Here is a 70,864-nt window from a genome sequence, read left to right on the forward strand (position 1 = left end):
CAGGAGTCTTCTCAAAGATAGACTTGAGATCTGGGTATCACCAGTTAAGAGTGGCGGATAAAGATATTCAAAAGACGGCCTTTCGCACCAGATATGGGCATTATGAGTTCACCGTGATGCCTTTTGGGTTGACTAATGCACCCGCTATCTTCATGGATTTGATGAGACGGGTGTTTCGACCGTATCTATATGAGTTTGTGGTAGTGTTTATTGATGATATCCTGATCTACTCAAAGGATATCGGAGATGTAACACCCCTAAATTTTGAGATATTTAAAACATATAAAATAAATGCAAATCCACTGGTCGAATCCCAAACAGAGCATAGAGCTAACTATAAGTGTCGGGGTGCTATGCCACATCTAGGTTTGAGAACCTAGGTGCACAGGCTAAGTCAGCTAAACATAATAAGACCTTAATTCAATATTCAAATACAATCCCAAGGCACGCATGCCAACTACAGAGCTAAGGATAAATAAGCTAAGTCCCAGGCTTTGACTAGCGCGCTCCAAAGTTAATGCTCATCACCTGAAAAACATTCGGTATAACAACCCTTTGCGAATAATGCTAGTAACCCACTCCAACGCGTTAAGTACAATATAGGTAGATATAAGAAACTCATTTTGAAACTGGAATACATATATACTCACGAGACTCTAGTTTAAATCCAAGATTATGGCTCAAGGCATATTAACAGACTCAATATCATAGGACAATCATAAGAACTAATAGGCACCCTAAGCATGCAATAAAAGACAATACAAGACATGACAGGCAGATAAGCATGCAAATAATAAATAGCGGCAACTAAGGCATTCAATATAATCAATTAGCAAGTAGTCATCAAAGCACACAATTCATCCTCCAGCCTTATACCAAGTTCCAACCTTGTAGCTCCCCTCCGTCTTTATATCAGTTCCAACCTATACCTCCAGGCCACCCTTATATCACCACCCCTTATGCCTCCGAGCAACTACATGCCCCCACCGACAAACCACCTTTCAACCACCAACATATCAAGATGGTCCCGCAGTGTCATTCAATGATCCGCACCTCTAGTGTCATTATCAAGGGGTTAGCGCATATAGCTCTAACATGACACCGCAACACTTATAACTTGACCTATGCTCAACGGCAAGCTAGTCGAAGGTGGGTGTGTGCCTTTAACACAGTCACCGCTATGGCATGTACCTTTAGTACAATGACCGGGCACAAGTGGTGCCAACTGCCAACAATTTATTTCCACCAAACACAATCTCATTATAACAATCAAGACACAACAACAGTGGTAGTAGTACACATAAAATCCTAGAATGATGCCTAAAACACCAAACAAGACTCATACACGGCAAATGGGGTATAACGAGACACAACAGGACACGGGGAAACAACAAACGGGGCAAAACATCATGAACCTCGACCGGTTTCTAGCGGGTAGGTAGCGGGTGGAGGGCCACCCGCCAGCCACCCATCATCGGCCACACGCTATTCCAGCGGGTGGCCGGCGGGTAGACCACCGCCCGTCGGCTGCCCGCTGGAACAGTGACACGGGCATCGCGTAGGTGGCGGGTGGTCAGTCCGCCCCACCTACCCCCCACTGATACACAGGCAACTTTTGGTCCCGGGATCTCTCGTGGAACCCGAAACTATGTCCCAACATATTCAAAGGAGCCAATGAATAAGATATAGCATGGAAAATAGGTTTTGTCGAGACATGGGTTACCTCTTAGCCCTAATCAATATCCTTGGCTACTAAGGTTCTTTTCTAAGATCTTCTTCCCGTGGATTCTCCTACGTTTGGTGGCAAGGGGATTCCTCAGTAGGTTTCTCTCTGGGAATATCTTGTGTGGTAGAATTAACTGTGGTAGGGTTCCTAAATGCTTCCTAAGTCCCTATATATAGATTTAGGAGTCCCAACTAGGGTCTGAATAGTAAGGGTCCACTTATCCTATTTCTTATAGGATTAAGGATTTGGTTTAAGGATAAGGGTCCATGGTCCATTGTGGACCACACTAATTAATTGAAGGGAATCTTAACCAGTTTTAAGCCCTTTTTAATTATTATTAACGAGATTGATTAAATGATTAGTCTGGGACTAAAGGCCGTAACACGGGGTGTCATAGGAGATCACGAGAAGCATTTGAGAATTGTACTACAGGCACTGAGGGACCATCAGCTCTATGCTAAGTTGTCAAAGTGTGAATTCTGGAGAGATAACGTAGCCTTCTTGGGGCATATAGTCACGAAAGCAGGGGTGACCGTAGATCCAGCCAAAGTAAAAGCAGTGATGGAGTGACCGATACCCAAATTAGTCACCGAGGTGAGGAGTTTTCTAGTCTTAGCAGGATACTACAGGAGGTTCGTGCAGGATTTCTCGATTCTAGCTAAACCCTTGACAAATCTCACAAAGAAGGCAACCAAGTATCTTTGGACCGAAGCCTGTGAAGAGGCATTTCAAGAGCTTAAGCGGAGATTAACCACAACACCAGTTTTGACCTTGCCTTCAGGGGAGGATGGGTTTGAGGTCTATAGCGATAGCGTCCTGAAATTTTGCATTTCCTCATTTTTAATCAAATTAACTGGATTATCCAACTGATGAAATGGACTGACTGATTCAACGATGATGTCAGTCAGTAAAGCAGATTATTGAGATGTTTATAGAAAAAGATAACGACACAAAGCAACACACAAGATGTTTACCCAGTTCGATACAGTGTGTATCTACGTCTGGAGGACGATCACATAAGCGTCCAATCCACTAAATCATAATCCAATGTACAAAGGTAGAGAAACAATAATTTCACCCGAGTGTCCCACACAAGGTACGTACCCAATCTACACAGGTTTAATGGATGGTTGAAGATAGAGAGCCATGCATACAGAAGTCCAGTGAAATCCCTTCACTTGGAGAGCCAACTCTGATGCAGTCCACTTCAATAACGCTCTTCTCGGTTGTTCCCACAGCAGTGTGATCGTAGCGTCCTTTCGTTTAAGCAACAATAATTCTTCTCAAGTTCTTCATCATAATCACCATGGACATGTTGTATTGAGAAGATGCATGATAATCAAAGATCTGATCTAATAAAACTGTATTGGAGTGTTTTTTTCTTCTTGAAAGCGTAACCCTAATTCTTGTCGAATAAGAGTACTTATAGTTCCATAGTACGAACACTCTCCATAGATACCTTTGATTGTAGATGGTAGGACAATATTTGAAGAATGTAATCTTAAAGATTCGGTCCATACCTTTCCAAAATAGATACGCTGATCTTCTTTCCAAATCTGTCTTCTTTAAACCGCGTACAGCCTTTAAGGAAACAGCTTCCTAATTCAGATCTTCAGTGTCAGTCCCTCTGTTGTTGTACCTGATTGATCAGTTCTCTGTAAGACAAAACCGACACTAAGCTAATCCTATCTTAGTTTTCCATAATAATATTGCAATTATAAGTTGGGGTTTTTGAGCAATTAAAACACTAACAAACTCCCCCTTTGGCTAAGTGTAACACCCCGTGTTACGGCCCTCAATCCTGGATTAATTATTAAATTAATCCCATCAATAATAATTAAATATGATTTAATTCGGTTAGGTTTCCTTTAATTAATTAATAAAGGTCCACCATGAACCGTGGACCCTTGCCTAAATTAGAGTCCTAAGCCTATTAGGAATAAAGAAAGTAAACCCTTTACTATTCAGATTCTAATTAGGAATCCTAGACCTAGTTATCTATTAGGAATAAAGGAAGTAGGCCTTTTACTATTCAGACTACGATTAGGATTCCCTTTAATTAATTAATTAATATGGTCCACTATGGACCATGGACCCTTATCCCTAAACCCAATCCTTAGTTCCAAAAGGAATAGAATTAGCAAGCCTATAATATTAGTTCCTAACCAGGACTCCTAAATATATAAATAGGGGACTTAAGAGACACCTAGAACCCCCCACCACAATAAACGTTCCACCACCCCAAAGTGCTCCAAGAATCCTCTTAGAAGAAATCAAGAAAGCAAGAAAGCTTAAAGAAAGACCCTTCATAGCCAAGGAATTAATTAAGGCTAAGAGGTAACCCATGTCTCAACAAAACCTATTTTCATAGTTATGATTCCCCCTTAGGGTTTCCCCATATTATTGTGTATTAATGATTGGTGATGATTATTATTAATGATTGATATAATGATTCCATGAGAAATCTTGATAATCTTGATATTGAGAGATTCTTGATAATTATGGTGTTCTTGGTAATTATATGGAGTTCTTGATGATTATGTGTTGTTCTTGATAATTATGTGATGCTCTTGATGTTTATGTGTTATTCTTACCGAATCTTGCAATTAGAAGACGAATTGTATTCTTGTTGATATAAAAGTGATTAGAACCCTAGGTTGTATCGTATGATATTATTCTTGGATTATCGGGTGGGGAAATCGCATGTTTGGGTGTTGATTATGATTAGAAAAGCATGATAGGTTATGTGCCGTTCGTTTATCGTATTTGATCCGTTAATTGTCTATGTGTGTCGTTAATTACGTTGAAAAGTGTCTAAGCATGGTTTCGGGTTCCACATCGGTTCCCGGGGCGAAAAGTGATGAAAAGAGTCAGTGGGGGGTAGGTGGGGGTAGGGAACCCGCCACCTACCCGCGGCATTCACGGGCAGCTCCGGCAGCGGGCAGCTGCCCGCCGGGCACCCGCTGCCCGCCGGGCACCCGCTGCCCGGAACAGTGTTACCGGCGGGTGGACCCCCACCCACCGGCTACCCGCTGGAATCTTCCCCCCCTCGGGACCCCGGCTTCCCCGTTTGATGCTTCCCCGATCCCTGTGGTGTCCCAACGGACCCCGTTTGTCGTGCCTATGTCTAGTTTGATATTTCGGGTACCGTTTGTAGGTTTATGAGTCTATTATATTGCATGCTAGTTGAATTGGTATCCCGTTGACCTAGGTGGAAGAAGTATGAACCCCTTAGGACTATTCTTAGTACGTGATGGATCACGCATAAGGTTGTTATACGCTTTATCCCCCTTCCCAATGTGTAATGTGGGTTGCATGTGCTTGCTATGTGTTATGTGTGCGTGTTACCCCAATTCGGTTGCGATCGGATTGGTTATCCTGAGCTGCGGTTCAGAAGCCGGCTATGGTCAGATGGGAATTCCTGGCTGTAGTCGGATGACGGTATCCTGGGCTGCGGTCCAGAAGCTGGTTGTAGTCAGATGGGAATTCCTGGCTGCAATCAGGTGACATCTTTCCTGAGCTGCGGTTCAGAGGCTGGCTGTAGTCAGATGGGAATTCCTGGCTACAGTCAGATGACATACTCTCTTGGGCTGCGGTCCACTGTTTGGTTGCGATCAAACATTATGATGAGCTGCGGTTCATCGGTCGGTTGCGATCGGCCTCCCCGTGTTGCGATACGGGGCATGGTGCTGTGGGGCCGTGTCAGAGCTATATGCGCTGACCCGCATGTATGGGCATGCGAGTGGTCCTGTGGCGCCAACAACGTGCGTTATGTGTTGTGATATGGACGAGTTGTGATTATGAGTGTCTTGGGGGATGTGACTATGGGATTTATATTGGGGATTGTTCATGTTGGGTTATGATCATTGTTTATGCTCTGCCTTACCTGCCTTATCTGTTGTGAACTGCATATGCTCGTTATAACTGCTGCTTGTGTCTGACCTTATCTGTCGAGTCATTCCCGGTTTTAAAGCTAGAGTTCGTAGGATATATTCTCATGCTCAAAATGGTTTTCGTATATCTATATATATATTGCTATATGTATTGTATTTCAACGCGTTGGAGTGGGTTACCAGCATCTCTCGCTGAACAGATATATTTGGCTTTCAGGCACAGAAGATTAAGTCACTGGAGTGCGCTAGGACTTAGAAGTAGATAGTTTCCCTTTTGGCCTGCGTGCCACGTTTACGTATTTACGCTTTGAGGATATTAGTTAGTTAGCCTGTGCACTTGGGTTCTCTAGCCCAGGTGTGGCATAGCACCCCGAACGCTTGTATTTATATCTTGGGATTTAATAAGATTCTACCTTTATTATAAGTTTTAAATGTCTTGAAAATCTGGGGTGTTACACTATTATTTGGCAAAACAACTCGACTACGTATGAAGACAAAAACTGAAAGAACTAAGATAGGCTAGCATAAAAACCAAACCAAATATTTGATTACAAAGCATAGCGGAAATAAAGCACAACATACAAGTCATGCTGGATCAAAACATCAGTCATATACATTCTTCAACCAAAAGTAGTGGTGTCATCACAATCAACGCCCAGCCAGGGCCAGAAGGTACACAAAAACACATAAAACTCCCCCTGAGTTCATACTCCCCCTTTTTGCCAATGATAGCCAAAGCATGGTCAAGCATTGGAGGGAGTCTCACTATCAGACTTCGCAGGTTCAGCAGCAGCAGATTCAGACAAGCTTAAACGAAGAAGAACGGTGGCCAATTCAGTACGAGCCCCTGTCAGCTGCTTCGCAATTATGCCGTGAACTGTCTCAAGCTCAAAAACCCTTGCCTTTAAATGAATAGAAAGTTGGAGATCCCTTGCATGCGGCGAATCAGCAGCCACTGTATCAGCTTCAGAATTGGAGGGAGCAATCACCGGTGTAACATCACAAATATAATCTCCAGTCAAAAGACGACGATCAACAGTATAGAGCAGAGTCGGACTTATCACCTCATTAGGCATTGGCTCAAGGCCCTGAGTTGTTAGTACTCCACAAATCAGATTAGGGAAGGGTAGCCTTACCTTCTGTTCACGTGGATGGATCAAGGTGAGGATATGATTATAAATCCAGGCCCCCAAATCAAACGCCATTTTTGTTCCAATTCGAAACAAGAGTCTTGCCAATTGCTTGCCCACGGTATGGAAATGGGCCGATGGAAGCCAGTTGTGAAGCGCAAGACGATGTAATATGACATATTTTGAGGTGAGCTGAGAGCTAGGTAGATAATCCTTGTCACCAGATGGCCATGTATCAGTCTATCCACCGGTTAGGGTCTTGGCCACTGAATCTCAGTCAGTGATTGCTTCTTCGTGCACCGCTGACAAGCCATAGTATTCATTGATCATGTCAGGACCAAAGACGTACCATTTACCTCGAATGAAGATTTGCATTGGTCATGGCCCAGTCAGATTGTCTATCTCTTTATTGAGATTACAGTAGAATTCATACGTGAGGAGCTTCGAATACGGACAAATAGAGGAGACAGTCTTCAGCAAGCCCACTTCACTCAGCAATGGCAGGATATCGCAAACTGAATTCATATGGTTTTCATCAACAGACCGTTGAACAATGAGATCTCTACTGACCATGGTGGACCATTTACCTTGAGCAGTGGAGGTAACAAACTGAGGCTTGTAAATAGATGTGTCAGTACTTTCAACAGGTTGAACCTCAAGAGTGATACTCTGACCTCTGGAACGAGTAGATGGTTTCCCCTTTCGGGTAGAGGATGTGGGAACAACAGCTGGTTGAACAGCAGCAGGACCTTTTTGCTTAACAAACGACCGTAGTGTCTTGAACACTTGTTGAATTGGAGGATTAGCTTCAGGTTCGATAGACTCACTGGACTTTCTACTCTTCTCAGGCTGATCTACATCAGCATTGTCATCACCCGTCTCAACAACAACCTTCACAGAAACATTCTTTCGTTTTGATCTTCTCGTCTCCTTAGATTGGGAATGAATAGGAGACACAGAGTGACTGGAATCAGGAACATGGGTAGAAGAACTTCCAAGAAGATTTGTTACTTCTCGAATTTTGAAGGTGGTGGAATCAGGATGAGCAGTAGCCTCAACAGTTGGGGGCTTAGATGCATGAGCTTGAGTGCCATAGACTTCAGCAAGGATCTTTTCATCTTCACTCGAGGACTGAGAAGGATGAATCACATGGTATGGTTCTGGAATGGAGGCAGCAGGTAAACCAGCAAAATGCCGGACATGTTCAAGACTTTCAGCCAAAGATGAGGAGGTGTAGACTGGGACTCCATCTATTCTTTCAGATGCATGGGTGCTTGAGTGTTTAACAGACTCAACTTCAACAGGCAAATCAGAGAGATTATCATAAGGACAGATTTAATGTGGGACATCAGCAATCGCAGAAGGAGGCGGAGCAAAATTATCAGACGAGTAAACAACCAAACTTAGATTGTTGGTTTCCTCAGAGGGTTTATCTTTCTCATCAGACACAACATCAACAACTTCCTTCAAAGGCTCAGGCTTCGTAGAGGGGATGCATGGGGGATCATCAGACACAGAGGATTTCACAGATAATAACGCATTTACATTATCAGACACAGTAGGCACAGCAAACAGAATATTAGCAGATACAAAATCATCAGGCTTATCAGGAGAAATTTCAATAGGAGAATCAGAAGTATTTGACCTGTTACGGAGAATCTCCATTCGGTCTCTGGCTTCATTCTTGGCAGCCTGTAGGTATAGGGTTGTGCAATTGCTCTACGACGAGAGATCTCTTCTGATTCAAGAGCCCTTTGTGCAAAATATTAGAGAAACGCCCCGGCCCGATTTCCATCTGAGGGCTCTGGGATAAATGCTGGGGAAATCTCATCACTAGCTTCGGATGCCAGCAACAGGAGCTCACTGGTGTCATCTTCAGACCAGTCGACGTAGAACTCTGGATAATCCGACATCACTGTGACCATAATCTCATCACGAAGAAGAGGATCAAGCTTCAACTTCTTCTTCATAGCTAACTGGAGCAGGGTTTTGACATGCTTGGTGGCTGTCTCTTGTGAATGAACCTTTCTCCCAAGCTTGATGATAATGTTACGAATGGCATCCGCCATTGTTATGAAATTTTGGAAAGCGGAGAAAGAAATCCTAGGTAGAAGAGCAGAGAGAAATCAATCGGTGGGCAGAGATTTTTTAACTTCTTCGTTCTTCCAAGCCTGACCCGATACTCAAATATAGACCCAAAGGTGAAGTACCCTAATAAATGCAGCACGTCAGATTACATGCAGAGCCGATGTGTAACACCCCGTGTTACGGCCCCTAAAACCATTTAATTAATCAATCAATAGCCCAAGAGAAGGAATAAGTTATAATGATTAATTAGGGAAAAAGGCCCACCATAGTCCATGGGCCCTCATATATAAACCCAACCCCTAAACCCAATCCTTAGTTCCAAAAGGAATAGAATTAGCAAGCCTATAATATTAAGTTCCTAAATTAGGACTCCTAAATATATAAATAGGGAACTTAGGAGGCACCTAGAACTTCTCACAAGATTAACGCCCCACCACCCCAAAAGAGCTCCAAGAATCCCCTTAGGAGAAATCAAGAAAGCAAGGAAGCTTAAAGAAAGATCCTTCATAGCCAAGGAATTAATTAAGGCTAAGAGGTAACCCATGTCTCAACAAAACCAATTTTCATAGCAATGATTCCCCCTTAGGGTTTCCCCCATATTATTGTGTATTGGCGAGATATGATGATTATTATTGATGTTTGATGTGATGATCCCATGAGGGATCTTGATGATCTTGATATTGGGAGATTCTTGATGATTATGGAATTCTTGATGATTATATAGAGTTCTTGATGACTATGTGTTGTTCTTGATGATTGTGTGATGCTCTTGATGTTTATGTGTTATTCTTACCGAATCTTGCAATTAGAAGACGAACCGTATTCTTGTTGATATAAAAGTGATTAGAACCCTAGGTTGTATCGTATGATCTTACTCTTGGATTATCGGGTGGGGAAATCGCATGTTTGGGTGTTGATTATATTTAGAAAAGCATGATAGGTTATGTGCCGTCCGTTTCTTGTATTTGATTCGTTAATTGTCTACGTGTTGTCGTTAATTGCGTTGTAAAGTGTCTAAGCATGGTTTCGGGTTCCACAACGGTTCCCGGGGCGTAAAGTGATGAAAAGAGTCAGTGGGGGGTAGGTGGGGGGTAGGGGACCCGCCACCTACCCACGGCCGAGAAACACCGCCCGGCAGCGGGTAGCCGGCGGGCGGGCAGCTGCCCGCCGGCGATCCGCTGCCCGGAACAGTATTATCCGGCGGGCAGCCGGCGGGTGGCCCCCACCCACCGGCTACCCGCTGGAAATTCATCCCACCCGGGATCCCGGCTTCCCCGTTCCCCGTGGTGTCCCAACGGACTCCGTTTATCGTGCCTATGTCTAGTTTGATGTTTCGGGTACCGTTCGTAGGTTTATGAGTCTATTATATTGCATGCTAGTTGAATTGGTATCCCGTTGACCTAGGTGGAAGGAGTATGAACCCCTTAGGACCATTCTTAGTATGTGATGGATCACGCATAGGTTTTGTTATGCGCTTTCTCCCCCTTCCCAATGTGTAATATGGGTTGCATGTGCTTGCTATGTGTTATGTGTGTGTGTTACCCCAATTCGGTTGCGATCGGATTGGTTATCCTGAGCTGCGGTTCAGAAGCTGGCTGCGGTCAGATTGATACTCTTGGGCTGCGGTCCACCGTTTGGTTGCGATCAAACGTTTCTATACGAGCTGCGGTTCATCCTTTTTCCTGGCTGCGGTCAGATGACATTCTCTTGGGCTGCGGTCCACTGTTTGGTTGCGATCAAACACTATGATGAGCTGCGGTTCATCGGTCGGTTGCGATCGACCCCTCCGTGTTGCGATACGGGGCAGGGTGCTGCGGGGCCGTGACAGAGCTATATGCGCTGACCCTCATGTATGGGCATGCGATTGGTCCTGTGGCGCCAACAAAGTGTGTTATGTGCTGTGATATGGATGAGTTGTGATTATGAGTGTCTTGGGGGATGTGACTATGGGATTTATATTGGGGAATGTTCATGTTGGGTTATGATCATTGTTTATGCTTTGCCTTATCTGCCTTATCTGTTGTGAACTGCATATGCTCGTTATAACTGTTGCTTGTGTGTGGCCTTATCTGTCGAGTCATTCCCGGTTTTAAAGCTAGAGTTCGTAGGATATATCTTCATGCTCAAAATGGTTTTCGTATATCTATATATATCTCCATATGTATTGTATTTCAACGCGTTGGAGTGGGTTACCAACATCTCTCGCTGAACAGATATATTTGGCTTTCAGGCACAGAAGATTAAGTCACTGGAGCGCGCTAGAACTTGGAGTATAGAAGTAGATAGTTTTCCCTTTTGGCCTGCGTGCCACGTTTACGTAATTACGCTTTGAGGATATTAGTTAGACAGCCTGTGCACCTGGGTTCTCTAGCCCAGGTGTGGCATAGCACCCCGTACACTTATGATATACTTTGGGATGTAATGAGATATTACCTTTATTATACAAGCTTAAAATGTCTTGAAAATATGGGGTGTTACACGATGTGATTGACGCAACGATATGCCTTCTTTTTAGGCAGGAAACGGATGCGGAGAAGATTTGAAATTTGAAAAAAAAGGTGAATTACTTTATGGTAAAATAGGTTAAGATATTATCTTAACAAAACATAAGAGAGTTTTAAAAGGAAGTCAAAGCTGGTTATTGACTGGGAAACTTAATTCCATATACTCTCCTTCTGTATAACTTACTGCCTTATTAATCAATCTTGCAGATTCCCAGAGCAGATATGAAAATCTCAAACCGATTTGCATCTAGGGGCTTAGTCAGAATATCAGCCAATTGCTTATCTGTTTGAATATATTATATACTCCAACTCAATCTCCTTTGATTCTACCAAGTCTCTGATGTAGTGATGTCTTATATCAATATGCTTCGTTCTGGAGTGTTGAACTGGATTCTTTGAGATATTGATAGCACTGACATTATCACAGTAGAGTGTCATAATTCCTTGAGTAAGACCATAATCTAAAAGCATCTGTTTCATCCATACCAACTGAGTACAACATCCACCAGCAGCTATGTATTCTGCCTCTACAGTACTTAAGGAAATTGAATTTTGTTTCTTACTCAGCCACGACACCAATTTTTTACCAACAAAGAAGCATCCTCCAGAAGTACTCTTTCGGTCATCAATATTTCCTGCCCAGTCAGCATCACAATAAGCAACCAGACTCAGTTCACTATCCTTGGAGTACCACAACCCATATTGAATTGTTCCTTTTATATATTTCAGAATACGCTTAGCAGCTATCAGGTGTGATTCTTTTGGATCAGATTGATACCTTGCACATATTCCAACACTGAACATTATGTCTGGTCGACTAGCTGTCAAGTAAAGCAGACTACCTATCAGACTTCGGTAGACTGTGTTATCCACTGATACACCTGTGTCATCTTTAGATACTTTTTGTGGAGGTAGAGATCGGTGTCCTGTATGGTTTGCATGATTCCAAGTCAAACATCTTGACTAAATTCTTAGCATACTTTTCTTGTGAGATAAAGTACCCTTCAGGACTTTGCTTACCTTGCAGCCCTAGGAAATATGTCAGTTGACCAACCCTGGACATCTCAAATTCTTCCTTCATGACCTTTACTAACTCATCCGTGTATTTTTGTAAAGTAGATCCAAACACAATGTCATCCACATAGATCTGAGCAATGGTGACATGACCTCCAGTGGCTTTTACGAACAATGTTTTGTCGACACTTCCTCGTTTAAAACCATGTTGTAGCAGATACTGTGTCAGACGTTCGTATCATGCTCGTGGGGTTTGTTTAAGGCCATAGAGAGCTTTTCTGAGCTTGTAGACATGGGATGGATAATCCGGATCTTCAAAGCCTTTAGTTTGTGCCACATAGATATCTTCATGCAGATATCCATTCAAAAATGCCGTTTTAACATCCATCTGAAACAGTGTGAATCCCAGAATGCATGCGACTGCCAACAGAATTCTGATTGACTCTAATCTCGCCACAGGTGCAAACGTTTCATCATAGTCAATTCATTCTATCTGAGTGTATCCCTGTGCCACTAACCGAGCTTTGTTCCTTGCCATATTCCCAGCTTCATCAGATTTATTTTTGAAGATCCACTTTGTTCCAATTATGTTGACACGATCAGGTCTTGGTACTAGATCCCAAACATGATTTCGGTCAAATTGGTGTAGCTCCTCTTGCATTGCCTTGATCCACAAATCATCATGTAAAGCTTTTTTTACATTTCTTGGTTCTATCTTTGAGGTATAGCAAGAAAATTCGGATATTTCTATCAGGTTATTTCTTACTCTGCTCCTGGTCTTCATCCCATATGTTGGATCACCAATGATGTTATCTGATGGGTGATTTTTCTGAGTTCTGGTGGGTTTGTCTTTACCCGTATCATCAATAAGAATGGTCTCCTGTTAAGAACTTTCTTGATCTTCATTTGAGGATTCTTGTGTTTTGCGCTGACTGTTGTCATCGGCAGTATTCAGTTCACTGACAGGAAGATCTGTCTCTGGATCAGTCACCGTTGTTTCAGCTGATTCGTTTGGATTGTCGTCTATAAAAACATTTACTGATTCCATTACAGATTGAGTTCTCTTGTTATAGACTCTATAGGCTCGACTGTTTGGATAATATCCAAGAAAGATGCTCTCATCGCTCTTAGGTTCAAACTTGCCTCTTTGTTCCCTATCAATCAGCACATAGCACTTTGTCCCAAACACATGAAAGTACTTCAAGTTTCGCTTCTTTCCCTTCCAGATCTCATATGGTGTTGTGGTCGTTCCTGGTCTAAGATAGACTCTATTCACTGTATGACAGGCTGTGTGAACTGCTTCAGACCAGAAGCGCTGTGGCAGGTGAGAAGCATGTAACATAACTCTAGCTATTTCCTGCAAGGTCCGATTCTTTCTTTCCACCACACCATTTTGTTGGGCTGTTCTAGGAGCTGAGAATTCATGTGATATTACATTCTCGGAGCAGAAATCTGAATATAGAGAGTTTTCAAATTCTTTTCCATGATCACTTCTCAGTCTCTGAATTTTTATTATAGGCTCGTTCTTTTCATTTTGAACCCTTATGCACAATGTTCTAAAGGCATTGAAGGCTTCAGATTTTTCTCTTAGGAATTATACCCAGCTGTACCGAGAGAAATCATCTACACACACAAATATGTATTTCTTTCCGCCAATGCTTTCAGTCTGAGTTGGCCCCATGAGGTCTATGTGAACAAGTTCTAGACATTTCTCAGTAGTGATAACTCTTACGGCTTTGGGAGGAGTCCTTATCTGTTTCCCAATGGCACATGCACCACAAACTCTCTCCTGTTCAATTCTGATCTTAGGTACTCCTCTCACAGCTTCTAGTTTGATCAGTTTATCCATATCTCTGAAGTTTATGTGACCCAGTCGTCTATGCCAGAGTTTTGATTCATCAGATTTTGATAGGTGACAAGCATTTTCGTTTGTCAAAACATAACAGTTGTCTAAGGATCGTGTTCCTTCCACTACAAGAAAAATCGCGAATCGCGACGGAATTTTTCCGTCGTGAATGGGCAAAATTTCGTCGCGAATCGGGTTTTGCGACGAAATGGCGACGGAATTTATTCCGTCGTCTATGGCCTTGTCGTATTTTAACAGACGACGGAATAGTTCCGTCGCAAAATATGGTGACGGAATTCGCTACGGAAATAGGCGTCGCCATTTTGCGACGGAATTTTTCCGTCGCAATTCGGTCGCGAATTTCGCAACGGAAATGTTTCTGACGCTAATTCCGTCGCCATATTTGAACCGAATATTCCATCGCCATATTATTTTTCCGTCGCGATTCCGTTGCATATTTTTTATCAAATATTCCGTCGCGAATCTTTTATTCTGTCCCGATTTTTGAAATAAAATTATGATTTTTTAATATTAATTAATGAATGTTTTTAAAATATTTATATAAAAAACACTATTAATTCTAAAATAAAATATAACATTATTCTACATTAAGTTTAAATAATAATACATTACTAATCCACATTTAATACATAATAATAGTCAATTCAAGTCTAAACAACATTGTATTGTAATAGTCTAATAAGAAGATACAAATAATAAATTCACCTACTTCACCACTAACAAAGGGCACAAGTACAGTGTTGCTTCATTTACTGTGGCAAGCAACACCTGGCCTCGCCTGTTGATAGCATAGAAACCCCCCACTGAAGAAGCTTCAGCCGTTTAAAAAAAAATATGGTTTGGGCTGATCCTATTTCTGTATACTGCAGCAACAGTTTTGAGGTCATAAACAAATAAAAGTCCAAGCTTTGTAATCACATAAATTAAACTGTATTTCTGGGATATCTGCCAAAAACAAAACAAGTATGTTACTGTAAAATTATTCCACAAATACTGCCAAGAACAATTGTAAAAGGGACAACCAAGATTACCTGCATTACAACTAGAAAATCATCAGCAAAATCAGGAGGAAAGAAAAGATCTGCATGCTTCTTAGTAAAGGCTGGTTTTCCTGCTCAACAGTACCATACATTGAATGAGCATAAATAAAACAATAGCAAAATATGGTGGCAACCTGATTACATGATATCCACCAGCCAACAAGAAATATGGTGGCACTCGGTAAATTTCAAAGATATAGCAAAGTGTTTTTCTCACTCTAAATGAGGCAAACGACGCAGCATGGGATTTAAGAGCTTGACTATGCTGCTGATCCACTGAGAATAGTTGCATGTTTCCTTTGACAAGTTGAGGTCTCTGTCCATACAAACAATATTGGACTATTAACAAAAAATGTCCATCCGTTGTAGATAAAATAAAAATCACAGATCACATTCACTGCATGTTGTGGTTTAAAATTTCTTAAATTTACAGACCTCTGGTTATCCTGTAGCAATCCCAATAAAAACCAACCACTTCTCTGAAGGATCACATCGATAATTGATTATTTGGTTATTGGACAAATTCGCTATTCTGTCAAACATGTTTACTGGCTCAAAATCCCCTAATAAAGCCACATAATTAGTCATTTTAGCATGCACACCAACCACAAAATCAGATAGGCAAAGGGCAATATATTGAGATATAAATCTATCATACCTTCTCCATTGCATCTAGACAACAAAAGTTGTTTTCACCTTCCGTAAGAACGCAGTTAACTCTAAAATTACTTGCTCTATAACACATGACAGGTCTAGATGCAATGGAGAAGCAGCTATGACCGCAAAAGCCTGTCAACAAGTAGTACATTGTTAGAACAAATTGACTTGAGTGGATCTTTGACAAGAAAAAGGGTGAAAACACATTTCAGGCGTAGCAAATGTCTTCTCAACAATTCCAGTGACACAGAAATAGCATTTGAAGTTAAAAAGAAAAAAAAAAAAAAAAAAAAACCACTAGTAATATGCAGTCAAAGCCAAAGATAAAAACACAATTATTAGTACCCACCAAGATTATGCCGCACATCCTTAAAGAGCTATAAAGAAGCTCAAATGCTCAAAAAGTTAAATGGAGAGTACTGATCAACCATTCACAACTAGAATGAGGCAAACAAATACAAGAGTTAAGATCAACCTTCACTGCAGTTAGCCGAGTTATTTCATATCCCATTCGGTCAACGATCACAGGAAGGTAAACAAATACAAGAGTACTGATCAACCATTCACAACTAGAATGTGGCAAACAAATACAAGAGTTAAGATCAACCTTCACTGCAGTTAGCCGAGTTATTTCATTTCCCATTCGGTCAACGAGCACAGGAAGGCATGCGGGTAATTCGGTTTGCAAATGGTCACCAAATGTTGAAACAACAAGCCCCATGCAAGTAATGTCACACTCCTTAACCTCCTGGGAGAGGAACACACTATGTCAGTGTACTATTTTGTATAGGAAATTTCCATGTTTGAGAGAATTTAACTAACCTGATCCTGATCTTGGTTAGATAAACAGTGGTTATATAAATCTATCATATAATGCATAAATTTACAGCAGCCTGGGAAAAATTTTGTCATCTCAAATGGAGCAAAGAAAGGGGAAATTGTTTAATTAGATTACGAGTGGTAGATTAACTATTTAACTAAACAACATAATACTAAATTAATGGAAGAAATTAGTGTGGTCCTGATCCCACCCAAACCTAAATCAATTTACCCAACAGTGAGCCATCAAAACAACAGAATACTAAATTAATGGAAGAAATTAGTGAATAAACATTGAAAACGTATAGATTAAAGAAAAAAAGAGAGAAGAAGAAACATGAATATATAATGCAAAGCACTTCAGAAAATAGGAGGGTTCAACAAACAGAGGACACTCTATCAATTCAATTTCAACTAAAATCAATCACATCCGGAGGAATTATTTAGAGCATTACCGGTCACAAACGGAGGAGGCGACGGCAGCACTGCGACGGCGACGGCGGAGCTCTGCTGCGTTCTGCGATGGCATCGAGGACTTCTGCGATGAGTGTTTGCGTTTGGAGTGCACTTAGGGTTATAAGTTGAATTTTAATTTTAATTTCATACACAAAACGCCACCGTTTAATGTAGAAAAAAAAATTTAACAAAAATATTACGACGGAACCTAGTCAGTCGCAATTTTCGTCGCAATATTTACTCAATACACCAAAACTTAATATTAGAAGAAAAAATAAAATTTGACAAAAATATTGCGACGGAATTCAGACGGTCGCAATTTCCGTCGCAATATTGAGTCAATATATTAAAATTTAATTCATTTGACGACGGAAACAAGTCTGTCGCAATTTTCGTCGCGATTTCGCGACGGAACGAACATCAGTAGCCTTTTCCGTCGCAAAATGGGCGACGGAAATTAGTTTCGTCGTAAATTCGGTCGTGAATATTTTGCCGCCAATAATTCGCGGGCTTAATTTATCTTTGCGCCAAGATTCGCGACGGAATTTAATTCCGTCGCCATTTTGCAACGGAATGTATTCAGTCGCAATTTCGGTCGCTAAATGGCGACAGAATATAGTCCGTCGCGAATCGCGATTTTTCTTGTAGTGTTCCATGACTAATTGATCTGCTTTGTCACTGACTCTGCAACAGTTACGATCGAAGCACACATTCCAGTTTTGATCACACAACTGACTGATGCTAATCAAATTTGCTTTCAGACCACTTACTAACAAAACTTCTTCTAAGTGAGGTAAACCTGGTACATTCAGGGTACCTTTTCCAACTATTTTGCCTTTTTACCCGTCGCCATATGTAACAGATCCACTGCTAGATTGAACAGCCATAAGGCACTTTATATTTCCAGTCATATGCCTGGAATAGCCACTGTCGAAATACCATCTAGCTTCAGTTGTAGAAGCACTCAGAACTATAGTGGGATAGCAAATAACTTCTGACTTTCTGACCCAAACCTGTCTCGTGAACGGTGTAATAGTCTTGTTCTGATATTTTTCCTTTCTTTGATCTCTATAGAAGGAATAACATTCAGGTCGAGTGTGACCTTTTGTTTAACAGTAGTGGCAAATGGGAGTGTATTGTCTGACTTTGACAAACTTATTTTTGAACTTCGAGTACTGAGATTGAGGTTCTACTCTGCCGAAGTCAGTATCTGCAGTTCGATCATATACATTCCTTTTGTCATTTTTCTGAACTGACCGGGATGACTGTCCTCGTTCAAAATTGTGAACTGATGTAGCAGTAGACATACCCTCTTTGATGAACATAGGGACACTATTCGAAGATTCTCCTCGTTCGAATCCAAGACCCTTTTTATCATTTGGATTTCTACCAGAGTCCAGAATTTTGTCTTACGTTGATGTGGTATCCATCATCTTGATATTCTTCTTCAAATCTTCCAATTCCTTTATCAGTTTTCCTTCTCGAGATCTTATCTGTGTGATAAGATCTTCTTTTATGACAAGATCTGTATTCAGTTTCTTCAGAAGATCATCCCTTTACTTCAGTTCGTCATTCAGATTTTTATTGACTTTCACTAGTTGTTCCCAGCTTACAACATGTTTGGCAAATTCCATTTCAAGTTGAGTATGCCTCTCTTCAAAATCATTTGTTGATATATAGGATTCTCCATCGGATTCGTTTTCGTCTGGCTGATTCTCTGTAGCTGTAAAGAAGGCTACAAAGTTTCCTACATTGTCATCTGACTGATCATTAGATGCTTCCTCCTCATCATCACTTAGCGTAGCCACAGCCAAAGCCTTCTTCCTCTTGAGATAAGTTGCACATTCAGTATGTATGTGTCCAAAACCTTCACACTCTCTACACTGCACTGACCGGTTGAGGGATCTTCCTGTAGCTGTGGAACTGTTTCTGTTTTGTCTTGTTCGGCCAGTTTGGGATTGATTGTTCTGTGGGAAAGGTGAGGTTTCTGCTTTCTGATATGAGGAGTTGCTGCCTTTGTATTGAGTCCTGGTTGACTGTCCTTGACTCTTTTTTGTTAAATCCTTTGAATATTTTCTTAAAGTTCTTGGTTATAAGGGCCAAGGTTTCATCATCTATGTCGTCTGTGTCAGATTCTCGATCAGCTTCAGCCACAAAAGCCACTAACTTGCCTTTTCTGTTGACAGCAAGGTCATCATCAGCCAGCACTTCAAGTTCATATGTGTGTAAACTTCCCATAAGTTCTCTTACAGTCTTCTTTTCCCAGCCTGTGTGTTCCTGGATAGCAGTTACTTTCATCCGGAAGCGTTTAGGCAAAGATCGAAGGATCTTTTTGACTACTCTCTCATCAGTGAAAGGTTCACCAAGAATTGAGGCTCTATTCATCAGATTCTGGACCCGACTGTGAAAGACTGAGATATTTTCATCTTCGTTCATTCTAAGAGCTTCAAATTCTAATAACACCATTTGTAGCTTTGACTGCTTGATATCACGGGTGCCCTCAAATCTGGTTTCAAGAATTTCCCATACCCTTTTTGCTTCTTTTACCCTCGTGACTAGGGTAAAGACAGATTCATGCAAGGACCCTACAATAGAGTTCAACGCTTTGTTGTTCAGATCAGAGGCATTCATTTCATCGTCTGTCCAAGTCTCCATGGGCTTTTCCCCAATGGTTCCATCAGCATTCTGAATAGTTGGGCGACTCCACCCGGATAGGACAGTTCGATAAACCCTGGTACCTTGTGCTTGGAGATAGATCTCCATACGAGGCTTCCAGAAAGAGTTGTTGTGACCATCTAGTTCTGGTGGTTTCATACTTGCATCCATCCTGAACAAAAATAACCAGCCAACGAACACACAGAGGCACTTCCAAAAGAGAGAGAACAATGCAAAAAATAAAAATAAATAAATCCCGTACGGATCAAGTCACTATGTAGACTTAAAAGCTTTGATACCACATGAAATTTTGCATTTCCTCATTTTTAATCAAATTAAGTGGATTATCCAACTGATGAAATGGACTGACTGATTCAACGATGATGTCAGTCAGTAAGGCAGATTATTGAGATGTATATAGAAAAAGATAACGACACAAAGCAACACACAAGATGTTTACCCAGTTCGATACAGTGTGTATCTACGTCTGGGGGACGATCACATAAGCATCCAATCCGCTAAATCATAATCCAATGTACAAAGGTAGAGAAACAATAATCTCACCCGAGTGTCCCACACAAGGTACGTACCCAGTCTACACAGGTTTAGTGGATGGTTGAAGATGGAGAGCCATGCATACAGAAGTCCAGTGAAATCCCTTCACTTGGAGAGCCAACTCTGATGCAATCCACTTCAATAACGCTCTTCTCGGTTGTTCCCACAACAGTGTGATCGTAGCGTCCTTTCGTTTAAGCAACAATAATTCTTCTCAAGTTCTTCACCATAATCACCATGAACATGTTGTATTGAGAAGAGGCATGATAATCAAAGATCTGATCTCATAAAACTGTATTGGAGTGTTTTTTTCTTCTTGAAAGCGTAACCCTAATTCTTGTCGAATAAGAGTACTTATAGTTCCATAGTACGAACACTCTCCATAGATATCTTTGATTGTAGATGGTAGGACAATATTTGAAGAATGTAATCTTAAAGATTCGGTTCATACCTTTCCAAAACAGATACGTTGATCTTCTTTCCAAATCTGTCTTCTTTAAACCGCGTACAGCCTTTAAGGAAACAGCTTCCTAATTCAAATCTTCAGTGTCAGTCCCTCTGTTGTTGTATCTGATTGATCAGTCCTCTGTAAGACAAAACCGACACTAAGCTAATCCTATCTTAGTTTGCCATAATAATATTGCCAATTATATGTTGGGGTTTTTGAGCAATTAAAACACTAACGCGTACCATAAAGGACTTGGATGTGTTTTAATGCAGAATTAGATGGTGATAGCATACACGTCGCGATAGTTGAAGACTCACGAGGTTAACTACCCTACTCATGACTTAGAGCTAGCAGTAGTGGTGTTTCCCTTGAAGATTTGGAGGCATTACCTGTATGAGGTGAGGTGCAAGATTTACACGAACCACAAAAGTTTGAAGTACACCTTCACCCAAAAAGAGTTAAACATGAGACAGGGACGGTGGTTAGAGTTGAGTAAAGATTACGATTTGGAAATCCAGTATCATGAAGGGAAGGCAAATGTGGTAGCTGATGCCCTGAGCAAGAAGTTTAGTCATTCCTTGAGTGGTGTTTGGGTGATGCCTGACGAGCTATGTAGAGAGTTCCAGCGATTGAATCTATAAGTAAAAAGTAGTGGTGGAGTTAACCAAGAGATAGCGTTGTATACCTTAAGAATCACACCAAGTATTTTTGAAGAGATAAGAGAGAACCAACCTGGGGATGTCAAGTTGGAGCGAGTGAGAGCAAAGATGATTGATGGGAAGTGTGGGCCCTTCGAGATACACGTCGATGGAAGCAATAGATACAAGGGACGGTGGTGCGTACCGATGAAATGTGAGAGGATTAAGACGCAAATCATGGAAGAGGGGCATTGCACTCCTTATTCAATGCACCCGGGCGGAGATAAATTATATGGGGATCTTAAGAAGCATTTCTGGTGCCCAAAGATGAAAAGAGAGATATCCGAGTTCGTACAAAGTTGTCTAAATTGTCAAAAAGTTAAGGCTGAAAGGAATAAACCCAAGGGGTTAGTGCAACCTCTAGAAATACCAGAAAAGAAGTGGGACTCTATCTCCATGGACTTCGTGGGAGAATTACCCTTGACAAAAACCGGGAAGGACAAGATTTGGGTGATTGTGGATAGGTTAACCAAGACGGCTAGATTTATAGCTATGAAAGAGACTTGGACAATGGATCAACTGGCCAGGGCTTATATTGAGAAAGTGGTTAAGTATCATGGGATACCCCGAAACATAGTGTCCGACCGAGACTCTCGTTTCCTATCACAGTTTTGGAGGACTTTACAAGCTACCTTGGGAACCAGGCTTAAGTTAAGCACAACCTTCTTTCACCTGGAGACTGATGGACAAACAGAAATGACCATACAGACACTAGAAGATATGCTTAGATCTTGCATGATGGATTTTCAAGGTTCTTGGGATGAGCACCTAGATCTGATTGAGTTTTCCTATAACAACAGTTACCACTCGAGTATCAAAATGGCACCGTATGAGGCTCTTTACGGATAGAAATGTAGGAGTCCCTTATGTTGGCAGGATGCAGTAGAGAGTGTGGTGCTAGGACCCTAGTACTTACAGGAGACTGTGGAGAAGGTCAAGCTAATACGAGAGAGAATTAAAGCTGCCCAAGATAGACAAAGATCGTATGCTAATCAAGGGAGGAGGCCAGCCAAGTTCCAAATAGGAGATAAGGTGATTTTCCAACCTTTAAACTTATCCATGATTAAAAGTTAAGTGTTTGAAACCTTAATTCTATGTTTGAATTTAGGTGCTTTTGAAAGTGTCCCCCCACAAAGGGAGTGATGAGATTCGGAAGGAAATGAAAGTTAAGTCCCCGTTTCATTAGACCTTATGACATCCTAGAGAGGATTGAGGCGGTGGCTTACCGTTTAGCCTTACCCATAGAGTTGGAAAAGGTAAAGTGTTATCCCTCAAGTTGGGATATGAGTTTTATAGTAATTTTACTTAGAGTGGCTTCGAAATCGAGTTGCAGGTACACGATGTGTTTCACGTCTCGCAGCTCAAGAAGTATATACCAGATAGCTCACATGTGATTCAACCGGGAGAAGTATAAATGGATGAATATCTAACCTATGAAGAAAGACCGGTACGAATCCTCGACCATAAGACGAGAGACACAAGAAGGAAAAAGGTGAAACTAGTCAAAGTCTTGTGGTCCAACCAGTTATCAGATGAAGCCACTTGGGAGACTGAAGAGGATATGAGGAAACATTATCCGACTCTCTTTGATCAAGGTAAACCGTTAAGCTTTAAGGTTCAGTCAGTAAACCTTACTTAAAGTTGTTAGTTTAGAGTAGAGCTTTAGTTGTGGTAACTTGAAACTAAGTGATTCCTAAACCTCCAAAGTATTCGAGCCAACTCTTGAAATTTGAAAGCTTCCTATCCGTTTATTCTAAGTTTCGAGGACGAAACTCTCTTTAAGGAGGGTAGGATGTGACAACCCGAAATTTAATTTTCTAAATCCTGTTTTAAGAAATTCCAAAATAGCTATTTTTCACTCTTCCAAAATTTTTTATGATAAAAACGGTGTTTGAATAAATTATTTTGAGTTATGTTTTAAATGAGTTCAACACCGGGACTTATTTTATTTCTAAAATTCTAAATTCTCGGGTACATTGCGTACCAAGTTTCTGATCCAAAAATCAATCTGAGTGAAACCGGGAGAAATCTGAGAAACCTAAATCAAGTGTTTATCTAGAAATCATTTTTGGAAAAATCTATTTTGACCCCCAAACCATTTAGAACTATCTTTTAGACTATGGTCCATATTGCATGATGGACCACAAGAATCCATTTGTTATCTGATGCTTTATAGAATCAACTAAAATTATCATTTTGCCATCAACTAATCATAAGGGAATTTCCTAGGGTTTTGCACCCTATAAAACCCACCCTATCCCTTCATTGATTCCTTGATCTCATTCCCTTGCCTCTCTAAACCTTGTCTCATAGAAGAAAACATTCACAGTAAGTCATCCTTCACCTATCATCCCTTCACTTTGCTTCTTGAGTTATTTCTTTTCGCTTCCCGATCTCTGAGATTCATAGGCCTAGCTTTTGTGGTTGCTTGGGGTGTTTAGGTGGTGAAAGAAGTGGAGGATTTTGAGTGGAGAGGAGGCTGAGATCCACACAAGAAGAAGAGGCAACAAAGGTAAAACCCATGGACTCCCACCTCTTTACATAGAATCTGTGAATTCAAGTTTCTTTTGATGAAAATGTGTAGCAATGCTAGATTATTGATGTTGTTGAGCTATTAGTGATCTATTGTTGATCAATGATTGTGTTGTTGAGAATTTGGGAGTGTTGGTGTGACAACCCAAAATTTAATTTTATAAATCCGATTTTAAGAAATTCCAAAATAGCCATTTTTTATTCTATCAAAATTTTTGCGAAAAAATGGGTGTTTTAATAAATTATTTTGAGCCACTTTTAAATAAATTCAACACCAGGATTTATTTTAATTCTAAAAACCTAAATTCCCGGGTACATTGCGTACTAAGATTTTGAAACAAAAGTCAATCTGGGAGTTAAACCGGGAGAAACCTGAGAAACCTAAACTAAGTGGTTGTCTAGAAAGAATTTTTGGAAAAATATATTTTGACCCCAAAACTATTTAAAACTATAATTCTAGACCTTGGTCCATGTAGCTTGGTGAACCACAAAACTCCACCCTTTTTGGTCTGATATTTTTAGAACAACCACCAAATTACCATTTTGCCATCCACCAATCATGAGAGAATTTCCTAGGGTTTTGCACCCTTTATAAACTTCATTATCTCATTTACTCATTCCTGATCCTCTCTCTTTGCCTCCCTACCAAGTCTGAGCTTTCATTTACAAAAAGAAGCAAAATAATAGAAAGGTTCCTCACTTCATTTTCATCCATCCATTTCCATCATTTCCTTAAGGCTTCATCTCCTTTGCTTCCAATCTCTGAGATTGCTCCCTTAAGTTTGGTTGTGTGGTTTATTTAGGGAGTTTAGGTGTTGGAAGAGGTGTTGTCTAAGTTGAAGAGAAGGGGAGAACCACACAAGAAGATGAAATAACAAAGGTATAACCCCATAGACTCCCAGCTAAATTTTTGGCTCTGTGAAGCCTTTGTGAAATAGCTAGAAATGTGTAGAAATGCTAGAATGTTGTGTGTTTGAGCTATTGGATGTCTTGTTGAGGTTGTATGATGTGTTTTTGTTGATTTGGAGGTGGTTTATTGTCTGGTTTGACCTTGCAGATGAAGAAGGAACCAGTGGTGCACCTCTTAGTGTGCACCAGTAGAAGTCACGGGCCTAGCCAACGGCCCACGAGGGGAGCCATTGGCTAGAGTCGTGGCAAGACGGCCCTAGGCCGCCGCAGGACAGCTCCAGGCGGCGGAGCTTCCCTAACCCCGCCGTTAGGACCGTTGTTGGCTACCTGTGTAGTGGTCGAGCCCTTGTGGCTCAGCTACGTGTCGTTTCGGACCGGGTGTCACGGGCCCTTGTGGTTCGGTACCTTGGGGTCGTCATGACACACATTTGGCCTTTGATTTTGTTGAATTTGGATTAGAAATGAGCATGTTATGATAGAAATTGTGATGAAATGATTTACAATAATGTTGTTATGAGTTCATCAGACTTGCACTGCCTATGGGATTTGCTTGTTATTATCTTTCTGATGCTGTTTGAGTATTAAATAGAGAAGCATGAACATTTTGTGAATGAGAGTTGTTAGAAAAGCATTACTAGAGTGCGTATTATGTTCAATGGAAATTGTAGTCTGTTTTGATAGTAGAAATGTACAGAGTATGTTATTTTTCAATCCAAGCATGATTGTGTGTACTTTGAAAGTTCTCAGTGATATATAGAATTGGAGCATGTGTACCGTAAATCAGAATCCAAGTATATCATGTTTTATAAGTGCATAAAGGGCCAACGTGAGCCTAAGTATTATTTTCCAAAATTCATGAGCATGTGGCATGTTGTAATTTTGCATTTTCTCTTTTTAAACAGATTAACTGGATTAATCGACTGACTAAATGGACTGATTGATTCAGTGATGAATTCAATCAGGAACAGAAAATCATAGTGAAGATTAAAGAAAAGATAACACCACAAAGCCAATAACACAAAATGTTTACCCAGTTCGATACAGTGTGTATCTACGTCTGGGGGACGATCACATAGGCGTCCAATCCACTAAATCATAATCTGATGTACAAAGGTAGATATACAATAATCTTACCCAAGTGCCCCACACAAGGTACATACCCAGTCTACACAGGTTTAGTGGATTGTTGAAGATGGAGAGCCATGCATACAGAAGTCCAATGAAATCCCTTCACTTGGAGAGCCCACACTAATGCAGTCCACTTCAATGACGCTCTTTACAGTTGTTCCCACAACAGTGTGATCACAGTGTCCTTTCGTTTAAGCAGCAGTGATTCTTCTCAAGTTCGTCATCTTAATCATCATGAACATGTTGTATTGAGAAGACGCCTGATAATCAAAGATCTGATCTCATCAAACTGATGTGAAGTATTTTTCTTCTTTCTCAAAGTCGTAACCCTAATTCTCTTCGAATGAGGATACTTATAGTTCCGTCAAAAGAACACTCCTTCCATAGATGTCTTTGATTGTAGATGGTAGGACGATATTTGAAGAATGTAATCTTAAGGATTCGGTCCATACCTTTCCAAAGCAGATACGCTGATCTTCTTTCCAAATCTGACTTCTGTAAAACCGCGTACAGCATTTAGGAAAACAACTTCCTAAAACAGATCTTCAGTGTCAGTCCTTCTGTTGTTGAATCTGGTTGATCAGTCCTCTGTGGAACAAAACAGACACTGAACTAATCCTATCTTAGTATGTCATAATAATATTGCCAATTATAAGTTGGGGTTTTTGAACAATTAAAACACTAACACATGTCAATACCTTGTTGGAGCACCCGTTGGGACTATGTCCGATATGAGATATATATATTATCTATCCATATAAGTGAGGTTTTGGAGCACCCGTTGGGACTATGTCCGATATGATTCGTGTCAAAACATCATCTTTTTCCACTCCGTTCTGTGCTAAAAACTCAGCCAGGAGGCTTCGCGTTATGGATGGTTCTTCACGAAGTGTTTTGGATGTGTTTTGGGTGAAAGGGACGTGGCTCTTGGAAGGCTAAAAACTTAATGTATTTTAGGATTTTCTTTTGGATAGAAGCTTCGCATCACATGAAGGAAAATAGAAGCTTACATACACACAATCACAGCATGCACTTCACAGCTTCTAGAGGTAACTCTATGTAACACAAGAGTTGGAAGTAAGCAAAAGCTAACTCAATTGTCTCATTCATAATCTGTCCCTCAAAGTAGACATAGAGGGGTTTAAATACACTTATTCAAGCAAGGAAAACCACACAATTCAGCCCCACAAGGAGAGAAATTCTTCTTAGTGGTTGTATGATCATATATTTGTGTTTGACTTAGTGTTCTTATAACTACAAGAAAACTATGCCTTCTCAAACTTGTCCTAGCCTATCTATTTGTGTTGGAAGTCTAAAATTCAGAAAATAACTTATGCTAAAATAATTACATATGAACTTAGCCTAACATAAGTTATAAATAATGAGATGATGTCTCATTTATACGGTCATTGGTGATGCTATCATTAGCCTTCTTTAAGTGTAATAATATGGTAGTATTGGCCTTCTCCTTTGCTGGTCATACTTTCTCCTCCATTCTCCTTTGTAGAGGAATAAATTTTGTTACATTCAATCTTCTCTGTCCACGCACAAATAGCCTCACGTACCCTTGCAATCCGAGCTCTTGTCTTCAATTGGATAGAGAGTTGAAGATCTCGTGCATGCGGCGAGTTATCTCCCACTGTATCAGTCTCAGGATTGGAGGGTGCAGTCACCGGTGTAACATCACAGATATGTTCTCCAATCAACAGACGCTGGTCTACCATGTAGAGAAGGGTCGGACTGATCACCTCACTCGTCATAGGCTCAAGGCCCTGTGATGTAAGAATTCCAAAGATCAAATTAGGAAAGGGCAGTCGTACCTTTTGTTCTCTCGGGTGAATCAGAGTGAGAATATGAGAATAGATCCACGACCCAAGGTCAAAGGACATCTTGGTTCCAATTCTGAATAAGAGACTGGCCAGTGGCTTGCCGACAGTGTGGAAATGTGCTGAAGGGAGCCAGTTATGCAGAGCAAGACGATGAAGAATCACATATTTTGAGGTGAGCTGAGAGCTAGGTAGAGTATCCTTATCACCAGCAGGCCATCTGTCAGCTTGTCCACCTGTGACTATTTTGGCCACTGCATCTCAGTCAGTGATAGCCTCCTCTTGGACTCCTTGTAGGCCATAGTATTCGTTAATCATGTCAGGGCCAAACACATACCATTTCCCTCGAATGAAAATTTGCAGTGGATGCTCTCCAGACAAATTGTCCATCTCCTCATTGAGATTACAGTAAAATTCGTATGTGAGCAGCTTGGAATAAGGACAGATGGCAGTGACAGTCTTCAGAAGACCCACTTCTCTCAGCAAGGGCAGAACATCGCAGACAGAATTCATCTGGTTTTCATCAACCGATCTTTGAACAATCAGTTCTCTTCGGACCATTGTGGACCACTTGGCTTGAGCAGAAGGAGAAACAAATTGAGGTCTGTAAATGGATGTGTCAGAGCTTTCAGCAGCTTGAACCTCAGGTGTAATGCTCCGACCTCTGACACGGGTAGCAGGTTTCACTTTTCTGGTGGAAGATGCGGGGACAACAGGTGGTTGAGCAGCAACAGAACCCTTTTGCTTAACAGAAGAGCGTAGAGTCTTGAAAACTTGTTAGATAGGTGGATTAGATTCAGATTTGACTGTTTCACTAGACTTCCATTTCTTCTCAGGCTGATCTGTGTCAGCATTGTCATCACCTATCTCAGCAATAACTTTTACAGGAACATTCTTCCTCCTAGACCTTCTTGTTTCTTTGGTTGGGGATTGAACAAGAGTCACAGAATGACTGGAGTCAGATACTTGAGCAGAAGAGCCATCAAGCAGATTAGTAACCTCTCGTATTTTAAATTTTGTGGAGTCAGGATGAGCAGTGGCCTCAATGGTTGGAATGTCAGATGGAGGTGCTTAAGACCCATAAACTTCAGCCAGAATCTTATCATCTTCGCTGGAGGATTCAGATGGGTGAATCACTCGATACGGTTGAGGAATCGAAGCAGACGGTAGTCCAGCAAAATGTCGCACATGCTCCAGACTTTCACCTAACGATGTGGCAGTGTAGAGTGGGATTCCACCTGTTTTCTCAAACTTATGGGGGCTTGAGAGGTCAACAGACTCAACATTAGTAGGTAAATTAGAAGGAGCATCAGCAGGGCAAATTTCTTTGGGATCAACAGCAATCTCAGTAGATGGCAGAACAATATTATCAGAAGAGAATACAATTAGACTCAGATTATTGGGCTCATCAGATAATTTTTCTTTTTCATCAGACACATGCAAGACATCATTTTTCACACAATCAGACTCACTTAACGGCAGGGATGAAGGATCAACATTCATAGGGGGTTTCTCAGAGATTAAAGTAGATAAGCTTTCAGTATTAACAGGCACACAAGACGGAGTAGCAGAATCATCAAGATTATCCGGTGAAATTTCAATAGGAGAATCAGAATTGTTTGACCTGTTTCGAAGGATCTCAAGTCTGTGTCTTGTCTCTTTTTCAGTAGCTTCGAGATACAGGGGCTGCGACTCTGCTTGCCGTCGAGAGACCTCAGCAGATTCTAGGGCTCGTTGTGCAAAATGTCGAAGAAATGCCCCGGCCCGATTTCCATCCGAGGGTTCTGGAATAGATATTGGAGAAACCTCATCACTAGCTTCAGAAACCATCATCAGCAGTTCAGTTGCATCTTCTTCAGACCAATTAGCATAAAACTCTGGGTAGTTTGTCAAAACAGTCACCAATATCTCATCACGAAGCAGAGGATCAAGCTTGAGTTTCTTCTTCATGGCAAACTGTAATAGCGTCTGGATATGCTTAAAAGCCACTTCTGGAGAATGTGTCTTGCTTCCGAGTTTGATGATGATATTTCTTACTGGATCCGCCATTGGAGATTTTTGTGAGAGGAGAAGAACAAATCAAGGGAGGCAAGGATGCAGAGAGAGAGGAAGACTGAGTGCTGAGGTACTCGTAGATATTTTTCTTCTTGGCCCGATAACAAATAAACTTAAGGGTGATGAACCCTAATTAATGTGGCTAGTCAAATAGAATGCAGACGCGATTGATTGACCCAACGGTACAGCTTCTTTTCAGGAAGGAAACGGAACCCAAGGAAATTTGAATTTCAAAAAAGATTAGAATCTTTAAGATATCTTTAATATATATTAGGTTATAGAATCCACTTAACATAATAGAGAGGAGTCTTAAAAAGGAAGACAAATCATAATTCTGACCCGTATACGGAAACCTTCACTCCTCTCTGACTGACCAACTGCTTTATTAGTCAATTCTGCAAATTCCCAGAGCAGACCTGAGAATTTCACAATGATTTGCATCTAGAGGCTTAGTCAGAATATCCGCCAGTTGTTTGTCAGTTTGAATATATTCCAATTCAATCTCCTTGGATTCAACCAGGTCTCTGATGTAATGATGTCTGATATCAATATGCTTCATTCTGGAATGTTGAACTGGATTCTTTGAAATATTAATAGCACTGACATTGGCACAATAGAGTGTCATAATCCCTTGAGTAAGACCATAATCCAGCAACATCTGTTTCATCCATACCAACTGAGTACAACATCCACCAGCAGCTATGTATTCTGCCTCTGCAGTGCTTAATGAAATTGAATTCTTTTTCTTACTTAACCACGATACCAAGTTCTTACGAATAAAGAAGCATCCTCCAGATGTACTTTTTCGATCATCATTGTTTCCTGCCCAATCAGCATCACAGTACGCGACAGGACTCAGTTCACTGTCCTTAGAGTACCAGAGTCCATACTGCATCGTTCCCTTTACATATTTCAGAATGTGTTTTGCAGCTATCAGGTGTGATTCCTTTGGATCTGATTGATACCTTGCACAGATTCCAACACTGAACATTATGTTTGGTCGACTGGCGGTTAGATACAACAGACTGCCTATCAGGCTTCGATAGACTGTGTTATCCACTGATACACCGATTTCATCTTTTGATACTTTTGTGGAGGTAGAGATTGGTGTCCTGGATGGTTTACATGATTCCAGATCAAACTTCTTGACTAGATTTTTAGCATACTTTTCTTGTGAGATAAAGTATCCTTCAGGGCTTTGCTTGACTTGTAGTCCTAGAAAGTACGTCAGTTGACCAACCATGGACATTTCAAATTCTTCCTTCATGACTTTTACTAACTCGTCAGTGTATCTCTGTAAAGTTGACCCAAACACAATGTCATCAACATAGATTTGGGCAATGGTTACATGACTTCCAGTAGTCTTCACAAACAAGGTTTTGTCGACACTTCCTCGTTTATAACCATGCTGTAGCAGATACTGTGTCAGTCGTTCATACCATGCCCGTGGGGCTTGTTTGAGACCATAGAGAGCTTTTTGAAGCTTATAGACATGTGATGGATGGTTTGGATCTTCAAACCCTTTAGGTTGAGCCACATAGATATCTTCGTGCAGATAGCCATTCAGGAATGCTGTCTTAACATCCATCTGAAACAGTGTGAATCCCAAAATACATGCGACAGCCAACAGAATCCTGATTGACTCGAGTCTTGCTATAGGAGCGAATGTCTCATCATAGTCAACCCCTTCGATCTGAGTATACCCTTGAGCCACTAGCCGAGCTTTGTTCCTGGCTACATTCCCAGCTTCATCAGTTTTATTTTTGAAAATCCACTTTGTTCCAATTATGTTGACACCGTCAGGTCTTGAAACTAGATCCCAAACATGATTCCGATCAAACTGATGTAGCTCTTCCTGCATTGCCTTGATCCATAGATCATCCTGTAAGGCTTCTTTAACATTCCTGGGTTCTATCTTTGAGGTATAGCAAGCAGACCCAGATATTTCTATCGAATTATTTCTTATTCTGCTCCTGGTCTTCATCCCATCTGTTGGATCTCCAATGATGTTATCTGATGGATGATTTTTCTGAGTTCTGGTGGGTTTGTCTTTCCCTGTATCATTTATGGGATTGGTCTCTCGTTCCGAACTTTCTTGTTCTTCATCTGAGGATTCTTGTGCTTTTGGCTGACTGTTGCTATCTGCAGTATTTGGTTCACTGAGAGGAAGCTTTGTCATTGAATCTATCACTGTTGTGTCTACTGATTCTTCTGGACTGTCATCTATAACCACATTTACTGATTCCATCACAGATTGAGTTCTCTTGTTGTAGACTCTGTAGGCACGACTATTTGGAGAGTATCCAAGGAAGATGCTCTCATCACTCTTAGGGGCCGTTTGGTTCACGGAATGTTAGATTACCTTAGGGAATGTTAGATTGCTGGGAATGTTAGATTGCTGGGAATGTTAGATTACTGGAAATGTTAGAATGCTGTGTTTGGTTAAGATTGAGGTATATAATATAATCATGTTTGGTTTAAGGTTATCTTTATATATATATATATATATATATATATATATATATATATATATATATATATATATATATAATTAGAATGAAAATAGCAAAATTTATAAATATCCAAGGTTATCTCACATTACCTAAGAAAATGAAGGGAATCACATTCCCTTCAAAATCCTATGTGGAGGGAATGTTCCATTCCCTAGGAATGTTATATTCCCTCAAATAGTATGAACCAAACATAGGAATCTAAACTCAGGAATGTCACATTCCCATGGTTATGTAATATAACCTGAACCAAACGCCCCCTTAGGTTCAAACTTCCCTCTTTGTCCTCTATCAGCCAGCACATAACACTTTGTCCCGAACAAATGAAAGTATTTCAGGTTGGGCTTCTTTCCCTTCCAGATCTCATATAGTGTTTTGGTCGTTCCTGGTCTAAGATAGACTCTATTTACAGTATGACAGGCTGTGTGTACTGCTTCAGCCCAGAAGCGCTGCGGCAGATGAGAGGCATGTAGCATAACTCTAGCCATTTCTTGTAATGTTCAATTCTTTCTTTCCACCACACGATTCTGTTGAGCTGTTCTGGGAGCTGAGAACTCATGTGATATACCGTGTTCGGAGCAGAAATCTGAATATAGTGAATTCTCAAATTCTTTTCCATGATCACTCCTCAGTCTCTAAACTTTTATTATAGACTCATTCTTTTCCTTCTGAACCCTTATGCACAGAGTTTTAAAGGCCTTGAAGGCTTCTGATTTTTCTCTTAGAAAGTATACCCAGCTGTATCGTGAGAAATCATCTACACATACAAATATGTATTTCTTTCCCCCAATGCTTTCAGTCTGCGTTGGCCCCATGAGGTCTATGTGAACGAGATCTAGACACTTCTCAGTGGTGATGCCTCTTACTGCTTTGTGCGGAGTTCTGGTTTGTTTCCCAATAGCACAAGCACCACAGACTTTATCCAGATCTATTCTGATCTTAGGTACACCTTTCACAGCTTCCAGTTTTATCAGCTTATCCATATCTCTGAAGTTTACGTGACCCAGTCGTCTATGCCAAAGTTTTGATTCATCATATTTGGATAGATGACATGCAGTTTCATTTGCCAAAACATAACAGTTGTCTGAGGACCGGTTTCCTTCCATGACAAGTTGATTTGCTTTGTCACTAACTCTGCAGCAGTTACGATCGAAGCACACATTCCAATTTTGATCACACAACTGACTGATGCTAATTAGATTAGCTTTCAACCCACTGACTAACAGAACTTCTTCTAATTGAGGTAGACCTGGTACATTCAGGGTACCTTTTCCAATAATTTTCCCTTTTTGTCCATCTCCATATGTTACAGCTCCACTGCTAGGTTGAACCGCCATCAGACACTTTACATTTCCTGTCATATGTCTGGAACAGCCACTGTCGAAATACCATCTAGCTTCAGTTGTAGATGCAGTCAGAACTATAGTGGGGTAGCATATAACTTCTGACTTTCTGACCCAAACTTGTCTAGTGAATAGTTTAATAGTCTTGTTCTGATATTTTTCCTTCCTTTGGTCTCTGTAGAAAAAAAAAACATTCAGGCCGAGTATGACCTTTTGTTTGGCAGTAGTGACAGATGGGAGTGTACTGTCTAACTTTGACAAGCTTATTTTTTAACCTTGCATAATGAGATTGATGCTTTACTTTGGCAAGGTCAGTATCTGCAGTCTGATCATATCTTCTTCTATTGTCAATTTTCTGCACTGAACGAGATGACTCTCCTTGTTGTTCAAAGCTGTGAACTGCTATGGTCTTTAACACACCTTCTTTGACAAACCTAGGTGCATTATTCAAAGATTCACCCCGTTCAAATCCTAGGCCTTTTTTGTCATTAGGATTTCTGCCAGAGTCTAGAATCTTGTCTAAGGTTTATGTGGGGTCCATCATCTGGATATTTTTCTTCAGACCCTCCAGTTCCTTTATCAGTTTTCCTTCTCTGGATCTTATCTGAGTGATGAGATCTTCTTTTATGACAAGATCTGTATTCAGTTTCTTTAGAAGATCATCCATTTGCTTCAGTTCATCATTTAGATTTTTATTGACTTTCACTAGTTGTTCCCAGCTTGCAACAAGTTTAGCAAATTCTATTTCAAGTTGAGTATGTCTCTCTTCAAAATCATCAGTTGATATGTAAGATTCTTCATCTAATTGGTTTCCGTCTAACTGAATGTCTGTAGCTGTAAAGAAGGCTACAAAGTTTCCCACATTATCATCTGACTGATCATTGGATGTTTCCTCCTCATCATCGCTTAATGTAGCTACTGACATAGCCTTTTTCCTCTTGAGATACGTTGCACATTCAGCCTGTATGTGACCATACCCTTCACATTCTCTACACTGCACTGATCGGTTGAGGGACTTCCCTGTATCTGTGGAACTATTTCTGTTCTGTCTTGTTCGACCAGTCTGAGATTGATTGTTCTGTGAAAAAGGCGTTATTTCGGCTTTCTGATATGAGGAGTTATTGCCTTTGTATTGCGTTCTGGTGGGCTGACCTTGACTCTTTCTGTTGAAACCTTTTAATATTTTCTTGAAATTCTTGGTCAGAAGGGCCAAAGTTTCATCATCTGTGTCATCTGTGTCAGATTCTCGATCAGCTTCAGCTACAAAAGCCACTGACTTTCCTTTTCTGTTGCTTGCAAGATCATCATCAGCAAGCACTTCTAGTTCATATGTGTGTAAACTTCCCATAAGTTCTCCGACAGTCTTCTTTTCCCAGCCTGTGTGTTCCTAAATAGCAGTTACTTTCATCCGGAAGCGTTTAGGCAAAGATCGAAGGATCTTTTTGACTACTCTCTCATCAGTGAATGGTTCACCAAGAATTGAGGCTTTGTTCATCAGATTCTGAACCCGACTGTGAAAGGTCGAAATGGTTTCTTCTTCATTCATTCTAAGGGCTTCGAATTCTGACAGTACCATTTGTAGCTTTGACTACTTGACATCACTGGTTCCCTCAAATCTGGTTTCAAGAATTTCCCATACACGTTTAGCTTCTTTACTCCGGTGACAAGAGTAAAAACCGATTCATGTAGAGATCCTACAATCGAATTCAAAGCTTTGTTGTTTAGATCAGAGGCATTCATTTCATCGTCTGTCCAAGTCTCCATGGGCTTATCTCCAGTGGTTCCATCCTCATTCTGAACAGTTGGACGGCTCCACCCAGTTAGGACAGTACGATAAACCCTGGTACCTTATGCTTGGAGGTATATCTCCATACGAGCCTTCCAGAATGAGTAGTTGTGACCATCTAGTTCTGGTGGTTTCATACTCGCATCCATCCTGAACAAAAGCAACCAGCCAAGGAATACACACAGAGGCACTTCCAAAAGACAGAGAACAATGCAAAACTAAAACAACCCGTACGGATCAAGTCACTATGTAGACTTAAAAGCTCTGATACCACATGTAATTTTGCATTTTCTCTTTTTAAACAGATTAACTGGATTAATCGACTGACTAAATGGACTGATTGATTCAGCGATGAATTCAATCAGTAACAGAAAATCATAGTGAAGATTAAAGAAAAGATAACACCACAAAGCCAAAAACACAAAATGTTTACCCAGTTCGATACAGTGTGTATCTAAGTCTGGGGGACGATCACATAGGCGTCCAATCCACTAAATCATAATCCGATGTACAAAGGTAGATATACAATAATCTTACCCAAGTGCCCCGCACAAGGTACATATCCAGTCTACACAGGTTTAGTGGATTGTTGAAGATGGAGAGCTATGCATACAGAAGTCCAATTAAATCCCTTCACTTGGAGAGCCCACTCTGATGCAGTCCACTTCAATGACGCTCTTTACAGTTGTTCCCACAACAGTGTGATCACAGTGTCCTTTCGTTTAAGCAGCAGTGATTCTTCTCAAGTTCGTCATCTTAATCACCATGAACATGTTGTATTGAGAAGACGCCTGATAATCAAAGATCTGATCTCATCAAATTGATGTGAAGTGTTTTTCTTCTTTCTCAAAGTCGTAACCCTAATTCTCATCGAATGAGGATACTTATAGTTCCGTTAAAAGAACACTCCTTCCGTAGATGTCTTTGATTGTAGATGGTAGGACGATATTTGAAGAATGTAATCTTAAGGATTCGGTCCATACCTTTCCAAAGCAGATACGCTGATCTTCTTTCCAAATCTGACTTCTGTAAAACCGCGTACAGCATTTAGGAAAACAGCTTCCTAAAACAGATCTTCAGTGTCAGTCCTTCTGTTGTTGAATCTGGTTAATCAGTCCTCTGTGGAACAAAACAGACACTGAACTAATCCTATCTTAGTATGCCATAATAATATTGCCAATTATAAGTTAGGGTTTTTGAACAATTAAAACACTAACACATGTCATTACCTTGTTGCATTGAGAAGTTGTTGAGATGTGACATGCATAAGTTCGGTGCATGAGAGATATATATATTATCGAGTTAATGCCATTTTTGGTCCTAGACTTATTGAGGCATTGACATTTTTCATCCTCCATAATAAAATTTACCAATTAGTAGCCACTGTTATTGATCATTGGACACTTTTGATCCTCCGTATAAATTTTCGTTTGTTGACCGTCTAAATTAGGGGTATTTTTGTCCTTCCACGTGTTCTTCATCTCTAACCTTATTTTCGAATCTTCGATGCCGTTTTACACATCCATGCGCAGCCAGACAATATTGGAGAGAGAGGGAGAAGAACGGGGAGAGAGAGGGAGTGATCGCCGGCCAGAGCGGAAACCAGCCGGACCCAGCACCACCCTCACCCGAACCAGGTCGCCTCCATCACCGTCCGAACCTTTTCTTTGTCGCTGGCCTGAACCATCCACCGCCTCTCCCCATCGTCAACGTCATACCGTAGAAACAGCCGCAGCTCGTCGCCGGCTGCTGCCTCTTTCTCCGTCGTCATTCGTTGATCCGCCTAGAAGGCAGTTCTGCCATCGCGACCAGTGAAGTCCAATATTCACGTTGAATCCAGAGCAGCAGGCGAAGGACCCGCAGTTCTGCCGCCGGCTGCTGCCTCTTGCTGGGATTTTGATGGGCGGCTCCATGAAGATCGCCGGGTTCTCCATGGTTTCCGGCAACAAGCTTTTCGCTCAGATTTCAACCCGGCAACGGACCTGGATCTGGGAAAATTGGGTTCCAAGAGAGTGCTAATTTATGTTCCTTGGGCTGTACAAGGAAGCATTGTTTAGCAGCGGGTAGCCAGGGGCGGCATAGATAGTGGAGGTTAAAGGGGAACACCATATTTTCATATAAGCCACCTATATTAATATATTTCCCCCAATTTTGAGTATATTATGCCCTAGAAACGACCAGAATCTCTCTAAGCTTATCATCACAGAAAGGGGTTGCAATTTTCAGATGGGAATCATAAGGAGCACATACAATTTCTTGATGAGCACGACTTTTGGAGCTTACTTTGCCCAAAATTACAACTTCCTGACATAGGCAAGTTCTATACCACTGGCATCATCATCGCCAAAGAACAGTAAACAAAAATGAAGAAGAAGACTTTAAAAGACAGAAACACTCTTCATTTTCACGGTCAACAAACGGAAATTTAGACGAAGGACTAAAAGTGTCCAACGACCAATAACAGTGGCTACTAACTGGCAATTTTTATTATGGAGGATGAAAAATGTCAATGTCCCAATAAGTCTAGGACCAAAAACGGCATTAACTCATATATTATCTATCCATATAAGTGAGGTTTTGGAGGACCCGTTGAGACAATGTCCGATATGATTCGTGTCAAAACATCATCTTGTTCCACTCCGTTCTGTGCTAAAAACTCAGCCAGGAGGCTTCGCGTTATGGATGGTTCTTCACGAAGTGTTTTGGATGTGTTTTGGGTGAAAGGGACGTGGCTCTTGGAAGGCTAAAAACTTAATGTATTTTAAGATTTTCTTTTGGATAGAAGCTTCGCATCACACGAAGGAAAATAGAAGCTTACATACACACAATCACAGCATGCACTTCACAGTTTCTAGAGGTAACTCTATGTAACACAAGAGTTGTAAGTAAGCAAAAGCTAACTCAATTGTCTCATTCATAATCTGTCCCTCAAAGTAGACATAGAGGAGTTTAAATACACTTATTCAAGCAAGGAAAACCACACAATTCAGTCCCACAAGGAGAGAAATTATTCCTAGTGGTTGTATGATCCTATATTTGTGTTTGACTTAGTGTTCTTATAACTACAAGAAAACTATGTCTTCTCAAACTTGTCCTAGCCTATCTATTTGTGCTGGAAGTCTAAAATTCAGAAAATAACTTATGCTAAAATAATTACATATGAACTTAGCCTAACATAAGTTATAAATAATGAGATGATGTCTCATTTATACGGTCATTGGTGATGCTATCATTAGCCTTCTTTAAGTGTAATAATATGTTAGTATTGGCCTTCTCCTTTGCTGGTCATACTTTCTCCTCCATTCTCCTTTGTAGAGGAATAAATTTTGTTCCATTCAATCTTCTCTGTCCACGCACAAATAGCCTCACGTACCCTTGCAATCCGAGCTCGTGTCATAGGACCATCCTGCACTTGTAATGGATCTTGCGTCCTATTTTCGTGTTGAGCTAATGAACTTGAGTTTCCTTGTGTGATGTCCTCATCAATGTCCTTTCGGATGATGATAATCGGATATTATGATCCGATGTTTTGTATCGCAGTGTATTCCCACGTTTCGAGGTTGGAAACTTGCCGCCGGGCTTGGAATCCTGGTCAGGGGGTGTGCACGCAGAAAGTTCGATACCTGATTCCACAAAGTTGAGTATAGAACCAAGAGAGTGGTTCGGTGGATGAGACGGATATTAGGCTGGCTAGAGGTTGTGCCCGGATAGGTTCGTTCACGCTACGGTGAAGTTCCTACCTCGTCCATTTATAAAGAACGTGAGTCATTGCGACTCTAAGAAAGTGAGTCATTGCGACTCTAAGAAAGGAAGAGCGAGCGAGTCCTTGTGGCTCTAAGAAACCTCCACAAAAACATATTTTATTTACAAACGAGTGTATAAGTATACTTATCCTATAGCATCTTATTGCATAATGAGAATGTTTGCACGAGATTGCATTTGAGTATAGTATTGCACGAGATTGCATAATGAGAATGCTTGCATGAGATTGCATATCGAGAATGTTTGCACTAGATTGCATATTGAGAATGATTACCCGAGATTGTATATTAATCATGATTGCCTTAGTTTGCATATTGATGTATGATATTTCTAGATTGCATGATGAGAACTTGAAAGCGTGAGATTAATTTCTTATTAATTGATAGCACGAAATTGCTTGATAAGTTTATGTGTTAGCATGAGATTGTTATTGAAATGTTATACAGGATTGAGATTTGCTATGTTAAGTATGCGATAGTATGAGCATGTTGTTTGGTTTGATATCGTTGAAGTATGCCTATTTGATATTTTAGGTTGTGAGCATATAGAAAGCTTTGTGGTTTATATCAAGGTTTTGTCTAAGTGTTTGAGATTGCTTAATTTGGGAATATGGTCAAATGTTTTCCAAAGTATATACTGTAGTACTTTACAGGGTTGAGTGTGGTTATACTTAGCTTCGTGCTAACGGGTGTTTTCTACTTGTCTACTTGTTGTTTTGCAAAACCCCTTTCAAGTGGGCCCAGCGTTTGAGAGTGCTTGAGTTAGACTAGTGTAGTTTGTTGCTATTATCTAAACTCTTGTTTTATTGATGACGTTTTGGATTTATGGATGTAGACACCTTTTGTTTTGTTGGTGATAGACACCGGGGTACTTTTCCTCAAGTTACTTTAATGTAATAAATTTCGGATGTTAGTTTGACTTGATGTTTAGTTTTACCCTTAGCCTGTGCAATCACCGTGGGAAGGTGGTTGTGGCGGTGACATTCCCACTAAGTTTGTTAATTAAGTTTGATTTTCCACTGATTAGTTTATCTTAATTTGGTTTTAGAACTTTAATTAAGTTTAAGAAAAGTGGAGTGTTACAGTTAGATTGCTCAAAAATTGTTGCAGGTGCAAAAGAGATCCCTCTGGTGCACACTGTCTGTACACCAGACTAGCTCACGGAGCTAACCAATGGCCCTAGACAGGAACCGTTGGCTAGTCCCGTGGAGGAAAGGCCTTAGGGCACGATTCTTAGCTAGAACCGTGGCCCTAGGCCGCTGCTTGGCGGAGCCAAGTGGCGAGGCTCCTCAAGCCCGTCGCAAGCTCCGCCAGGCCAATCCAGTGCAGTGGACGGGCCCTTTGTGGCTCAGCTACGTTTCGTTCAGACCAAGACTCGCGGGCTCTTGAGGCTCGGACACTCGGGGTCGTTACGATGCACTAGTAGAATTTGACTTCGTTGAATTTGGAGTTGAAATGAGTAAATTACAGTAGGTTTCAGTGTTGATAAAAGCTATTGAAGTAATCTGTGCATTACTTACAGAGACGGAAAATGTGAAGTATTTGGGCTTAGCTATTTGAACAAAAAGCATGATCATTATTTTCTAAATTTGCTTGATTAGCATGTTTAAATAACCATTGTGAGTTGTTGAGAATTTTGTCAAGAATATGAATATTTGGTTTGTACAGTGCATGAGCCTATTGAGTACAGTGGATTAACAAATTCACCTCAGATAGATTAGACTGAAGATAAGTTACAGAGTATATCTTAGAAATAATCTCTAACTAATCTAACTAATAAAGAGCTAAGTCAAAGTCTAAGTACCACCACTAGTCTAAGACTATATATTATACAAATAATAAATATGAAATAATAGTCTTGCTAACACACCCCCTCAAGCACAAGGTTGTAGTGAGACAACATTGAGCTTGCCTCGTAAGGTTGCGAACCGGGATGCGGAAAGTGATTTGGTGAAGATATCCGCTAGCTGATCCGTGGTAGACACGTAATTGACAATGAAATCTCCTGAAGCGACTTTGTCCCGGACGAAGTGATAGTCAATCTCTACATGTTTTGTGCGGGCGTGAAATACCGGATTGGCACAAAGATACGTAGCCCCTAGGTTGTCGCACCAAAGTGTCGCCGGGTGGCCAGAATGCATGCCAAGTTCCCGCAGTAGTGACACGACCCAGGTAACCTCTGCGGAGACATCTGCCAGAGCTTTGTACTCGGCTTCAGTGGAAGACCTAGCAACAGTCCGTTGTTTCTTCGAGATCCAGGAGATTAGGTTGGTCCCGAGATAAACCGCAAAGTCGCTGGTGCTCTTTCTGTCTACCGGACAGCCAGCCCAGTCTGAATCGGAGAAAGCATGTAAACAGGTCGAGGAAGACGGAGCAAGGCGGAGGCCGAAGTCGAGGGTCCCCTTAATGTAGCGGAGGACTCGTTTCACGAGGGCCCAATGTTCTACTGTTGGTGAGTGCATGAACTGGCACAGCCGATTAACTGCATACGCCAAATCGGGCCTAGTAATCGTCAAGTATTGCAATGCTCCAACGATGCGACGATACTGGGTCGGATTATCAAACACTTCCTGTGCTGGAGAGACGAGTTTAGTGACGGCAGCCGGTGTAGTTAGGGGTTTGCAGTCAGTCATCCCTGAGCGCCCTAGGAGGTCCGTCATATAACGACGCTGAGAGAGAATAAACCCGTCACCGGACTTGATTGTCTCAATGCCCAAAAAGAAGCCGGGAGGTCCCAGGTCCCGAATTTTAAACGTAGTGGATAGGTGTCGGAGTAGAGTGGCGACCAAGTCAGCATCATTTCCCATCATTATTATATCATCAACGTATACAAGTAAAAACACATGGGAGTCCCCACTTGTATAGTAAAACAAGGACACATCTGTTTTAGAGGATTTGAACCCTGCAGACAAGAGAAAATCATGAAGACGCTTGAACCAAGCCCGAGGTGCTTGTTTCAAGCCGTAAAGAGAGCGCTGTAGATGGCACACATGTCCCGGTGTGGTAGGGTCCTCGTACCCTGGGGGTTGTTTCATGTACACGGTTTCAGCCAGATGCCCATTCAGGAAGGCATTATGCACATCTAGCTGCCGCAACGTCCACTTGTTGGAAACAGCCAGAGAAAACAGCATTCGAACTGTAGTCGGTTTGACTACTGGACTGAACGTGTCAAAAAAGTCTTCTCCTGCTACTTGATTAAACCCTTTTGCTACTAGCCGGGCTTTGTACCGTTCAACCGAACCATCAGCAGTGCGTTTGGTGCGAAAGACCCATTTGCACCCTATGATGTTCATGTGCGGCTTCGGTGGTACAAGCTGCCAGGTGTTGTTATGCAGTAAGGCGTTGAACTCTTGGTCCATAGCCTCCCGCCAATGTGCATGACCCACAGCTTGTGAGTAGCACGTGGGATCGGCTACTGCAGTTAAAGCCTGGAATGGCTCATCTGTGCCCCTTGTCATGTGCCGTAGCCGCATGACATGATCACGACTTTGTGGCAGAGCACGTCGTTTCCTCGGTCTTGCCGGAGCAGTGTGTGTGATAGCGAGCCGTGGAGACTCACGAGCCATGGGTATTGGCTCTGGCTCGGAGCGAGCCGGAGGATCATTTGGTGTAGTGTCTGAGACAATTGGTGCAGATACCCACGGTAAGGCTGGTGTGGTAGGCACTTGTGCTGCATAATCTGTCTCAAAAGGAAAGGTAGATTCGTCAAAGCGGACATGACGACAGATATAAGTCTTTCCGCTTATTAGATCAGTGCACCTATATCCCCTAAAGGACGGTGGGTAACCTAAGAAGACACACGGGGTGGAGCGATACTCAATCTTGTGCCTGTTATATGGCCTTAGATGTGGGTAACACCGACACCCGAAGACACGTAGAAAGGTGTAAGGGGGTGATGTATTGAAAAGTCGAGTGTATGGGCTTTCAAAATTGATGGCTGATGATGGTAGATAGTTGATTAAAGTGTTTGCTGTTTCAAACGCAAAGTCCCAATATTCACGGGGTACTTTGCCTTCGGCGAGTAGAGTTAAGCCAGTTTCGACAATGTGTCGGTTGCGGCGTTCTACTCTACCGTTTTGCTCATGCGTATATGCGCAGGATTGACGATGATTTATTCCTAAGGATTGGAATATTTTATGTAATTTTCTGTATTCACCCCCTAAGTCGGATTGAATTGATTTGATAGAGCGCGAGAACTGCCGCTCTACCATGACACGGAACAACTCAAAGGCTTTATATATGTCTGATTTTACCCGTAATGGGTAAAACCAGCAAAATCTGGAATAGTCATCTACAAAGAGGCAAAAATAACGGAAACCACTAGTAGACAATACCGGGGAAGGTCCCCAAATATCGGTCCAAATTAAATCTAGTACATTTTGAGCGGAATTTGAAACATTTTCTAATTTAAATCTGGACGACTTTCCAAGGTGACACGAGGTACACGACTCGATTGAAGCTGCTTTATTGGATGTAACAGGGCATTGTTGGAGTATTTTATTGAGAACTTGCTCGTGCGGGTGTCCAAGCCTGCGGTGCCAAGTGGTGGGAGTAGCCCGGGAACTGACGAACGCGACATTTTGTCTTGACACTGGGAGTTTATAGAGCCCGCCCGATGTTGGTCCTTTAACCAGAATTTTGTTGGTTATTGAATCCTTCACACAAAAATAATGTCCATGAAATTCAAAAAAAACATTATTGTCAATAGCAAACTTATTGACAGAAAGTAATGGAACAGACAAATTGGGTACATGTAGAATATCATTTAGACATAGTGGTTTAGACACAGACGGAATAGTTGCACGACCAATTCGCGAAATAGACAAACCTGCCCCATTACCCACTCTGAGGACGTCTGAACCATTATACTCATCCGATTGAGCCAGCATGCTCGGGTCCGGGGTTGCGTGAGCGGTGGCACCTGTATCCGGGTACCATCCATCACTCGGTGCAGTGATTGAAGCGGCCGGAGCATCACCAGGTACGGCAACATGCGCCTGAGGCTGCGGCGGCTGCGTGGTGTAACGCTTGTAACAATAGATAGCCGAATGCCCGTGTGATCGGCATATCTGACACCTGGGCGCACCGCGACCGCCTCGGCCACCTCGGTTCTGACCGCCACGCCCGGGACGCCCACCACGCTGCTGCGGATTGTGCTGCTGCTGTCTGCCTCCGCCATGAGACCCTCGACCCGTGCCGGCGTACATGGCAGTGGGATTACCTGCGGCATCAATAGACGGGTAATCGTCCACGAGTATAAACTCGTGGGCCTGTAAAAAATCAGACAAGTGGGTTAACGACACTGCCGCTCCAGTCGCCGTAAGGGAAGTCGCCAAGGCCTTCAGTTCCGGGCGGAGACCGCGAATGACGTACAGCGTCTGTTCTTGCAGCGTGAGAGGGCGTCCGGCTTGGACGAGTGCCTCAACGAGAACGCCGGCCCGTCCAAGGTAATCGGCGGTTGTGGCATTGCCTTGACGGAGCATTTGGAATTGGCTCAGTAGAGTGAGACACCGGGCTTGACTCGAGGATCCAAGGGCGCCGGTAATGGAGGCCCATATGGCTGCCGACGTTTCCCTGCCCAGCGCGAGATGAAGAACTTCATCTGCCATAGAAGAAACGAGGAGAGAAACAATTGTCTGATCCTGCTTGACCCAGGCGTGATACGCCGGATTCGCGACCGCTGCTCCCGCGGCCGAGGTGGTTGCCGAGTCGCCGGTTGTCGGAGTTCCTTGTACTGTCGCCGGCGGGCATGGAAAGCTGCCATCCACGAAGCCTAGGAGGTCCTGGCCGCGGAGGAAGGAGAGGAGTTGCATCTTCCAGAACAGAAAGTTTTTGAGGTTTAATTTCATGGTGATGTAATGATGTGCGCCCGACATGGTGTTTCCGGTGACCGGAGTGGAATTTCCGGCGGCAGAAGCCGTTCTCTCGGAAGAAGTCGACATAGGCAGCGAAAATGGGTGAGAGGGGGAGAGAAAATTTTGTGGTGGAGGTTAGAGAGGATCGATTAACCTGCTTCTGATACCAGATTAACAAATTCACCTCAGATAGATTAGACTGAAGATAAGTTACAGAGTATATCTTAGAAATAATCTCTAACTAATCTAACTAATAAAGAGCTAAGTCAAAGTCTAAGTACCACCACTAGTCTAAGACTATATATTATACAAATAATAAATATGAAATAATAGTCTTGCTAACACAGTGAAGTAATTACTAAAGCATGAAATATAAGTTGAATTTAAGAAGTGTATTTCAAGTTTAAAGAGCATGATCAATATTTGCTAAGTGTTTGCTAAGAAGATTATTGAGAATTGAATTATAAGCATGAGTTTATACATTGTTTACTTGACTTATAGTCAAAGAGAATTTGAGATATTCTTTATAGTAAAAGAGCATGTTTTGTATATCATGAACTAAAGTGCATTAGCGGCTCTAAGTGAGCCTAAGTATTCTTTCAAAAATCTATATCTATTTTGAAAAATCATTATCTAGTTGCATTGAGAAGTTGCATGATACTTGATTCCAATTTGTGATAAAAGAGAAGTTGCTGAGAAGCTATATGCATATGTTTGCATAAGTAAAGTTGTTGCATGAGAATGAATTGCATGAGTTATATCTATATGTATCTAGTGTGAGTAATCTGAGGTTTTGGAGGCCCGTTAGGACTATGTCCTTTCGGAAGAAAAGAGAAAATAAAGAAAGAAACGAACATTGCGATCCGATGAGAAGTAACCAGGTCGATATTCCCGAGTTACTAGGTAGGATAATACCCACCGGGCTTGGAATCCCGGTTAGGGAGTGTGCACAGTGACAAGTACGATACCTGATTCCACAGAGTTTGAGAAAAGAACCAAGAGAGTGGTTCGGTGCGCGAGATGAGTATTAGGACGATTAGATGCCGAGCCCCAATAGGTCCGTTCACATTATGGTGAAGTTCCTACCTTGCCCACGAGTAAAAGTAAAGAGAGAAAGCGAGTCATTGTGACTCTAAATAAAGAAAGAAAGCAAGTCAACGTGACTCTAGAGAAAGAAGAGAAAAGCGAGTCATTGTGACTCTAAGAAACCTCCTTCGAACAAGTGTTCCTTGTTACCAAAGAAAGAGTGTAGATGTATATCTATCTATACTTATACTAAAGCATCATGTTCATTTTATTGCATGATTATAAGAGTTGCATGTTTTACATGAAAGTATGATAAGAAGCATGACTTTATATTGTCGTTTATTCATTAATTGATAGCATGAGATTGCTTATTGAGACATATGATACTATGAGTTTGTTTGTTGAGATATATGGTAGCATGAAATTGCTTATTGAGACATATGATAATATGAGATTGTTTGTTGAGATATATGATAATATGAGATTTCTTGTTGAGTACTTAGTATCTCTTTATCCATTCGTTGAGCTTAAGTAATGTATTTCGCCATGATAAGATATGTATGTGAAAGCTTGAGATTGTTGATGAGTTAAATGATTAAGAAAGTATGCCTATTTGATAATTAGGTTGCAAGCATATAGAATTACTGTTGAGTATACTTGAATGTTGTTTAAGTGATTGAGAATACTTGATCTAAGTATGTGAAGCAAATGTTTTCCAAAAGTATATGTTATAGTATTTTACAAGGTTGAGTGGCGTTATACTTAGCTTCGTGCTAACGGGTTGTTTTTTACTTGTTTGTTTGTTAACCCCTTTTATGTGGGCCCAGTTCTTGAGAGCGATCGAGTTAGACTAGCTTAGCTTAGAGTGCTAGTTATAGTCTAAACTCTTATCATTTATGTTTATTTTGAGACTTGGTTGTAGACCTATTCAGATGTTTTGTTGGTGATGGACACCGGGGTTATTCCCCTAGTTTGTTTAAAGTTAGTAAGCTTGACTATGTTTAGATCATTTCCTTGCCTGTGCAATCACCGTGTATGGTGATTGTAGCGGTGACTCCTCTTAAAGTTTTATTAGTAAGTTTATTATGCTTGTTTAGTATCCCTTTCTAAGTTAAGTATTTGTTAATAAAGTTTAAGAAAAGTGGGGTGTTACAGTTGCCCAATACACCATGTCTGGTTCTCCGGACCAAAATGGTGTTGCTGAAAGAAGAAATCGCACGCTTATTGCCATGGTGCGGAGTATGCTTAGCAACTCAAAACTTCCTAAGTTTTTGTGGGCCAAAGCACTTAAACGGCTACATATATATTAAACCGTGTTCCAACCAAGGCTGTCCCAAAGACACCATTTGAGTTATTTAAAGGTTGGAAACCGAGTTTGCAACATATGCGTGTTTGGGGATACCTGTCTGAGGTGAGGATATATAACCACAAGAAAAGAAGTTGGACCCGAGGACTATTAGTGGTTTCTTTATTGGATACACATAGTCCTCCAAGGGGTACAAATTTTATTGTCTATCTAATTCAACTAGGATTGTGGAATCGAGAAATGTTAAGTTTCTTGAAGATGACATGATTAGTGGGAGGGATCGGTTCAATGATTTGATTTCTAATCATGATCATAGTGAATCATGTCCTTCTATGTCATCAGATAGGTTGATAATAGTTTCAAGCACCCCTCAAGTTCAAACAGGTATTGAACAACCTATTCAAGAAGTTCCACAAAATGCTGATATTATCCCAATAGATCAACCAATTCAGGAAATTCTTGAAGCGGTAGTTGAACCGGTAACTTCTCAAGAAGATGATAGTTCAACTTTAAGGCGATCTACTCGAGAAAAAAAAAAAGGCAATTCCTAGTGATTATATAATGTATCTGCAAGAGTTTGATGTTGGAGCCGAAAATGATCCAGAAACGTTTTCACAAGCCACAAATTGTAAAGAGTCAGATTTACGGTATGAAGCCATGAAGGAAGAAATGAGTTTTATGCAGAGCAATGGGGTTTGGGACCTTGCTGAGTTGCCTAATGGGGCCAAGGTCATTGCCTGTAAATGTGTCTATAAGACTAAAAAGGACTCATTAGGCAACATCGAACGATACAAGGCTATGCTCGTTGCTAAAGGATTTACTCAAAAAAAAGGAATCGACTACACGGAGACATTTTCTCCTGTATCAAAGAAAGATTCACTTCGTATAATTTTGGCTTTGGTTGCACATTTCAATCTTGAATTGCAACAAATGAATGTGAAAACGGCATTCCTTAATAGTGATCTAGAAGAGATGGTTTATATGAAACAACCTGAAGGGTTCTCTTCTAGTGAAGGTGAGCATTTGGTTTTCAAGCTCAAAAAGTCCATCTATGGTTTAAAACAAGCTTCGCGCCAATGGTATATCAAGTTTGACGGAGTCATTTCTTTATATGGATTTGTTGAAAGTCACTTAGATCATTGAATATACCAAAAGACAAATGGGAGTAAAATTTGTTTTATTGTTTTATATGTGGATGATATTCTACTTGCAACAAATGATAAGGGAATGCTGCACGAGGTTAAGCAATTCATTTCTAAGAACTTTGATATGAAAGATATGGGCGAGGTATCTTATGTCATTGGCATAAAGATCCATAGGGATAGATCTTGGGGTATTCTGGGACTACCGCAGGAAACCTATATCAACAAAGTTTTAGAAAGATTTCGGATGAAGGATTGTTTACCGAGTCCAACTCCTATAGTGAGATGGGATAAATTCAGTTGGGACCAATGTCCAAAGAGTAATTTTAAAAGAGAATCCATGAAGAATATTCCTTATGCTCCAGTTGTCGGATGGCTCGGGTATGTTCAAGTCTGTACTAGGCCGGACATCGCCTTTGCTGTTGGAATGCTAGGACGATATTAAAGTGATCCGGGTTTAAACCACTGGAGAGATGCAAAGAAGGTTTTAAGGTATCTCAAGGGTACCAAGGATTATAAGCTTGTGTTCAAACAAATGGACGTTTTGGACATTGTTGGATATTCTTATTCAGACTTTGCCAGTTGTGTTGATTATTGAAAATCAACTTCGGGGAACATTTTTATCGTGGCCGGTGGAGCTGTTTCATGGAGAAGGGTTAAACAAACTCTTGTCACCACTTCAACCATGAAAGCCGAGTTCGTTTCATGTTTTGAGGCTACATTTCAAGGTGTATGGCTTAAGAATTTCATTTCAGGGCTTAGAGTTATGGACTCTATTTCTAAGCCATTAAAGGTTTATTGTGACAACTCAGCTGCAGTTTTCCTAGCTAAGAACAATAACAGTGGGAGTTGAAGTAAGCATATCGACACCAAGTACTTAGCCATCAGGGAGCGTGTTAAAGATAAGAAAGTGGTCATTGAGCATATAAGCATTGAGTAGATGATTGTTGATCCTTTAACTAAAGGCATGCCACCATTCAAGTTTAGAGATTTTGTTGAGAAAATGGGACTTGCGCCTACTTTGTAAAATTTGTATACATACAATTATTTTATGAAATTCTTAAAGCATTCAGATATTTTCTCATATTGTATTGTGCACACATTTTATTGTTGAGAAAATATATATCTTTTGGACCTGGAATAAACATAAAGTTTATCCATTAATTTTTGGTTACCACATAAAGTACTTAGGGACAAGATACATTGTGATTATAGTAGATACTACTCGTATTAAGAGGACATATCTCTATAGTTCGTGTTCATTGTTTTTTTGAGTTTGTAATTGCACCAAGTGAGAGAATGTAACGCTTTTCTATTTGAAAAACACAATAAATGGTGATAGATAAGGGGTATTTAAATAGTCATTAAGTGGGAGCTAATTAGTGTTGTAACGGTTGTAACGAAACCGTTACAAAGTCTATATTGATGACATATAGACTATAAAAGGAGAGTTCCCCCACTGCACAGATTACTGTCATTTTTGACATTCTGTTCTATACACCATCTATTTTGAATATGTGAGAAAGTGGGAGTCACATTGCTAGACAACTACAACAACCAACTCAGGCAGTTCACAACAATCCAAGGCAGTCTACTAAAACAACTATGGCTGGAGGTTAGTTTATGTTTAAATTTGCTTACATTATGTACCTGAAATTGATTAATATGTGTATAAGTGTATAACACAAAATATATTGTGTGCCTTATTTTACGAATTTACGTCTTGTATTATGAAATTTTGTGCTTATAGGATATAAATTGTTTACATAAACCAGGTCTGAGAATAAGTAAAATAGAAAACATGTGTATGTATATCGTGTTATTTATTTCTGTACATCATGTTATGCAATTCTGTACATTAAGCGTAAGGATTGTGTACCTGAAATTGATTAGTAGTTGTATAACACAAAACATATTGTGTGTCTTATTTTACGAATTTATGTCTTATATTATGAAATTATGTGCCTATAAGACATAAATTATTTACATAAATCAGATTTGAGAATAAGTAACATAGAAAACATGTGTATGTATCTTGTGTTATGCGTTTCTGTACACCATATTATGCAATTCTGTACATTAAGCGTAAGAATTCTGTATCTAAAATAAATTAAAATATGTGTTGAAACATGAGAAACGAAAAGTTATGAAATCTATTAAAACTTAAACAACAACGACGTTGTTTTGATCAAGGTCTACAATGTTATGTGGACCAAATTGCCCTAAACTATTGAGGATGCTATGGCTGCTCCATTGTCGCTGACTCGCCGTTAGTTAACGGCGTATGTTCGACACATGACGGTGCCAGCCAACTGGGGCACCAATCCATATCGGTCTCAACCCCGCACCCAATTTCTCATTACACAGTCTCTCCCCGTTTACGTCACCATCGATCTCCATTCCCATTCGTCACGCAGATTCAGACCCTTTTTTCTTCTCAGGTACGGAGGTACCCTTCATCTCATCTTCTTTTCTCCCTCTAGATATACTCCGGTATCCATATTATTTGCTTTTCTGGGTTCTCTTCGAATCCAGCTTTTGAATGGTATATATTTCCCAAGATTCACTACCTTGTGTGTTTGACGTCAGTATTTCCCTACTTTGATCTCTAGAAGGTCAAATCTTTACTGGGTATTCAATGAATTGGTGAGTAAAGCCGCGACTTTTCTGATTTTGGGATGTGAAATTTGGCGGAGGAATGGTTGTATGGGTAATGGGTTTGGTTGTTTGGTGAATCTGTGTGTAGACTGGGTTTGATGGAATTAGTGTTTTTGATGTGTTCTGGTGTTTTGTTAGCTAGCTTTTGAACTCTTAGTTTAAGAAGTTGTAATAGTAAAGATGCCTGCAAAAGAGAAAGTGGTGACAACCTTATCCATGGAAAGCAATCATTTTTCCACACTTTTGTCCATGGATTCCACCTCAGTTCCCCATGATGAAATTGAGAGGGAATTGAATCTGGGTGCTATTCCTCCTGATATCAATATCCCACTTTCAGATGCCCCTACTACTTTCCAATGTTCAGATGAATTCATGTTGGATGCTTGTCTTGGTTCCCAGCCATGTGAGGCTGATATGAATGGCAATGCTACCAAGATTGGGAAGAAGTGTGCCAAGAGGCTTGATAGTGTTTGGGGTGCTTGGTTTTTCTTCAATTTCTATTTTAAGCCGGTTTTGAATGATAAATCTAAGGGTAAAATCATTGGTCAGGGTAAAGGGCTTTCGGGGTATGATAAGTCAGACTTGAAGTTGGATGTTTTCCTTGTTCAGCATGATATGGAGAATATGTACATGTGGGTTTTCAAGGAGAGGCCTGAAAATGCTCTAGGGAAGATGCAGCTGAGGAATTTCATGAATGGTCACTCGCGCCAGGGAGAGAGGCCATTCCCATTTTGTGTGGATAAAGGGTTTATTCGGTCACACAAAATGCAGAGGAAGCATTATAGGGGTCTGTCTAACCCGCAATGTGTTCATGGCATTGAAATCGTTAGGTCTCCCAACCTTGCAGGTCTCAACGAGGATGAACTAAAGAAGTGGATGGAGCTTACGGGGCGGGATTTGAACTTCTCCATTCCTCCCGAGGCCACTGATTTTGATTCATGGAGGAATGTCATCCCGACTACAGAATTTGAGCTTGAGAGACTACCTCCAAAATGTAACTCAGTAAATCCGAAAAGGTTGCTCAATGGGTCTAGTCTGAATTTATCAACTCCGTCATCAAACAATGTCAACGGGGAAGGTCTAGACATGTTGGCTGCCTGCAACAAACGAAAGAAGAACACTTTCCCTCATGGAAATGACGACGATTTCTGTTTATCTAACATTTCAAACTCTGAGAGAATCTCGGATGCCCATCAAATTGAGCCGTCATGGTTAAGTGAATGTTCTGGGGTTATGAGGTGCGCGTGTGGTCCAGTCACAGCTGCAAAAACTATATACGAAGATGATGAGGGTTTCTTGATCATCGTTAGCATGCCTTTCGTGGATCTCAAGAGGGTAAAAGTTACTTGGAGAAACACCATCTCCCAAGGGATTGTGAAGATATCATGCGTAAGCACTGGATGTGCCCCGACAATCAAAAGACAAAACAGGTCTTTCAAGCTCACCGATCCAGCTCCCGAACACTGCCCTCCTGGGGAATTTGTCCGAGAAATTCTCCTCCACACTCGCATTCCAGAGAACGCTAAACTGGAAGCATTTGGTGATGAGACTGGGACAATGCTCGAGATTCTTGTACCTAAACACCGCGTAGGACCTGAGGAGCACGAGGTTCAAGTGTGCCTCCATCCCTCTCCTTGGAGTGAATCGTAAATGTGTTTGCATTGGTTAAGAAGTTATGGTTAGTCCACTTAAAGAATATACAAATAACTAAAATTCTTATTTATCATATAATATATTATACAAGTAAGAACCTTCTTTTTGCATTCTCCTCCTATTGTCATTTGTGATGCATTAATGTAATTCTCTAATGCAGAATGAACTAACTCTATATTAGTAAATGTGAATCATAAGTTGATTTAGCTGTGTTTTTGTTTCAGCCTTAATTAAGAAACACTGTCAATTGTTTTTAGCTTTTTAAGAATATTTGATTGTTTTCTGTTGGGCATTTTACAACATTTGTGATGGATGGTTCCAAGTTTTTTTGAGGCAAATATAAAAGAAATTTTTTTCTTGTTTGCTAGTAAGTAGTGAGCACCTGTAGAAACATGAACCTGGTATAGAACAGATAGTACAAGGCTAAACAAGTTCCAACCCAAAAGCTTTTAAACACAACTAATGAACACAATTTAACGTTATTAAAACACAGCCCGATCATTCAAAAGTCATCGGAACAACAAAAAACATCAAAAAGCTTAATCAACTTCCTCGATCTTGGGACCAGCGCCAGTGCCAGTGCCGCTTCCACCAGCAGAAGGGCCATCTTCATCCATGCCAGCAGCCACGTCGGGGCCAGCGCCACCTTGGTACATCTTAGCAATGATGGGGTTGCAGATGCTCTCGAGTTCCTTCATTTTGTCTTCGAATTCGTCAGCCTCTGCAAGTTGGTTCCCATCCAACCACTGAATAGCCTGTTCGATAGCATCCTCGATCTTCTTCTTGTCGTCGGGTTGAAGCTTGGAACTGATCTTCTCATCCTTGATGGTGTTCCTCATGTTGTAGGCGTAGTTCTCTAAGGCATTTTTGGCTTCAACCTTTTTCTTGTGCTCCTCATCTTCTGCCTTGTACTGCTCAGCTTCTTGGACCATCTTCTCAATCTCTTCCTTGGATAGTCTGCCCTTGTCATTCGTGATTGTGATCTTGTTCTTCTGGCCAGTGGTCTTATCCTCAGCAGATACATTCAGGATACCATTGGCATCAATGTCGAAGCAAACATTGATTTGAGGGACACCTCTTGGGGCTGGGGGAATGCCACTGAGCTCAAATTTACCAAGTAAGTTGTTGTCTCGGGTCCTTGCCCTTTCTCCTTCATAGACTTGGATCAACACGCCAGGTTGGTTGTCAGAGTAAGTCGAGAAGACCTGCTCCTTCTTTGTTGGAATGGTGGTGTTCCTTGGAATGAGAACAGTCATAACCCCTCCAGCAGTCTCAAGACCAAGAGATAGAGGGGTAACATCCAAAAGCAGAAGGTCTTGCACCTTCTCATTGCCTTCACCGCTCAAGATCGCGGCTTGCACAGCAGCACCATAGGCAACAGCCTCATCAGGGTTAATACTCTTGCAGAGCTCCTTCCCATTGAAAAAGTCTTGCAACAATTGCTGTACCTTAGGGATCCTAGTAGACCCACCAACAAGAACAATATCATCTACACTGCTCTTGTCCATCTTGGCATCTCTCAAACACTTCTCAACAGGCTCCATACACTTCCTGAAAAGATCCATGTTAAGCTCCTCAAACCTTGCACGGGTAATGGTGGTATAGAAATCAATACCCTCATAAAGGGAATCAATCTCAATGGTTGTCTGAGCAGTAGATGACAGAGTCCTCTTTGCTCTTTCACAAGCAGTCCTCAGCCTTCTCAGGGCTCTAGGATTTCCACTTATGTCTTTCTTGTTCTTCCTCTTAAACTCTTGGACAAAGTGGTTCACCATCCTGTTATCAAAGTCTTCACCGCCAAGGTGAGTATCACCAGCAGTGGACTTAACTTCAAATATTCCTTCTTCAATGGTGAGAAGGGACACATCAAAAGTGCCCCCACCTAGATCAAAAATAAGCACATTCTTCTCCCCTGCACTCGACGCCTTCTTATCAAGACCATAAGCAATGGCAGCAGCAGTGGGCTCATTGATTATACGCATCACATTAAGCCCTGAAATCACACCAGCATCCTTGGTAGCTTGACGCTGAGAATCATTGAAGTAAGCAGGTACTGTAACAACAGCATTCTTCACAGTCGAACCTAGGAACGCCTCAGCAATCTCCTTCATTTTAGTGAGAACCATGGAGGAGATCTCCTCTGCAGAAAACTGTTTATCCTCACCCTTGTATGACACCACAATCATGGGCTTATCACCAGGTCCAGCAATCACTTTGAAAGGCCACAGCTTCATGTCACTCTGAACAGATGGATCACTGTATCTCCTACCAATCAATCGCTTCGCATCTGGAATCAAGTAAATCAGGACTTAAACACTATTCTTCAGGTAATAAAATAAAAGATAATCTACAGAACAACATAGTACAAAATGACTGCATAAACTGCGTACTCATTAGCTAATTTCTACTAGGAATTGAATTACTACTATAATTTTCATACTATAATAGAATTTAAATGCATATATTACAGGGATTCTACAGACTACTGTTAGCTAGTAAATTCAAACAGGTGATGAAAAGTCCTAACGAAACTGCAGTGAGGAGAGATAAATAGCAACCGCTGAAACACATACAGTAATTACAACATGCAAACACTACACCAAGCATACATATATCCACATATCCAACTCAAACTTCAAATCAAAACTGTGTACGAGCAAAAACTAAAAGAATTGTGTAAAGGAAGCAGGACGACGGCTATGGAACTTACCGAAAACGGTGTTAGTAGGGTTCATGGCGACCTGGTTCTTAGCAGCGTCGCCGATGAGGCGTTCGGTATCGGTGAACGCGACGTAAGACGGCGTGGTCCGGTTCCCCTGGTCATTAGCGATGATCTCGACGCGATCATGCTGCCAAACGCCGACGCACGAGTACGTGGTTCCGAGATCGATTCCGATCGCCGGTCCTTCGCCTTTTCCAGCCATGAGTAATCAATCAATCAATCAGGTAAACGCAGCAGTGCAGTGCAGTGCAGTTGAGTTGTTGATTCGCGAATTTGTAAGTGAAATTTACAGAGTTTTTTCCGGTGGGTGGTCTGGTTTTACAGTGAAAGAGAGGAAAAGCAGGGGCGGTGTATATATGTATGGCAGGTGACGTTAGAGGGGAGTCTAGAAGATTCTAGCTTTGAATTATGGCCATCCGATTGGATGATACCGACGGTGTGAATTCGGAGGTTTGGCTGATTGGTTTCTTCTTTGAGTATTCTCGTTTCTTCCAGACATTTCTTTTTTTACTTTATGATGACATGGTAAACTTTAATTTATGCCCACTATTTAGTTCCATATAATTAATGGTCAAGGGTCCTACATCTCGGTATGACAGAGCAGTTAGAGGATGTAAATCACGGTGACTTAGCATACCGTGCCAAATGCCGATACGCATAAAGGATCTTGTCTAGTTTGGACATAATCCCCGCACTGTCATCGTCAGAATTCGAACATTGATCTCTTCTCTCAAATACTGTCAATTGAACCATTGAGTTAAGCTCGTGCAGGCAACTGTGGTTAATAAATCCCGGTAGAGGTGGTAATTTGTGTTAGAGTTAATTATCGAAATGGTCCATTGGCTATAGTGAAATTACCAATTTGATACTTGATTTTTTTTTTTTTTGCCTAATTACGTCCCTCAACTTTAAAAATCTTAACCAATTTGATCCTCCGTTTGTTTAGCCATCAGACATATGTTTACTCGGGACCAAATTAGTAATTTTGCTATAGTCAATGGATCATTTCGGTCATCATATGCACCATTTCTCTCTTATTAAACCGAAGAGTTAATTATCAAAATGGTCCATTGACTATAGCAAAATTATTAATTTGGTCCAGAGTAAACAGAAGTCTGACGGCAAAACAAACGGAGGACCAAATTGATTAAAATTTTTAAAGTTGAGGAACTTAATTAGGCAAAAAGAAAAAATAGTCAACGACTAAATTGATACTTTCGCTATAGTTAAGTGACCATTTCAGTAAATAACTCTTTTGTGTTAATATGATTCTTTAACGAAGTATTAGGTTCACTAGGAAATATTTTTCATGAAAAATATTTTCTTAAAATTTAAAAGTTGAGGAAAATTTTGTTTTATATTGTTTGTTTGGATGGAAAACATTTTGTATTGGAAGTGGAGTTCATGAAAGTTGAGGATAACAAATTTTGAAAAAAAAAAATGTGGTATTGTTTTTTTCTATTGGAACTTTGGAAGTGGAGTTCGTGAAACTTGAGGAAAATAAATTCTGAAGAAATTATCAATTTGATCATTGACTATTTTTTGTTTGAGGTTTATACATTTTATATCATCTTAATAAAGAAATATCATTTACCTTTAAAGTATCAGGGATATTACGGGATAGTTTGATATTCAAATTAATTATTAATTCTCTTTTGAAAAAAAAAATTAATTATTAATACAAGACATATTATGCATATAACTAATTCTTTTATTCTGGGTCCATAAATCCGAAATGAATATGGAGCCCAATGGGCTATTGGATTGAACCGAACTGCCCCACTGTCTACAAACAACAAACGCTAAAGTAAATGAGTAGTTATGCTGTGCATCCGTATGCACCATGCATGGTGCATACGGATGCAAAAACGATGTCGTTTTATTAAAAACGCGCGTCTCTTCTTAAAAAAAATTCAGGTTCGATTTCCAGCAACAACATTATGTTATTCATTCATTCTGGAATTTTAGTTCATAGATTATGGAATTTTAGTTCATCAATTCTGGAATTATAGTTCATCGATTCTGGAATTGTAGTTCATCGATTCTGAAATTTTAGTTCATAGATTCTGGAATTTTAGTTCATTCATTCTGGAATTTTTAGTTCATAGATTAGATTATGGAATTTTAGTTCATAGATTCTGGAATTATAGTTCATCGATTTTGGAATTATAGTTCATCGATTCTGGAATTTTAGTTCATATGTTGTTGCTGGGAATCGAAGCTGAATTTTTTTTTTTAAAGGGAGATGCGCATTTTTAATAAAACGACGTCATTTTTGCATCCGTATGCACCATGCACAGCATAATTTTCCAAAGTAAAGAGGCATTCTGAGAATTGAACTCAGGACCTCTTGCACCCTAAGCGAGAATCATATCACTAAACTAAATGCCCGGGATGAAAGGAATTGAACCGGCGCCTTCTTGTAAACAAACAACAGACATAAACATTCATTAAAAAAAAAAAAAAAAAAAAAAAAAAAAAAAAAAGGGGGCATTTTGAGAAATGAACTCAGGACCTCTCGCACCCTAAGTAAGAATCATACCACTAGACCAAATACCCAAGATTGAAAAGTTCAAGTTTTTTAAGATAACAGGGAACATACTCATATCAACTTAGATTCAATAGGCAACACAAGAGATATAACCAAGTTAACCAACAATGGGATTCCAAGAGTTCTCACAACAACATGGTATAGTGGTATATATACATAGCCAAAGGAATACATATCACATAGCCAAATGCAATATAATAATACAATATCCAACCTTTACACCAGTCCATCTGAAACACCAGTCCAACCTTATCCACCAAAGTGGAGCCTAAGCTCCTTCCGCCGAACAAAGGGAGCCGAATCTCATCATTTCGCCAAACAAAGGGAACTGAAGCTCATCAATTCTGCCAAACAAAGGGAGCTGAAACTCATCAATTCCACCGAATAATAATACAATATATTCAAGGAAATGTATATATACCTCCTACTCCACTTGTTCTTATCCTCCAAGAGCAATTCACTATATCCACCACTTCTTGGTTCCAAGATACAATGAATTACGTGATCTAGTGCTTTGATCACAAAGCCCGCACTAATCACGCCCTTTCCAATGCCTACAACACTGCTACAGGATTTCACGACTCCGCGCTACTTTCCTCTCCTTTCTACACTCCGGTAAACTACGATTCGGATTTCACAATTCCGTGCTACTTTCCAGGATTTCACAACTCCGTGTTACTTTCTCCCTTTCTTCTACGCTCAGGTAGAACTACAACTGGGATTTCATAACTCCGTGTTAGTTTCCCCCTTTCTTCTACGCTCCGGTAGAACTTCCACTTGTTTTGCTCCAAAACAAGTTTTTCCTTGCTTCCAACTTTGAAACTTCTTGGATGGTTTCTTCAATGTACGCCAAGTCTCTTGTTGATGAAGATTCTAATACTCTTGGATATTTCTTTGTAAGCTCTGTATCACTCTGAGTGTTTTTCTCTGTAAGCTTTCTCTTTGCTCTGAAAACTTGTGTTTTTCTCACTTGGTATTTCGTATGCTTTCTAATGTTTAGAGCTCTCTTGTTGTATCTTCTGCTGGTTAGAAGTTGTGCTTCATCTTCGAAATCTTCATCCTTAAATAGCTGGTTTGAGAATTTGCCCGTTGGAAAAAAACAAACTCAAATTTGAATTCTTGTAAGCATTGTAGCCTTTTCAGAGGATAAGATAATGTTGCAGATATGTTAGAGATTCTTTGCAGGTTGAGCTTCAAATCTACACAAAAATGGCTTCTCCAACTTCTTCTAATAAAGTTCTCTCCTCTTTGGGATTTTTATCTTCAAATGTATTCTTCAATTTAAACCCTTACTAGTTTGGACTAGTAATTTTCCTTCTGCAACTTCTGCTTGTAATTCCTCTGTATTTCACGTTTACTGCCTTCAGACTTTATATTTAATTGACTTAGAATCTCTTCCCTTTCCTTAATTGGCAATGAAACTTCATCCCTTTCCATATTTGGTATTTGAAATCTCATCACATGCTTTATTTAGATTTGCAACTTCATCCCTTGCTATTTATAGCTTCTGCATGAAATTTAAGCACATTGCAAATCTCTTCCCATGAATTGATACTGCTGCCCAATTTTGGATTTCCCTTTCACGTGAACTTCTTCCCATTCACACGTGAAATTGCTTCCCAATTTAATCTAGAAAGTGCTTCCCAATTTAATCTAGAAATTGCTTCCCAATTGTGAAATCTCTTCACATCTTTGATTGTGAAACTTCTTCCTTTATTAAGAAATTGCATCCTAATTTCAATTCTGAAACTTCTTCCCTTCTACAATTTCGAAACTTCTCCAAACTTATGCCCAATTTCGAAATCTCTTCCCAATTTCAATTGATTTTGAAACTGCTTCCCAAATCAATTGAAATCTCTTCTCTTACTTGAGATTGCGGCTCTGTTTGGCAGAGCTTATTTAGGAGCTTATAGCTTATTTTAAGCTAATGGGCTCTGTTTGGTAATGTTCCCAAAATAAGCTCCTAGCTTAAAATAAGAGCTTATTTTGGAACGCTACCTTAGTGTAGCGTTTCAAAATAAGCTACTAGCTTCCTAACTTTTTTTTTCCATCTTTATCCTTATTATTATTATTTTACAGAAATGACATACTCTACCCTTCTCAATTAAAACCCTTTTCTGTTCTCAGCAACTTTCACCGCACGGCAATCCCTCCATCTTCATTCGCACTCCACTCCCTTCATCTTCATTCGCACTCCATCGTCCATCAGCCATCACACCCCACAGTCCCCAATAGTCCACAAGTATGTTTATATTATTTTGTTGTATTACTTGTATATATTTTGTTGTATTGCATCTCGAATATGAAAATGATATGACAAATGCTATAGTTTGTGAAGGAGATTCGCGACAATATTGCTACATCATTATGAAATGTTAAATATGAAGTGGTTTGTGGTCCATTGGTATTTAGTTATTTTCTTATGTGGGAGGTTTAGGGTTTAAGCTTCGGTGTAGGTATGATTATGCTAATAGTTTTATTTCAAAATGTTAATTTTTTTAAAGACAAAATGTTAAATTTTAATATGTAAACAAACTACTTTAAATTTTTTTAAGACAAAATGCTAAATTTTAATATGTAAACAAACTACTTTAAATTTTTTTGAAGATGTACTTTTTAGTCTTTTTATATTTATCAGCTTATCAAAAAGCTAATTTTACCAAACACTTTCAATCTTAACAGCTCTTCCGTTTTCAGCTCATAGCTTATAACTTTACTTTTCAGCTAGGTTTGCCAAACAGACTTTACTATCGGCCAAACCATCGCCCAAACTTCATCATGTAACCTTGGGTTTAATGTTTCAAGCTTCTACCATTCCATCCAAACAATCATTTAGTTACCATTCTATTCCACTTGATGTACTCCTTTCTTTCCATAGATGCTTGATCTTCAAGATAGCTTCATGCAAAGTCCAAGTCATGTACTTCTTTTTCGAAATATCGTCTGGGAATTCTTCTTATATTTCTTGAGGGATTTCTTCTCAGATTTCTTGATGGATTTTTTCTCGGATTTCTTAAAATACATATCATATGCATACATCTTCCTCTTAAATAATTTGCTCTTTTCAATCTATTAATAATTTTCCCTTTCTTAGTCTATGACTCAACTAGTCTAACCAAAATAAAATTGGGGTTCTACGATTTACAATTTGGCATATCAAAATCTATTACAATTTATTCCTAACAATTTCCCCCCTTTTGATAATGTCAAAACCTATACTCATTCATTGGCTTTAAGTCTTTTAAAAATAATTTCAATATTTTTGCTCAATTTTATTTTGACAAAGCCAAGATGAGTTTGACAAGGATTCTAGGGAAATAAACTTTGTGAATTAATTTTAGACAAGTCCTTTACGCATTTTGATAAATATTTTAATCAACTTGATCTTTTGTTATGCTCAAACACTTCCTGTCTAATTAATTCATGATCTAATACACAAATCATCTTGTACTAAAAATAAAATAAATTAGACCAAGGGAAATTTATTATTTAGATATTTCATATTTATTTTGTAGAAATATAGCATGAACATAATTTTGAAATAGTGATATTCTAAAGCATCAAATTTTTCGAATAATCTATATCAGATTACCTTATGGGTTTCTTAACTCCCATGTCTGCCTTCAATATGTCCTTGATGTGTTCTCTCAGCTTGTAGATGTCATCTTTGAACTTTTCACATGCAAATCTCTTTGTCACATTCTCAGTCATATATTGACCAAAAGCTTCTTTAATATTGGTTACAGGAAGAACTCCAGGTTCCCACCAAACTATGCATTCATCGAAACTTCTTTCATAGGCAAGATTCACATCCATGTTGCCTGTATGATCTCTCAGCTCATACCACATTTCAGCTCGTTTCCTTTTTATATCTTCTTCTTTATTCTTGTCAGATACCCACTGAGCTAGATCTGTTTTCGGCCATCTTTTATCATGCTTGGTGCATTTTCTTCTGTTCAGACTTTCTGCGGTGTTGAGGATCCTAGAGAATCTGGACTTTTATGTGGCTGGTGAAGCATGAAAAAATAATGTGTAACTTAGCGGGAAGTAAGCGTGGTTTTACAGCAAATGAACAGTGTGATATTTGTGGATCGGTGAAAGAAGACGTTGAGCATGTACTCCGAAGCTGCCTAGCTGCAGCTAAAATATGGAGAGAAATCAACGTAGCAAACACCTTAGGTAATTCCATTTCTATGAATTTTAGTACCTGGCTACACGACAATATGGCAAAAACCCAGGGAGATCAGAAAAGGAAGTAGAGAAGCGCAAGAATTGCGATTACGGCCTGGTGGCTTTGGAAGTGGATAAACAACCAGATTTTCACTGGCATACAAATATCGATACATGAGAAAGTGGAGTGGTTTCACCGCCAATTCAAAGAAATCGAGAAAGTCCTCGATAGGAGCTCGGGGATCAAGAGAAGATGGCGTCGTGACGAGGGAAGAACGCAGCCATGGAAACCACCGAGTGCAGACTGGATCAAGGTCAAGACGAATGGCTGCAAGAGAGCGCACAACCGAGCCACTTGCGGAGGTGTTTTTAGAGATGTGAACGCTGTTTTCATGGTAGCCTTCTCCAAAGAGATTGGTTCGTGTGGTGCTATGGAAGCTGAAGTTTGGGCTATCCACTATGGCATTGAGAAAGCTTGGGAGAAAAGCTACAAGAAGGTTATTATTGAGTCAGACTGCTCGAAAGTCATCCAAATGGTGAACGGAGTGGAAGAGTATGATGGGACAGCAAGTAACCTCATTGAGAGATGTAGAGACGCAAAGAGAAGGAACTAGGAGATCCGGATGAACTACGCTCCAACACAACAAAACAAGGTGGTGGATGCATCCGCCAAAAAAGCCAGCAAGCAAGCTGATATGTTAGAGTGGTTCGTGAACCCCCCTGCTGACATCCAGAAGCTCCTTCGCCAAGACAAGCTGGGAACGCTGGGTGATGAGAACACTGTTAGGGTAAGATACTGACCTCAGTGTACCCCTCCATTTTTTTGAAAAAAAAAATTAGATTACCAATAAGATGGAATAATGATTCCCCTTTTTAATTAAGGAATGAGATTTTTAATTGAAGGGATAATAAAATCACTTAGTTGTGTTTTAAACAATTGTCAACCAAATACTGACTATGATTTGGATTTCCATTCCTAATGTGTAATGAACCAAACGCATCCTAACATTTTTTATCATCTTTTTATGCCTAATTTAGTTTAGCTAAATGAGTAAGCACACGGAATCAACAGTTTAGAACTTGAGAATTATTTTCAAAGTATGATAAAGGATGTGAGCAATCATCATACCATGGACCATGGTTCATATTGTAAGGTAGATCCATAGATAACTAACATAAGGTATATTTTTATTATACTAAATATACATTTTTAATGTACTAAAGATTCATTTTTTGAAGATATATCATTTGAGTACTAAGTATACATTTAGTACACAAATAATGTATATTTAGTATATATATTAAAAATGTATATTTATGGTCTATATTGCAATGTTGATCACGCTCCACAATATAATTTGTCAAATGTGAGTGGGTGGTCTTCTAGGTTTCTCTATGTAGAAAAATTATTCAAGAGATTTTTGTTAGAACCCGACATAAACAAATTAAGACAAAAAAAAAAAAAAAAAAAAAAAATCCATTGTTTCATCCCTCTGCCCTTTTCTTTTCTCTTTTTGTTCTTTTCCTCTCAACCCCCCCCCCCCTTTTCTCTTCCTCGTTCTTTATTCACGCTATATAAAAGAATAGGAAAATGACAATTTTAGTCCATTAATTATATCTAAATTGTAGACTCAATCCAAAAATTATAGCTCTATACAACTTTTTCACTTTATTTATTGATAGTGTAAATTGCCACGTAAACGGTAAATAAAATAACACAACACCAATTAAAGCAAATAAACGTCGTTTATTGATCAAGGTGAAGGTCCTAAGTACAATCTACACTGGCTATTCTGAGGGCCGACTGACTGCGGTCGGGATGCTCTAGCAATAGCCTTTCGATCGTCCAAAAGTCCCTCACACTGTTGCAGCCGCGGGTATTTATAGCCGCTGGGCCGGAGACACAAATCTGGCCGTTCGGCATGTCTCCTACGTAGCAACCACGTGTCCTCTTCCCGGGTGCCCTTGCCTGTCAGCGCGTAATGCCGCCACGTGTCTTTCCGCAGCTCTCTCGCCTAAGAGCTATCGATCGGGGTTGGAGGACGTCGGTCGGGTAATTCCCGGTCGATAACCGACCGGGTTCTTCTAAGAAAGTCCGACCTATAACCTGCACAAACAAGAATAAAAAAGGCGAAGGTATGTCGGTCGAGGTATTCCCTACCAAGAGCCACCCCAGCCCGGGTCTTTTTGACTACCCAAGAAAAAACGGGACGGGATGTAGAAGTCCAATCGTCGGCCGTCAAACCGACCGGCCAGGTGTCATTCCCTCACGCCACGTGTCGACCTCTGCAACCCCATCAGTCACCTCGGAATCTGGAATGGTCGCGTCACGCAAGTGGGCCGTTTCCCGCCCAAAAGTCTTCCTATAAATAGGCTTTCATGGAGTTCATTTGAACTTTTACCAATCTTCTGAGTCGATCGGAGCATCCAGAGCATCCCGAGTGAACACTCCAACAAGCCGGTCGAGCAATCAACTTTCAGCTTTTCACCGCCAGGCACTATCCATCGGTAAGTCCTTCTTCTTTAGCTTTTTATTCGCTACTTCATATTTTCTTTCCATAGCCAACTCTAGGCCTTACTGACCACGACCCTGATATCCCGAGCCCTAACATAATCCTGACCGGCCTTTAGGTAGACTTAATGTCGGATTCAGATAGCCAGAACGTCTCCATGTCCTACTCGCCAGAGGTCGTTCAACGACCACAAAAAATCCACGAGCAACGAAGGTCATCTAGCTCGGAGGGAACGTCGAGCTCGAGTGGATTGGGCAGCTCGAGCAGCAGGAGCGGCCAGACGACAACGAGTGAACAAGGTTCCCCGTCAGGTAGCGTTCGGGAAACGCCGACCGGGATTATTGGGGATTACCCCCAAGCCGCACCTCGGGCAGATGATCGGGAAAACACACCGGAGCCGGTCGAGGAGGACCCGACCGCACCGGCTGCCGATGGCTTCGCGTTCCTGAACAGGAATAGCGTAGAGCAGCAGATGAGCAAGCTAACTAAAGGCGAAGCGGCCAAAATTGCTGCAAGGCTCAACGGTCGGGTGGAGTTCAACACAAGCCGGCAGCTCGGGAATATAATAGACCGCCATCAGGGAAAATGGATCGGGATGCATTTTGACTCCCTGATGGCCCCGATCAGCTTCCCCTTCCCGGCCCTCTTGACGGCATTTCTGGGCTACTACCAGGTCGTCCCCGCCCAGATCTGCCCGAACGCCCATAGGATTATCGCCTGCTTCCCCCAGATTTGCGCCCGGCACGAAGTGGCCTGCACGATGGAGCTCTTCAACTTCATCTATCAGGTGAAGGTTCTCCCGGCTAAGTATGGAGGTGGGTTCTTAATGACTCAGTCTCGGGCAGATCTATGCGCGATCGACAACCTGCCCGGGAACAAACGGGGGTGGAAGAACAGGATTTTTTCGGTCAAGTACGACCCCTGGATCCTCCCAGTTCAGAGGGTGTGGAGCACCCACTACAGGAAACAAGTGACACCGGTCGAGACTCAAGCTCTCCGAGACGCCGTTGCCAAGATCTCGAGTGAGATCTATGAATACAAGATCTTCTGCACGGCCGAGCGTTACGAGGAAGCCCGATTGCCCCCGCCGCAGTACGACCTGCCCGAGAAGTACTTGCCGAAACCAATGGGGATCACAATTGCAAGGGAGGCCGTTCGGGTCGAGACGGCAGATGAAGGTCTAACATTAACTAATCGTCCCCGACCCTAACTTCCCGATTCCCCCATATTCCCGATCTAACTGTCTTCTTGTTTGTTTGCAGGGATGGTCGGCTTTGATGAAGACGAAGCGCCCCAAGCCCCCATCGCCAAGATTGTTCTTGGGATGAAGAAGCCCAAGACCAAGCCGGCCTGGGAAAAACAAATCCCGACTGCCCGGCCCATAGGCGCATCGAAAACCGTCACCACAGTCGAAGGGTACATGGTCGACGCCTCGGACGTCCTCGTCACCCGGGTGACTGCCCCCAATGGCAAGGAGAAGGTATCCGAGAGGGGGGGGGGGTGGCAGAGAGCGGGGCGCTGAAGCGCCGAAGAGAACAACGTAGCCTGAGCCCCCCAGTCGAGGTTCACAAGGGCGACGCTTCGATCCTCACCCGGATCGGCAACTCCGGGCCGCTGAAGGAGGACCTGAGCCAACTCACCCTGACCCAGGTGACTGAAAAAGTTGGCCTCGACCTGGCCGAGGTAAGGATTCTTCTTTCTTTGTTGTTTCATGCAAGTATCTTTGCTCGGACTAATCCCGATCGTCTTCTGCAGATTTCCCAGGTGACCCAGCTCCTTCAACGCCGAGCATTGCTGGCCAATGAGGCCGAGGCTTTGAAGAAAGTCGCCGACCGGCGACTACAAGAGGCTAAAGACCTCCAGGCGGAGCTCAAGAAGGCCAAGGAGGAGCTAAAGAAGGTCAAAGAGGATCGGGACCTCTCCGAGAAGGTCGCCCAACAGGCGGTCGGGGAAGCGGCCGAGCTGAGGGCCCGACTGAACAATACGGGCGAACTCGTCCAGTTCCTTTTAAAGGACGTGGAGTCGGGCACCAAGTTCCTCCGGGAGGTCCGGAAGACGACGGTAGGGGAAGAATTGATTTGGTCGTTTGGTCGGTGGGCGTTTAAGTCCGGCCAACGAAGGATGCGGGAGAGAACACAGAAGAATATAGAGCAGGCGCTCGAGGGCGACGATCTCCAATTGGTCTTAACGACCCTCCCAGCAGAAATCCCTGATCCAGGCCTAGCTCCTTTTGGCCGTGAAGATGAAGTCGCCGAGCCCAGCAACGTCGCGAAGAAGTAGTTAGATTTTTACTCCTTTTGTAAACTGAACTCAGTCGGGAGCCCGGTCCCGCTTTTGTACCGGGCACCTTTGAACGATTTAATAAAATCAACTTTTGTCCATCTTATCTCGCTCGTTTTATTTAGATGCATTTACTTTTATCTGTTTGTATGCCAGCCGTTCATTACCCGACCCTTCGGGCTAATGGCCTGGTCGTGCTTACCCGACCGATTGGCCTCTTGGCCGTTCATAACGGCGAAATCTTTGGCCTGTCCGTTCGGGATTGTCCCGACCATACAGCCTTGTCGACAATTCAAAAAGGATTTTGGCCTTGCTGCTCGGGTTATTCCCGATTGCTTGGCCTATCACTTCCTTCGTCCTAGCCCCCACATTGTTGTGCACACGAGGCACGAGTGAGTGCAACAATGGAAAGAAGTTGGACGGATCGGGAAAATCTGCTGTGGCTCTGGCTTTCCCAATCGGTGGCGTGACCCGAGTGTCCGCCGAAGATGAGCGCCTTAGCCGGTCGTTAAATTCGCCCGACTGAGTTGTAAATGGCTATTAGAGCCAGTTCGATAGATGGCTATTAGAGCCAATTAAGTTGACGGCTATTAGAGCCATTTTGATGCACACCCCTATCGGTTGGAACCGAGGGAGAGGTGTTTAGTTGGGCGAAAAGCCCGTCTTCATTGTTGTTGACGAGACTCGATCGGGTAAATCTCGAGCACGACGGGTCATGAAAGCAGATTCAAAGCAACCTACTTTAGAATTAGAAAACCGATCGGGTCGCCGTGTGCAAACGGGCAAGCAATCACCGATCGTATTTACATTGGAAAATCCCGTTCGCAGATGGTTGAAAATATTTACAACAAATAATTTACAAACATTTGAACGACGAATAGAGCCCACTCGCAGGTTGAGCCCCCACTTCGTCAATAATTACAATAAATAGGCTAATACCTGAATAAAACGAGGTGCTCGGAATTCCAAGTTCCCTCGATCTGCCTACCGGTCGTCGTCTCCAGTCGGTAGGTTCCCGGCCGTATAACAGCGGTGATGACGTACGGCCCTTCCCAGTTTTGAGCTAGTTTTCCTCTTCCCAAAGGTTGACTGGCTTCCCCCGTCGGCGTAGGATGTAATCCCCGACCTGAAAGTACCGAGGGTTAACCCTGACATCCTTCGTACTCTTCACTCGCTTCTGGTACTCGGTCATACGCCGAGCAGCTAGCTCTCTCTTTTCTTCTACCCCATCAGATCCACGACCATCGAATATTCGTTCTCTTCTGCATTGTAAGTCTGTTCTCTGGCGGTCAGGATCCATGCCTCGATCGGGAGTCGGGCTTCGGCCCCATAGACAAGGATAAAGGGCGTCTCCAAAGTAGCTTCTCTCGGGGTCGTCCGATAAGTCCATAGAGCATATGGTAATTCCTCGGCCCAACTTCGACCAGCCGAGTGTAGCTTCTTCTTCAGGCCTTCCAAGATTGTCCGATTGGCATTCTCGACCTGGCCATTTCTTTGGGGGTAAGCCACCGACGACCGGATATGGGTTGTTCCGATCGTAGCAAGGAAGTTCTGGAAATATTGGCTCACAAATTTGCAGCCATTGTCGCTGATGAGATGCACGGACACACCAAACCGGGAAATGACATTGCGCCATAGGAACCGGGCGCATTGTTGGGAGGTGATCGTGGCTAAGGGCTCGGCCTCAATCCACTTGGAGAAATAGTCGATGGCGACGATGACAAACTTTCTCCGACGGGCCAGTTGCGGGAATGGTCCCAAAATGTCTACCCCCCACCTTACAATTGTTATCCCCATTGGTTTAGGCAAGTACTTCTCGGGCAGGTCGTACTGCGGCGGGGGCAATCGGGCTTCCACGTAACGCTCGGCCATGCAGAAGATCTTGTATTCATAGATCTCACTCGAGATCTTGGCAACGGCGTCTCGGAGAGCTTGAGTCTCGACCGGCGTCACTTGTTTCCTGTAGTGGGTGCTCCACACCCTCTCAACCGGGAGGATCCAGGGGTCGTACTTGACCGAAAAAATCCTGTTCTTCCACCCCCGTTTGTTCCCGGGCAGGTTGTCGATCACGCATAGATCTGCCCGGGACTGAGTCATTAAGAACCCGCCTCCATACTTGGCCGGGAGAACCTTCACCTGATAGATGAAGTTGAAGAGCTCCATCGTGCAGGCCACTTCGTGCCGGGCGCAAATCTGGGGGAAGCAGGCGATAATCCTATGGGCGTTCGGGCAGATCTGGGCCGGGACGACTTGGTAGTAGCCCAGAAATGCCGTCAAGAGGGCCGGGAAGGGGAAGCTGATCGGGGCCATCAGGGAGTCGAAATGCATCCCGATCCATTTTCCCTGATGGCAGTCTATTATATTCCCGAGCTGCCGGCTTGTGTTGAACTCCACCCGAGCGTTGAGCCTTGCAGCGATTTTGGCCGCTTCGCCTTTAGTTAGCTTGCTCATCTGCTGCTCTACGCTATCCCTGCTCAGGAACGCGAAGCCATCGGCAGCCGATGCGGCCGGGTCCTCCTCGACCGGCTCCGGTGTGTTTTCCCGATCATCCGCCCGAGGTGCGGCTTGGGGGTAATCCCCAATAATCCCTGTCGGCGTTTCCCGAACGCCAACCGACGGGGAACCTTGTTCGCTCGTTGTTGTCTGGCCGCTCCTGCTGCTCGAGCTGCCCGATCCACTCGAGCTCGACGTTCCCTCCGAGCTAGATGACCTTCGTTGCTCGTGGATTTTTTGTGGTCGTTGAACGACCTCTGGCGAGTACGACATGATGTCCACCTCGTCGCTTATTTGCTCGACCGCATCATCATAATCCGCGATGGAGACGTTCTGGCTATCTGAATCCGACATTAAGTCTACCTAAAGGCCGGTCGGGATTATGTTAGGTCTCGGGATATCCGGGTCGTGGTCAGCTAAGGCCTAGAGTTGGCTATAGAAAGAAAATATGAAGAAGCGAATAAAAAGCTAAAGAAGAAGGACTTACCGATGGATTGTGCCTGGCGGTGAAAAGCTGAAAGTTGACTGCTCGACCGGCTTGTTGGAGTGTTCGCTCGGGATGCTCTGGATGCTCCGATCGACTCAGAAGATTGGTAAAAGTTCAAATGAACTCCATGAAGGCTTATTTATAGGAAGACTTTTGGGTGGGAAACGGCCCACTTGCGTGACGCGACCATTCCAGATTTCGAGGTGACTTATGGGGTCGCAGAGGCCGGTAGAGGTCGACACGTGGCGTGAGGGAATGACAGTTGGCCGGTCGGTTTGACGGCCGACGATTGGACTTCTACATCCCGTCCCGTTTTTTCTCGGGTAGTCAAAAAGGCCCGGGCTGGGGGGCTCTTGCTAGGGAATACCCCGACCGACATGCCTTCGCCTTTTTTATTCTTGTTTGTGCAGGTTATAGGTCGGACTTTCTTAGAAGAACCCGGTCGGTTGTCGACCGGGAATTACCTGACTGACGTCCTCCAACCTCGATCGATGGCCCTTAGGCGAGAGAGCTGCGGAAAGACACGTGGCGGCATTACGCGCTGGCAGGCAAGGGCACCCGGGAAGAGGACACGTGGTTGCTACGTGGGAGACATGCCGAACGGCCGG

At 41.6% G+C, this 70,864-nt stretch overlaps 3 protein-coding genes across 3 annotated transcripts; 1 reads left to right on the forward strand and 2 right to left on the reverse strand.

Annotated features, from left to right (window-relative positions):
* Window positions 1-27,543: 27,543 nt before the first annotated feature.
* On the reverse strand, window positions 27,544-29,994 carry LOC109156679. The gene is made up of 5 exons (XM_019304518.1): window positions 29,024-29,994; window positions 28,753-28,897; window positions 28,283-28,689; window positions 27,940-28,132; window positions 27,544-27,891 (listed from the first exon to the last, which is right to left on the reverse strand). Exons 1-5 carry the CDS (start codon window positions 29,992-29,994, stop codon window positions 27,544-27,546), a joined length of 2,064 nt encoding a protein of 687 aa, XP_019160063.1.
* Window positions 29,995-51,013: 21,019 nt separating this feature from the next.
* LOC109156685 lies at window positions 51,014-53,530 on the forward strand. Its single transcript, XM_019304524.1, has one exon. It carries the CDS (start codon window positions 51,568-51,570, stop codon window positions 53,035-53,037), a length of 1,470 nt encoding a protein of 489 aa, XP_019160069.1. The 5' UTR covers window positions 51,014-51,567; the 3' UTR covers window positions 53,038-53,530.
* LOC109156684 (heat shock cognate 70 kDa protein-like) lies at window positions 53,381-56,079 on the reverse strand. Its single transcript, XM_019304523.1, has 3 exons — window positions 56,011-56,079; window positions 55,751-55,977; window positions 53,381-55,327 (listed from the first exon to the last, which is right to left on the reverse strand). The coding sequence occupies exons 2-3, from the start codon at window positions 55,962-55,964 to the stop codon at window positions 53,580-53,582; spliced, it is 1,962 nt and encodes a 653-aa protein (XP_019160068.1). The 5' UTR covers window positions 55,965-55,977; window positions 56,011-56,079; the 3' UTR covers window positions 53,381-53,579.
* Window positions 56,080-70,864: the final 14,785 nt, after the last annotated feature.

The sequence above is a fragment of the Ipomoea nil genome, unplaced genomic scaffold, assembly GCF_001879475.1.
Source record: "Ipomoea nil cultivar Tokyo-kokei standard unplaced genomic scaffold, Asagao_1.1 scaffold2754, whole genome shotgun sequence".
Taxonomy (NCBI): Eukaryota; Viridiplantae; Streptophyta; class Magnoliopsida; order Solanales; family Convolvulaceae; genus Ipomoea; species Ipomoea nil.

Bases quoted from the DNA above. Each gene is read 5' to 3' on its own strand.
- LOC109156679 (XM_019304518.1), bottom strand. From the start codon at position 29,994: ATGGCGGATCCAGTAAGAAATATCATCATCAAACTCGGAAGCAAGACA. The intron at 28,690-28,752 runs GTCAAATCTGAA...TCTTCTGTTAAG, and splicing joins AATGGAAGTCTAGTGAAACA to CAAAAGGGTTCTGTTGCTGC. The intron at 27,892-27,939 runs GTACGACTGCCC...CTTACATCACAG, and splicing joins TTCACCCGAGAGAACAAAAG to GGCCTTGAGCCTATGACGAG.
- LOC109156685 (XM_019304524.1), top strand. From the start codon at position 51,568: ATGCCTGCAAAAGAGAAAGTGGTGACAACCTTATCCATGGAAAGCAAT.
- LOC109156684 (XM_019304523.1), bottom strand. From the start codon at position 55,964: ATGGCTGGAAAAGGCGAAGGACCGGCGATCGGAATCGATCTCGGAACC. The intron at 55,328-55,750 runs GTAAGTTCCATA...ACTTGATTCCAG, and splicing joins CCCTACTAACACCGTTTTCG to ATGCGAAGCGATTGATTGGT.